This window comes from Ranitomeya imitator, chromosome 4 (genome assembly GCF_032444005.1).
Source record: "Ranitomeya imitator isolate aRanImi1 chromosome 4, aRanImi1.pri, whole genome shotgun sequence".
NCBI lineage: Eukaryota > Metazoa > Chordata > Amphibia > Anura > Dendrobatidae > Ranitomeya > Ranitomeya imitator.
The window spans coordinates 47,859,417-47,931,505 of record NC_091285.1 but is presented as its reverse complement, the minus strand read 5'-3'; positions in this window follow the sequence as shown (position 1 = coordinate 47,931,505).

Here is a 72,089-nt window from a genome sequence, read left to right as displayed (position 1 = left end):
TATTAATAAATTGAATGATATCATTCCCATGTTATTAAGGTCTGCTTCTCCTGAAGACAGTGTCAAAATTCTTAAAGCTAAAATATTTCCAAAAAGAAAAGTATTACACACCTTAGTGGCATACCACCAATGGAGGCACACTGCACAGCTTCTATGGGACCCATATGTATGACCTTGAATAAACTGTCAATTTATTATACTGTCCAATAGGAATAGTAGAGGAAATGCATAATGTGCAATGTTAGGCTGGTTTCACACTTGCGTTTGAAAACGCATGCGTTTTAAAAAAAAACGCATGGTGAAAAAACGCATGTAAACGCGTGCAAACGCTGCGTTTTTTTGACGCATGCGTTTTTGCATGTGGCGAAAAAAATGCAGCGTTTTGACGCGTTTACATGCGTTTTTCATGCATTTGCATTTTTTAAACGCATGCTGAGAAATGTTTGACAGCTGCCAATCATCAAAATAAAGTAAACAACCCACTATAAACAGAAATAGTTAGGGTTAGGGGTAGGGTTAGGGGTAGGGATCATAACCCTAACCCTAAAGGGATCCTAACCCTAACCCTACCCCTAAGCCTAAAGGGATCCTAACCCTAGCCCTAAAGGGATTAGGGTTAGGGGTAGGGTTAGGATCCCTTTAGGGTTAGGATCCCTTTAGGGTTAGGGGTAGGGTTAGGATTAGGGTTAGGATCCCTTTAGGGTTAGGGTTAGGGGTAGGGTTAGGGATAGGGTTAGGATCCCTTTAGGGTTAGGGTTAGGGTTAGGATCCCTTTAGGGTTAGGGTTAGGGTTAGGATCCCTTTAGGGTTAGGGTTAGGATCCCTTTATCACCTTTATGGTTTGGGGTGGCATATCAGTGTTTTCTGTTTTTTTTTTTTAATAAAAATGCATGCGTTTTTAAAGCAAACAAACGCATGTGCTTAACCCCTTCCCGACCCATGACGCCACGTAGGCGTCATGAAAGTCGGTGCCATTCCGACCCATGATGCCTATGTGGCGTCATGGAAAGATCGCGTCCCTGCAGGCCGGGTGAAAGGGTTAACTCCCATTTCACCCGATCTGCAGGGACAGGGGGAGTGGTAGTTTAGCCCAGGGGGGGTGGCTTCACCCCCTCGTGGCTACGATCGCTCTGATTGGCTGTTGAAAGTGAAACTGCCAATCAGAGCGATTTGTAATATTTCACCTATTATAACGGGTGAAATATTACAATCCAGCCATGGCCGATGCTGAAATATCATCGGCCATGGCTGGAAATACTAATGTGCCCCCACCCCACCCCACCGATCGCCCCTCCAGCCCCCCGATCTGGCCGGTACACTGCTCCGGCTCCCTTCCGTCCAGTGCTCCGCTCCCCCCCCCGTGCTCTTGTTCGCTCCCCCCGTGCTCCAATCACCCCCCCCGTGCTCCGATCACCCCCCTGCACTCCGATCCACCCCCCCCGGTGCTCCGTTCCACCCCCCCGTGCTCCGTTTCAGCCCCCCCGTGCTCCGTTCCACGCCCCCCGTTCTCCGTTCCACCCCTCCCGCGCTCCGATTCCCCCCCCCGTGCTCCGATCCCCCCCCCCGTGGTCCCCCCCACCCCATCATACTTACCGATCCAGCCGGGGTCCCGTCCGTCTTCTCCCTGGGCGCCGCCATCTTCAAAAATGGCGGGCGCATGCGCAGTGCGCCCGCCGAATCTGCCGGCCGGCAGATTCGTTCCAAAGTGCATTTTGATCACTGAGATAGATTATATCTCAGTGATCAAAATAAAAAAAATAATAAATGACCCCCCCCCTTTGTCACCCCCATAGGTAGGGACAATAAAAAAATAAAGAAATTTTTTTTTCCACTAATGTTAGAATAGGGTTAGGGTTAGGGGTAGGGTTAGGGCTAGGGTTAGGGTTAGGGCTAGGGGTAGGGTTAGGGGTAGGGTTAGGGTTAGGGCTAGGGTTAGGGTTAGGGGTAGGGTTAGGGGTAGGGTTAGGGGTAGTGTTAGGGCTAGGGTTAGGGCTAGGGTTAGGGTTTCGGTATGTGCACACGTATTCTGTTCCTCTGCGGATTTTTCCGCTGCGGATTTGATAAATCCGCAGTGCTAAACCGCTGCGGATTTATGGCGGATTTACCGCGTTTTTTTCTGCGCATTTCACTGCGGTTTTACAACTGCGATTTTCTATTGGAGCAGTTGTAAAACCGCTGCGGAATCCGCACAAAGAAGTGACATGCTGCGGAATGTAAACCGCTGCGTTTCCGTGCAGTTTTTCCGCAGCATGTGTACAGCGATTTTTGTTTCCCGTAGGTTTACATTGAACTGTAAACTCATGGGAAACTGCTGCGGATCCGCAGCGTTTTCCGCAGCGTGTGCACATACCTTTAGAATTAGGCCATGTGCACACGGTGCGGATTTGGCTGCGGATCCGCAGCAGTGTTCCATCAGGTTTACAGTACCATGTAAACATATGAAAAACCAAATCCGCTGTGCCCATGGTGCGGAAAATACCGCGCGGAAACGCTGCGTTGTATTTTCCGCAGCATGTCAATTCTTTGTGCGGATTCCGCAGCGTTTTACACCTGTTCCTCAATAGGAATCCGCAGGTGAAATCCGCACAAAACACACTGGAAATCCGTGGAAAATCCGCAGGTAAAACGCAGTGCCTTTTACCCGTGGATTTTTCAAAAATGGTGCGGAAATATCTCACACGAATCCGCAACGTGGGCACATAGCCTTAGGGTTAGGGTTGGAATTAGGGTTGTGGTTAGGGTTAGGGGTGTGTTGGGGTTAGGGTTGTGGTTAGGGGTGTGTTGCGGTTAGGGTTGTGATTAGGGTTATGGCTACAGTTGGGATTAGGGTTAGGGGTGTGTTGGGGTTAGTGTTGGAGGTAGAATTGAGGGGTTACCACTGTTTAGGCACATCAGGGGTCTCCAAACGCAACATGGCGCCACCATTGATTCCAGCCAATCTCGTATTCAAAAAGTCAAATGGTGCTCCCTCACTTCCGAGCCCTGACGTGTGCCCAAACAGTGGTTTACCCCCACATATGGGGTATCAGTGTACTCAGGACAAACTGCGCAACAATTACTGGGGTCCAATTTCTCCTGTTACCCTTGTGAATCTAAAAAAATGCTTGCTAAAACATAATTTTTGAGGAAAGAAAAATGATTTTTTATTTTCACGGCTCTGCGTTGTAAACGTCTGTGAAGCACTTGGGGGTTCAAAGTGCTCACCACATATCTAGATAAGTTCCTTGGGGGGTCTAGTTTCTAAAATGGGGTCACTTGTGGGGGTTTCTACTGTTCAGGCACACCAGGGGCTCTGCAAACGCAACGTGACACCCGCAGACCATTCCATCAAAGTCTGCATTTCAAAAGTCACTACTTCCCTTCTGAGCCCCGACGTGTGCCCAAACAGTGGTTTACCCCCACTCATGGGGTATCAGCGTACTCAGGAGAAACTGGACAACAACTTTTGGGGTCCAATTTCTTCTGTAACCCTTGGGAAAATAAAAAATTCTGGGCTAAATAATTATTTTTGAGGAAAGAAAACGTATTTATTATTTTCACGGCTCTGCATTATAAACTTCTATGAAGCACTTGGGGGTTCAAAGTGCTCACCACACATCTAGATAAGTTCCTTTGGGGGGTCTAGTTTCCAAAATGGGGTCACTTGTGGGGGGTTTCTACTGTTAAGCCACATCAGGGGCTCTGCAAACGCAACGTGACGCCCACAGAGCATTCCATCAAAGTCTGCATTTCAAAACGTCACTACTTCACTTCCGAGCCCCGGCATGTGCCCAAACAGTGATTTACCCCCACATATGGGGTATCAGCGTACTCAGGAGAAACTGGACAACAACTTTTGGGGTCAAATTTTTCCTGTTACCCTTGGGAAAATAAAAAATTGCAGGCTAAAAGATCATTTTTGAGAAAATAATTTTTTTTTTTAATTTTCATGGCTCTGCGTTATAAACTTCTGTGAAGCACTTGGGGGTTCAAAGTCTTCACCACACATCTAGATTAGTTCCTTTGGGGGTCTAGTTTCCAAAATGGTGTCATTTCTGGGGGATCTCCAATGTTTAAGCACACAGGGGCTCTCCAAACGTGACATGGTGTCCGCTAATGATTGGAGCTAATTTTCCATTTAAAAAGCCAAATGGCGTGCCATCCCTTCCGAGCCCTGCCGTGCGCCCAAACAGTGGTTTACCCCCACATATGGGGTATCAGCGTACTCAGGACAAACTGGACAACAATATTTGGGGTCCAATTTCTCCCATTATCCTTGGCAAAATAGGAAATTCCAGGCTAAAAAATCATTTTTGAGGAAAGAAAAATTATTTTTTATTTTCATGGCTCTGCGTTATAAACTTCTGTGAAGCACCTGGGGGTTTAAAGTGCTCAATATGCATCTAGATAAGTTCCTTGGGGGGTCTAGTTTCCAAAATGGGGTCACTTGTGGGGGAGCTCCAATGTTTAGGCACACAGGGGCTCTCCAAACTCGACATGGTGTCCGCTAACAATTGGAGCTAATTTTCCATTCAAAAAGTCAAATGGCGCGCCTTCCCTTCCGAGCCCTGCCGAGTGCCCAAACAGTGGTTTACCCCCACATATCAGATATCGGCGTACTTGGGAGAAATTGCCCAACAAATTTTATGATCCATTTTATCCTACTGCCCATGTGAAAATGAAAAAATTGAGGCGAAAAGAATTTTTTTGTGAAAAAAAAGTACTTTTTCATTTTTACAGATCAATTTGTGAAGCACCTGAGGGTTTAAAGTGCTCACTAGGCATCTAAATAAGTTCCTTGGGGGGTCTAGTTTCCAAAATGGGGTCACTTGTGGGGGAGCGCCAATGTTTAGGCACACAGGAGCTATCCAAACGCGACATGGTGTCCGTTAACGATGGAAATAATTTTTCATTCAAAAAGTCAAATGGCGCTCCTTCCCTTCCGAGCCTTACCATGTGCCCAAACAGTGGTATATCCCCACATGTGAGGTATTGGTGTACTCAGGAGAAATTGCCCAACACATTTTAGGATCCATTTTATCCTGTTGCACATGTGAAAATGAAAAAATTGAGGCTAAAAGAATTTTTTTGTGAAAAAAAAGTACTTTTTCATTTTTACGGATCAATTTGTGAAGCACCTGGAGGTTCAAAGTGCTCACTATGCATCTAGATAAGTTCCTTGGGGCGTCTAGTTTCCAAAATGGGGTCACTTGTGGGGGAGCTCCAATTTTTAGGCACACGGGGGCTCTCCAAACGTGACATGGTGTCCGCTAAAGAGTGGAGCCAATTTTTGATTCAAAAAGTCAAATGGCGCTCCTTCCCTTCCAAGCCCTGCCGTGCGCCCAAACAGTGGTTTACCCCCACATATGAGGTATCAGCGTACTCAGGACAAATTGGACAACTTACGTGGTTCAGTTTCTCCTTTTACCATTGGGAAAATAAAAAAATTGTAGCTAAAAGATAATTTTTGTGACTAAAAAGTTAAATGTTCATTTTTTCCTTCCATGTTGCTTCTGCTGCTGTGAAGCACCTGAAGGGTTAATAAACTTCTTGAATGTGGTTTTGAGTACCTTGAGGGGTGCAGTTTTTAGAATGGTGTCACTTTTGGGTATTTTCAGCCATATAGACCCCTCAAACTGACTTCAAATGTGAGGTGGTCCCTAAAAAAATGGTTTTGTAAATTTCGTTGTAAAAATGACAAATCGCTGGTCAAATTTTAACCCTTATAACTTCCTAACAAAAAAAAATTTTGTTTCCAAAATTGTGCTGATGTAAAGTAAACATGTGGGAAATGTTATTTATTAACTATTTTGTGTCACATAACTCTCTGGTTTAACAGAATAAAAATTCAAAATGTGAAAATTGCGAAATTTTCAAAATTTTCGCCAAATTTCCGTTTTTATCACAAATAAACGCAGAATTTATTGACCTAAATTTACCACTATCATGAAGCCCAATATGTCACGAAAAAACAATCTCAGAACCGCTAGGATCCGTTGAAGCGTTCCTGAGTTATTACCTCATAAAGGGACACTGGTCAGAATTGCAAAAAACGGCAAGGTCTTTAAGGTCAAAATAGGCTGGGTCATGAAGGGGTTAAAAACGCATGCATTTCCATTGACACCAATGTATTTTTTGACACAAAAAAACGCATGAAAACGCATGTGTTTTCAAAAATACTACAAGTTGCATTTCTGAAAAAGAACGCATGCAGCAAAAAAATGCATGCGTTTCAAAACGCGACCAAACGCGTACAACAAAAAACACATGCGTTTTCAATATTAAATATAGGAAAAAAAATGCATGCGTTTTTTGTGCAAAAAACACTGCAGACAAAAACGCAAGTTTGAAACCACCCTTACAAGTTTGTTTTTGTTTGTTTTTTATAAGAAATTTAGATATGTACTAAAATAAATCAGGAAAGCTGCCTTGGATCTATTAAACCAATTACGATATTGAAGATTGGAGAATAAAGCATTGGGAAGTGACGATTCTGGAAGCTTATTTAGGAGTGAGAATTCAATAATGCTGACCATTTTGCTATATTTTTAGAATATGGCAGTTTTCAGTAATCGTTGAGAAAGTTTCCTAAATAAGAAACGAATGAGACACCGGATTTACACTTCAAGGGATTTCTGCTCGCAGTCTCATATTCTTCTATTTAACTTGTCGGGATTATTAACACATTGGTGCTACAATTTAGAGAAATGACAGCTAACACTCCCATCACAAGCCTCCTGCCTGTCAATAATTCTTTTAGGGAAATATTAATGGCTGCTTTAAAGACGATTAAATTTTTATGTACGTCTGAAGCATATTCATTTTGAAGCTAATTAATTAGAACATTGTGCTTATCTCACAAATATTGTGGGATAAACAGTGTTAAATAAACATTTTGGAATTTTTATTTCCTAAGCACTTAATTAGGTGCGACTCTTCAGGGGTCCTAGCATAGAACAGATGGTTAGGTTTTTTTTTCCCTTTAAATAAAATGCAAATGGAAAAAAATATCTCTAAACTCAGGCTGAAATTTTTTTCGTAGTTTATTTTTAGTTTGGAATGTTGTTATTTTTTTGTTTGTTTGATCTCTCCAATGTTAACAGGGTAAATGAGTTTGCATTGTGCTTAAAGCAGAGTTAGGTGCGGAATAAAATTATAGCTTGTTACAATGCATTTCATTTTAATAAGTTTTTGCTTCAACTTTTTAAAAGAATCCTTTAGAATACCAAATAAAGTCAGGCAAATAAGTTTATTGCTATGTTTAAATTAGGCCAATTCTGCATTAATAATAATAGTAATATTATGTTACATGTGATTACATAGTTAACAAGTGTCTTGGATTTCCTGGGTAACCTAGGGAGGGGTATATGTAATTCTCACCAAAAGTAGGTGTTTCAGGGTGGGGTTAGGACTGCAACTTAAGGGGTATATTGGGGACGTTTTAAAAAAAAACAAAAAAGGCACATAGTTTTGTGATTATCCCATTTCAAATAACAAGCTGAGCGTTTACTCATCCTTCTTCGGTCTAGCACTGTCAAGCTGTGAGGGTCTTTAGTAAGGAAGAGGGGCCTCAAGCTGTCCCTGGAGCTGGGATCCTACCTATCCCTATCCTAGGGGTACTCTTAAAGGTAGAGAGGTCCAAGTCTCCAACCTTAGTATGCTCCTGTAAAAACCCTAATCTGTTAAATCCCCCAGCCCATGAGGCATGGGACAGAAATGAAAGGTAAACCAGATACAAAGACAAAACAAGGATAACAGAAAACCTCTATCATACTAAAGCACTAACCAACAATAGGGAGAAGAATAGGGACAGGGAGGAATAAACTAAATGGGAAAAGGGACCAACGACAGCAAACTTCAGAACACTACAACTCCAACTCCAAACTTCAACTACTTAGCTTTAGCACACAGCACAGGAAGACAAATCTTTCACTGGCAGGCACTATACACCCAGAGCCTGTATATATAGAGGGAGTGAAGAGTAAGCAGTTGCAGCTGAGAACAACCAGGCTGTATTGTCTCAGCCAGCATGAAAAGAGTACTTAACCCTCTCGGCATTGAAAGAAAAGGAAATATATTTAAATGAGGACATGAATCACACTATCTCTAAAGAGGACTGTGATTCATTACCCGTCATGACCATCTAACTCCAACTCTTCCAGGGGGACTTGACGTCATTGTGACAAGCACTGCTTTTCTGGTATATGTTGAAAAGCTGCAACGGTGATATCCTGTCAATAGTACAGCAGCCAATTAATGAGCTATCTACATCAACGAGGCTGCTGAGCTCAGAAATTGGCAGCAGAGCTTTAGCCATGACTTCACTGCTGTAGCACATCAAGATTGGTGCAATGACAAATGACAATGACATGAGGCAATGGACCTGTGAAAAGTAAATAGAATATAATTTAGGTTTTTTTTATATGTGTCACTAAGCTTATGTACAAATTATGTTTGAAACTGTACAACCCCTATAAGGTGTGTCCTAATTAATAGTCAGACTGAAATACAATGTAACCCGTGTGGACAGGCTCCTGCAACCTGGGATCAGGTCAAACAGATGATCAGATACAAATAATAAAATAATAGTAAAACAATACTCAGCCATATCCAGAAGCCCAAGCTTTGTTTTCAATCTGACAGTATGTGGCCACTGCAGCCAATCAGAAGATTCAGTAGTCGCATGAGCCGACAAGTCACATATGTGGAATCTGCCCACAGACTGGCTGCAGAGGTCAAGTGTTGACCTATCGCAGAAAAATACAGGTGGGGAGAAGGTCTAGAGCTTCTGTACTGGGTGTTGGGAAAGTTGAGTATCCTGTACTACTTTTTTAATCCATTTAGTACCAGCTGCTGTGTTAAAGGCTGGTCCCAACATTAAGTACCATATTGATTATTTGCCATTTATGTGAACATTAAAATGATCCAGTAAAGAGTTATGACTTTTGCTTAAATAGTATGGCTATAGTAATGTGCAGCAAAGAGCTGAACGTTGTTGGTCACACAAGCTCAGTCACTTTCACACAGCCAGTTTTCTGCATAGTGATTGCACAGGTGCTTCTCACTAAACTAGAATATCATCATAAAGTTAATTTATTGCAGTTCTTCAATACAAAAAGTGAAACCCATATATTATATAGAGTCATTACAAACAGAGTGATCGATTTCAAGTGTTTATTTCTGTTAATGTTGATGATTATGGCTTACAGCCAATGAAAAGCAATTATCTCAGTAAATTAGAATAGTTTACAACACCGCTTGAAAAAATTATTTCAAAATGGAAAATATTGGCCTACTGAAATGTATGTTCAGTAAATGCAGTCAATACTTGATCAGGGCTCCTTTTACATCAATTACTGCATCAATGCGTTGTGGAATGGAGGCGATCAGCCTGTGGCACTGCTGAGATGTTATGGAAGCCCAGGTTGCTTTGACAGCAGCCTTCAGCTCATCTGCATTATTGGGTCTGGTGTCTCTCATCTTCCTCTTGACAATACCCCATAGATTCTCTATGTGGTAAAGGTCAGGCGAGTTTGCTGGCCAATCAAGCACAGTGATACTGTTGTTTGTAAACCAGGTATTGGTTCTTTTTGCAGTGTGGACAGGTGCCAAGTCCTGCTGGAAAATTAAATTTTCATCTTCAAAAAGCTTGTCGTAGAAGGAAGCATGAAGTGCTCTAAAATTTCCTGGTAGATGGCTGTGCTGACTTTGGACTTGATAAAACAGAGTGGACCTACACAGCAGATGACATGGCTCCCCAAACCATCACTGATTGTGGAAACTTCACACTAGACCTCAAGCAGCTTGGATTGTGTGCCTCTCCACTCTTCCTCCAGACTCTGGGACATTGATTTCCGGAATCGTTTATGTGTGGTGGCTCTTGAAGCAATGACTCCAGCAGCACTCCACTCCTTGTGAATCTCCCCCAAATTTTTGAATGGCCTTTTCTTAACAATCCTTTCAAGGCTGCGGTTATCCCGGTGGCTTGTGCACCTTTTTCTACCACACTTTTTCCTTCCACTCAACTTTCCAATAATATGCTTGGACACAGCACTCTGTGAACAGCCAGATTTTTTTTAGCAATGACCTTTTGTGGCTTACCCTCCCTGTGGATTGTGTCAATGACTGGCTTCTGGACGTCTGTCAGCTCAGCCGTCTTCTCAATGATTGTGGAGCTTACTGAAATAGACATAAGGACCTTTTTAAATGCTTAGGAAGCCTTTCCAGGTGGTTTTATTAATTATTCTAATTTAATGAGAAATCGAATTTTGGGTTTTCATTTGCTGGAAGCCATAATCATCTTCATTAACAGAAATAAACACTTGAAATAGATCACTCTGTGTGCAATGACTGTGTATTATATATGAGTTTCACTTTTTGTATTGAAGAATGTAAACAAATTACGGTAACTGTTTGTTGATATTCTAATTTAGTAAGAAACAATAGTATTCCGTTCACTGCAGGCCTTTGTGGTGAAAATAGCTTTCTGCTCTACTTGTCGGGAAGGTAGCTGATCCAATGCAGGAGCAGAACTGAAGAGATGTATACTCTCCTATAGGAGAAGGGGATATATATCGTTAGCTCCCAGTGGACGAAGAAGCTCAACCAAGCAGCACTTTAAGTGCTTAAAACAAGTATCTGAATTTATAGACTGATAAATGCTGAAGTAATGGAGTTTACTGTACTATACTGTACATAGCAAGAATGGTTTTTTTAACTTTTAAGAAGTGTAGTTATTGGATATGAGTGAATTTAACAATTTTCATATTTGACAAATTGTACGGATTTTACCTAGAATTCAATTCGCAGCAGAGTTAATCTAAAAAGGAAAAACAAATACTCATACTTACTTCACTCCTCCTCTGCTTCATGCCCGCTCTCTGGTTCTCTGTCCTTCCTTTGCGCCACATCTCTGTCTCATTATACCTACTCCAAGTAAGTGAATAGACACAAATATATTCAATAAAAATATATATTATGTTATTGAGTTTGTATGAATAAAATCCAAAAGACAATAAAGAACATGAGGCGATGAATAAGTCCTATATAGGGAAATCACAGGAAAACGTATAGATGATGGGTCTAATCAATAAACAGCATTTAAACTTCCACAATATGGATATGTGGTCAGAATGAAAATAATCATAAAGTTCATAAAGGCATATACAATTTTACATAATATTTCACAGTAGGTATAGACTTCAAAAGTCATGTACAAACATCATAAGGATAAGGTAATATGGATCAGTTTAGTTGCCAATTGCAAGTACCCAAGAACTCCAAGGTGCATTACGCCTGGTGGCGATATCAAGGAGTGTTCTCTGTTCCTTCACCGCGCCGTATCTCTGGCCCACTGAACAAATGCCAGGGGCCTGCTCGCATCCTGGGGTCTGGGCCAAGATGGAACACCTGGCCAGAAATGGGGAATAACAACGTTGGGGAGAACCGAACAGCAATAAGAGAGAAGGAAGTATTAGGGGCCGCGAGAGAGGTCAGTGGTGAGGGAAGTATGCTTACTTTTGTTTCTAACTTTTACTAGCCCTCTTACTCTTAATAATGGCATCGGGCTGAAATTTTGGCGAATTTACATGGAACGAATTACACAAAAATCTGTACACTACACGCAGATTTTTCTTGAATAAATTTGCACTTGTCGACTAATTAAGATAAAGTTGTAAAATACATGCTTTTCTTCCTCTTTTTGAACGAAAATATATTTTCTGATGGAACAAACACAGCCCATTCTTCATGGCTTAAACAGTGGAAAATATTCTTTCGAGCATTGCGTAAGATATATTTTGGCTAATTTGTAGCTTACAGACGTCAAATAGAACAGCAAAGAAACATTTCAGTGCCTGTAATATAGCGGAATACTTTTCAAATGAGTTTTATGATGTTTCATTTCCTCCCTTTAAGGTAAATAGTTGCTCTGTATGAAATTGTCAGTTTTAATTCTAAGATGATCCTGCATAACTGTACAATATAAGAATCTCCCTGGGAAAAGCATTAGCGCCTATTCACAGGAAAGTGATGTAAAGTAATAGTTAGCTGAGAACTCGTTAACATACTCCGAGCAAGAGAAAATGAAGCATCTTCATCAGAGGGTTTTCATGCCTTGTTAATATAGTTTATCTGAGTTTTCCTTTTATATTACTACTAAGCAAATACAAACCAAAAAACTTCAGTTTTCTGGAAAAACAACCTTATAAAAAATCCCAGCTTAAAGGGCTTGTTCAGGATTAGAAAAACATGGAGCTGAGCTGCAAAGTGCCGTTGAACCCAAGGACAGATGTGATGATATTTCTGGAGGAAAGCAAATATCTATAAATGTTATCTATTTGAAGTAGCCATCCGAATAAATCAATTTCAACTCTTTAACCCTTATTTGCAAATAGACATAACTATAAGTCTGTATTCAGGTCCACATGTGTGGCGGGGGCTTGGAAGCCGAGCCGGTTCTACACGTGATAGATGTTGAGCTTTATTATTCAACTGGAATCTGCCTGTAACAGAAGCGGCCTGAACTAGCTCCTATCACTTCTGTTTAAAATTTTCAATGCCAGTAGTCAATCACTCAAGGTGCGTTTAAATGGAGCAATTGCAAGTATGTGCAGCAAGGTGGTTGTAGGACACCTAGTCAATGGGAGGTAAACCTGGAATAATGTTTTAGTACGTATAGGACTAAAAGGGTTAATTGGCCATGACAAGTTGATTGCGAGCAGCTGAAGAGTTGGAAGAGATGGCTGCTCACCATATCTCCACCCCTGGGTGTTGTTCACTCTGTAAAATGAGATCTGTTTGTCTCACACATGTCTGTGTGTATGGATGTGTGTACAGATCTCCTGGATTGAGCGTCTTTGCTAAAGGACTAAGAAGTTGGACTCTAAGTCAGTTAGGCTAATCGGCAATACTGTATGAATTTGTTATTTTGTTTCACTTTGTGCAGGACAAAGGCTGTGTTTATTTTTTACTGTGATGTGGTTTATGATGACTGATATAAACCTGCTGGAATTTAAATAGAAACAGTTCCTGAGATTCCTCATATCTCTCCCAAGTGAGTAGAATTGTTACATTTGGTGTTAGAAGTGCGACCAGCATTCCCAAGGAACATGAGTGACTGCAACAGAAGTATTGCTTGTCATGGATGAAGACATCTATAAGCCAGAGAGCAATGTCAGACAGCAGAGATGACTTGCTTAAACACCAGAAACAGGTACAGCAGCAACAGTTGGCACAATAGGAGGCAAGTAAACTGCTCATACAATAGTTACAGCAGAAACAACAACAGCTGACACAACAGGATTGGAATAACCTATTCCTTTAACACCTCCAGCAACAGAACCGACAACAGCAGCAGCAGATTGAATTACTCACATAGGTGGTTCATGGCAGAGCGGTAGCTCTGACTCAAAGGTCAACTGATGATTTTTCTTTCCGAAAGGCGGTGAGTGTTGTGAATTCTGTTATCGAACTTCCTCCTGTGGTCATGAATGGTACTTCTGTGAGTTCTGTCCATGGACTCTCTCTGGTGGCTGTGAGTGGAGCTGCTGCTTCTGAGGTTCCTTCCACAGGTGACGTAGTTTATCCTTTGGCTGGCTGCTCTATTTAACTCCACTCAGATCGTTACTCCATGCTAGCTGTCAATGTTCCTGTATTGATTCAGTTCGCTCTTGGATCTTTCTGGTGACCTGTCTACTCCAGCAGAAGCTAAGTCCCTGCTAGTTTATTATTTGTTCATTGTTTTCTTGTCTAGCTGGATATCATGATTTTGCCTTGCAAGCTGGAAGCTCTGGGATGCAGAGTGGCATCTCTGCACCGTTAGTCGGTGCGGAGGTCTTTTTGCACACTCTGCATGGTCTTTTTGTAGTTTTTTGTGCTGACCGCAAAGATACCTTTCCTATCCTCTGTCTGTTTAGTAAGTCTGGCCTCCCTTTGCTGAAATCTGTTTCATTTCTGCGTTTGTGACTTTCATCTTTACTCACAGACAATATATGTGGGGGGCTGCCTTTTTCTTTGGGGAATTTCTCTGAGGCAAGGTAGGCTTTATTTTCTATCTCTAGGGCTAGTTAGCTCTTAGGCTGTGAAGAGGCGTCTAGGGAGTGTCAGGAACACTCCACGGCTATTTCTAGTTGTTGTGATAGGATTAGGGGTTGCGGTCAGCAGAGCTCCCACTTCCCAGAGCTTGTCCTGTGTGAGTTTAACTATCAGGTCTTTCCGGGTGCTCCTAACCACCAGGTCCATAACAGTACAGCTGGCCCAAAGTATTAACCCCTTAGCGACCGCCGATACGCCTTTTAACGGCGGCCGCTAAGGGTACTTAAACCACAGCGCCGTTAATCAACGGCGCTGTGGAAAAAGTGAATAGCGCCCCCCTGAGGCCGATTTTCTCCGGGGTCTCAGCTGCCGGGGGTAGCCGAGACCCCAGAGAACATGATTCGGGGGTTTTTTAACCCACCCCGCATTTGCGATCGCCGGTAATTAACCGTTTACCGGCGATCGCAAAAAAAAAAAAAAACGCGATCTCTTTTTAATTTCTCTGTCCTCCGATGTGATCGCACATCGGAGGACAGAGAAAAGGGGTCCCAGGTGGCCCCCCAATACTCACCTAGCTCCCCCGATGCTCCTCGTGGCTCCCGGTGGGCGCCGCCATCTTAAAAATGGCGGGCGCATGTGCAGTGCGCCCGCCGGCCGGCCCCGTGAGAATCTTTGGGGTCTCGGCTGCCGGGGGTAGCCGAGACCCCAAAGAGCATGATCGGGGTCGGTTTTACCGACCCCTGTTTTGCGATCGCCGGTAATTAACTGTTTACCGGCGATCGCAAAAAAAAAAAAAAAGTAAAGTGTAATTCTCTGTCCTCTGATGTGATCGCACATCAGAGGACAGAGAAATAGGGGGATTCGGGGACCCTACAATACTCACCTGTGTCCCTGGATCCTCTTGCTGCTCCTCCTGGCCGCCGGCAGAAGAAAATGGCGGGCGCATGCATGCATTATTTTCACGGCTCTGCATTATAAACTTCTGTGAAGCACTTGGGCATTCAAGGTTCTCACCACACATCTAGATAAGTTCCATGGGGGGTCTAGTTTCCAAAATGGGGTCACTTGTGGGGGATTTCTACTGTTTAGGCACATCAGGGGCTCTCCAAACGCGACATGGCGTCCGATCTCAATTCCAGCCAATTCTACATTGAAAAAGTAAAACGGCACTCTTTCTCTTCCAAGCTCTGCTGTGCGCCCAAACAGTGGTTTACCCCCACATATTGGGTATCGACGTACTCAGGAGAAATTGCACAACAACTTTAGTGGTTTAATTTCTCCTGTTACCCTTGTGAAAATAAAAATTTGTTGGCAAAAAGATCATTTTTGTAGAAAAAATGCAATTTTTGTTTTTCACGGCTCTACGTTATAAACTTCTGTGAAGCACATGGGGGTTCAAAGTGCTCGCCACACATCTAGATAAGTTCGGGTCTAGTTTCCAAAATGGTGTCACTTGTGGGGGGTTTCCACTGTTTAGGCACATCAGGGGCTCTCCAAACGCGACATGGCGTCCAATCTTAATTCCAGCCAATTCTACATTGAAAAAGTAAAACGGCACTCCTTCTCTTCCAAGCTCTGCGGTGCACCCTAACAGTGGTTTACCCCCACATATTGGGTATCAGCGTACTCAGGAGAAATTGCACAACAACTTCTGTGGTCTAATTTCTCCTGTTACCCTTGTGAAAATAAGAATTTGTGGGCGAAAAAATCATTTTTGTGTAAACAAAAGCGATTTTTTATTTTCACGGCTCTACGTTATAAACTTATGTGAAGCACTTGGGGGTTCAAAGTGCTCACCACACATCTAGATAAGTTCCTTAAGGGGTCTAGTTTCCAAAATGGTGTCACTTGTGGGGAGTTTCCACTGTTTAGGCACATCAGGGGCTCTCTAAACGTGACATGGCGTCCGATCTCAATTCCAGCCAATTCTGCATTGAAAAAGTCAAACGGCTCTCCTTCACTTCTAAGTTCTGCGGTGCGCCCAAAAAGTGGTTTACCCCCACATATGGGGTATTGGCGTATTCAGGAGTAATTGCATAACAAAATTTATGGTTACATTTCTGTTTTTACACTTGTGAAAATAAAAAAAATGGTTCTGAATTAAGATGTTTGCAAAAAAAAGGTAAATGTTCATTTTTTCCTTCCACATTGTTTCAGTTCCTGTGAAGCATGTAAAGGGTTAATAAACTTCTTGAATGTGGTTTTGAGAACCTTGAGGGGTGTAGTTATTAGAATGGTGTCACACTTCATTATTTTCTATCATATAGACCCCTCAAAATGACTTCAAATGTGATGACTTCAAATGTGATTTTGTTTCCAAAATTGTGCTGATGTAAAGTAGACATGTGGGAAATGTTATTTATTAACTATTTTTCATGACATATCTCTCTGATTTAAGGGCATAAAAATACAAAGTTTGAAAATTGCAAAATTTTAAAAATTTTCGCCATATTTCCGTTTTTTTCATAAATAATCGCAAGTAATATCAAAGAAATGTTAACACAAACATGAAGTACAATATGTCACGAAAAAACAATCTCAGAATCAGCGGGATCCGTTGAAGCGTTCCAGAGTTATAACCTCATAAAGTGACAGTGGTCAGAATTGCAAAAATTGGCCTGGTCATTAAGTACCAAATTGGCTCTGTCACTAAGGGGTTAATGCATCTCAATAGAGGGATAAGAGAAGTTCTGAGACCATTTTTTTTTTCTTTGCACTGTGTTTTGTCTTTCTTTTCCCCTTAACCTCTGGGTGGTTCAGGACACAGGTGTAGATACGGACATTCAGGGTCTGTCCTCTTGTGTGGATCATCTCACTGCAAGGGTACAAAACATTCAAGATTTTGTGGTTCAGAATCTGATGTTAGAGCCTAGAATTCCTATTCCTGATTTGTTTTCTGGGGATAGATCTAAGTTCCTGAATTTCAAAAAAAAATTGTAAATTGTTTCTAGCTTTGAAACCCCGCTCCTCTGGTGACCCCGTTCAACAAGTGAAAATCATTATTTCTTTGTTGCGTGGTGACCCTCAAGACTGGGCATTTTCCCTTGCGCCAGGAGATCCTGCATTGCGTGATGTTGATGCGTTTTTTCTGGCGCTTGGATTGCTTTATGATGAACCAAATTCAGTGGATCAGGCAGAGAAGGTCTTGCTGGCTTTGTGTCAGGGTCAGGATGAAGCGGAGGTGTACTGTCAGACGTATAGAAAGTGGTCTGTGCTTACTCAGTGGAATGAATGTGCCCTGGCGGCAATTTTCAGAAAGGGTCTTTCTGAAGCCCTTAAGGATGTCATGGTGGGATTTCCCACGCTTGCTGGTCTGAATGAGTCTATGTCTTTGGCCATTCAGATCGATCGGCGCTTGCGTGAGCGCAAAGCTGTGCACCATTTGGAGGTATTCTCTGAGCATAGGCCTGAGCCTATGCAATGTGATAGGACTTTGACCAGAGCTGAACGGCAAGAACACAGACGTCGGAATGGGCTGTGTTTTTACTGTGGTGATTCCACTCATGCTATCTCCGATTGTCCTAAGCGCACTAAGCGGTTCGCTAGGTCTGCCACCATTGGTACGGTACAGTCTAAATTTCTTTTGTCCATTACTCTGATTTGCTCTCTGTCGTCCTATTCTGTTATGGCATTTGTGGATTCAGGCGCTGCCCTGAATTTGATGGACTTGGAGTTTGCCAGGCGCTGTGGTTTTTTCTTGGAGCCCTTGCAGTATCCTATTCCATTGAGAGGAATTGATGCTACACCTTTGGCCAAGAATAAGCCTCAGTACTGGACTCAATTGACCATGTGCATGGCTCCTGCACATCAGGAGGATATTCGCTTTTTGGTGTTGCATAATCTGCATGATGTGGTCGTTTTGGGGTTGCCATGGCTACAGGCCCATAATCCAGTATTGGATTGGAAATCTATGTCTGTGTCCGGCTGGGGTTGTCAGGGGGTACATGGTGATGTTCCATTGCTGTCAATTTCGCCTTCCACTCCTTCTGAAGTCCCTGAGTTTTTATCAGATTACCGGGATGTATTTGAAAAGCCTAAATCCGGTGCCCTACCTCCTCATAGGGATTGCGATTGTGCTATTAATTTGATTCCTGGTAGTAAGTTTCCTAAGGGCCGACTGTTTAATTTATCTGTGCCAGAGCACGCCGCTATGCGGAGTTATATAAAGGAATCCTTGGAGAAAGGTCTTATTCGCCCGTCGTCATCGCCATTGGGAGTAGGGTTCTTTTTTGTGGCCAAGAAGGATGGCTCTTTGAGACCTTGTATTGATTACCGCCTTCTTAATAAGATCACAGTCAAATTTCAGTACCCTTTACCGCTGCTGTCTGATTTGTTTGCTCGGATTAAGGGGGCTAGTTGGTTCACCAAGATAGATCTTCGAGGGGCGTATAATCTTGTGCAAATTAAACAGGGCGATGAATGGAAAACAGCATTTAATACGCCCGACGGCCATTTTGAGTACCTGGTTATGCCATTCGGGCTTTCTAATGCTCCATCTGTGTTTCAGTCCTTTATGCATGACATCTTCTGAGAGTACCTGGATAGATTCATGATTGTATATTTGGATGGCATTTTGGTCTTTTCGGATGATTGGGAGTCTCATGTGAAGCAGGTCAGAATGGTGTTCCAGGTCCTTCGTGCGAATTCCTTGTTTGTGAAGGGGTCAAAGTGTCTCTTTGGAGTTCAGAAGGTTTCATTTTTGGGTTTCATTTTTTCCCCTTCTACTATCGAGATGGACCCTGTTAAAGTTCAGGCCATTTATGATTGGACTCAGCCGACATCTGTGAAGAGCCTGCAGAAGTTCCTGGGCTTTGCTAATTTTTACCGTCGCTTCATCGCTAATTTTTCTAGTATTGCTAAACCGTTGACTGATTTGACCAAGAAAGGTGCTGATGTGGTCAATTGGTCCTCTGCGGCTGTAGAGGCTTTTCAGGAGTTGAAGCGTCGTTTTTCTTCTGCCCCTGTGTTGTGCCAGCCAGATGTTTCGCTCCCTTTTCAGGTTGAGGTTGATGCTTCTGAGATTGGAGCAGGGGCTGTTTTGTCACAAAGAAGTTCTGATGGCTCGGTGATGAAACCCTGTGCCTTCTTTTCTAGAAAATTCTCGCCTGCTGAGCGCAATTATGATGTGGGCAATCGGGAGTTGTTGGCCATGAAGTGGGCATTTGAGGAGTGGCGACATTGGCTTGAAGGAGCTAAACATCGCGTGGTGGTCTTGACGGATCACAAGAATTTGACTTATCTCGAGTCTGCCAAACGGTTGAATCCTAGACAGGCTCGATGGTCGCTCTTTTTCTCCCGTTTTGATTTTGTGGTTTCGTACCTTCCGGGATCTAAGAATGTGAAGGCTGATGCCCTGTCAAGGAGTTTTGTGCCTGACTCTCCGGGTGTTCCGGAGCCGGCGGGTATTCTCAAAGAGGGGGTAATTTTGTCTGCCATCTCCCCTGATTTGCGGCGCATGCTGCAGAAGTTTCAGGCTGATAGACCTGACCGTTGTCCAGCGGAGAAACTGTTTGTCCCTGATAGATGGACTAGTAGAGTTATCTCTGAGGTTCATTGTTCGGTGTTGGCGGGTCATCCTGGAATCTTTGGTACCAGAGATTTGGTGGCTAGATCCTTTTGGGTGTCCTTCTTGCCTTTGGCTGAGTTCGCCCTTAATAATCGCGCCAGCTCGGCTACTTTGGTTTCTCCTTTTTCCTGTAATTCTGGTTTCCATCCTCATTTCTCTTCAGGGCAGGTTGAGCCTTCGGACTGTCCTGGTGTGGATACTGTGGTGGACAGGTTGCAGCAGATTTGGACTCATGTGGTGGACAATTTGACATTGTCCCAGGAGAAGGCTCAACGTTTCGCTAACCGCCGGCGTTGTGTTGGTCCCCGACTTCGTGTTGGGGATTTGGTTTGGTTGTCGTCTCGTTATGTTCCTATGAAGGTTTCCTCTCCTAAGTTTAAGCCTCATTTCATTGGTCCGTATAAGATTTCTGAGGTTCTCAATCCTGTGTCATTTTGTTTGGCCCTTCCAGCTTCTTTTGCCATCCATAATGTGTTCCATAGGTCGTTATTGCGGAGATACGTGGCGACTATGGTTCCCTCCGTTGATCCTCCTGCCCCGGTGTTGGTCGAGGGCAGCGCCTGTTCATTTTATCTGTGCCAGAACATGCCGCTATGCGGAGTTATATAAAGGAATCCTTGGAGAAGGGTTATATTCGCCCGTCGTCGTCACCATTGGGAGCAGGGTTCTTCTTTGTGGCCAAGAAGGATGGTTCTTTGAGACCTTGTATTGATTACCGCCTTCTAAATAAGATCACAGTCAAATTTCAGTACCCTTTGCCGCTGCTGTCTGATTTATTTGCTCGGATTAAGGGGGCTAGTTGGTTCACCAAGATAGATCTTCGAGGGGCGTATAATCTTGTGCAAATTAAACAGGGCGATGAATGGAAAACAGCATTTAATATGCCCGAGGGCCATTTTGAGTACCTGGTTATGCCATTCGGGCTTTCTAATGCTCCATCTGTGTTTCAGTCCTTTATGCATGACATCTTCTGAGAGTACCTGGATAGATTCATGATTGTATATTTGGATGACATTTTGGTCTTTTCGGATGATTGGGAGTCTTATGTGAAGCAGGTCAGAATGGTGTTCCAGGTCCTTCGTGCGAATTCCTTGTTTGTGAAGGGGTCAAAGTGTCTCTTTGGAGTTCAGAAGGTTTCATTTTTGGGTTTCATTTTTTCCCCTTCTACTATCGAGATGGACCCTGTTAAAGTCCAGGCCATTTATGATTGGACTCAGCCGACATCTGTGAAGATTCTGCAAAAGTTCCTGGGCTTTGCTAATTTTTATCGTCGCTTCATCAGTAATTTTTCTAGTGTTGCTAAACCGTTCACTGATTTGACCAAGAAGGGTGCTGATGTGGTCAATTGGTCTTCTGCGGCTGTGGAAGCTTTTCAGGAGTTGAAGCGTCGTTTTTCTTCTGCCCCTGTGTTGTGCCAGCCAGATGTTTCGCTCCCGTTCCAGGTCGAGGTTGATGCTTCTGAGATTGGAGCAGGGGCTGTTTTGTCGCAAAGAAGTTCTGATGGCTCAGTGATGAAACCCTGTGCCTTCTTTTCTAGAAAGTTTTCGCCTGCTGAGCGCAATTATGATGTTGGCAATCGAGAGTTGTTGGCCATGAAATGGGCATTCGAGGAGTGGCATCATTGGCTTGAAAGAGCCAAGCATCGCGTGGTGGTCTTGACGGATCACAAGAATTTGACTTATATCGAGTCTGCCAAACGGTTGAATCCTAGACAGGCTTGATGGTCGCTATTTTTCTCCCGTTTTAATTTTGTGGTTTCATACCTTCCGGGCTCTAAGAATGTGAAGGCTGATGCCCTGTCAAGGAGTTTTGTGCCCAACTCTCCGGGTGTTCCTGAGCCGGCGGGTATTCTCAAAGAGGGGGTAATTTTGTCTGCAATTTCCCCTGATTTGCGGCGTGTGCTGCAAAAGTTTCAGGCTGATAGACCTGACCGTTGTCCTACGGAGAAACTGTTTGTCCCTGATAGATGGACTAGTAGAGTTATCTCGGAGATTCATTGTTCTGTAATGGCTGGTCATCCTGGAATCTTTGGTACCAGAGATTTGGTGGCTAGATCCTCTTGGTGGCCTTCTTTGTCACGGGATGTGCATTCTTTTGTGCAGTCCTGTGGGATTTGTGCTCGGGCTAAGCCCTGCTGTTCTCGTGCCAGTGGGTTGCTTTTGCCCTTGCCGATCCCGAAGAGGCCCTTGACGCATATTTCCATGGATTTTATTTCTGATCTCCCTGTTTCTCAAAAGATGTCGGTCATTTGGGTGGTTTGTGATCACTTCTCTAAGATGGTCCATTTGGTACCCTTATCTAAACTGCCTTCCTCCTCTGATTTGGTGCCATTGTTTTTCCAGCATGTGGTTCGTTTGCATGGCATTCCAGAGAACATCGTGTCGGACAGAGGTTCCCAGTTTGTTTCGAGGTTTTGGCGGTCCTTTTGTGCTAAGATGGGCATTGATTTGTCTTTTTCTTCGGCTTTCCATCCTCAGACTAATGGCCAAACCGAACGAACTAATCAGACTTTGGAGACATATCTGAGATGCTTTGTTTCTGCTGATCAGGATGATTGGGTGTCTTTCTTGCCTTTGGCTGAGTTCGCCCTTAATAATCGGGCCAGCTCGGCTACTTTAGTTTCTCCGTTTTTCTGTAATTCTGGTTTCCATCCTCGTTTCTCTTCAGGGCAGGTTGAGTCTTCGGACTGTCCTGGTGTGGATGCGGTGGTGGACAGGTTGCAGCAGATTTGGACTGATGTGGTGGACAATTTGACAATGTCCCAGGAGAAGGCTCAACGTTTCGCTAACCGCCGGCGCTGTGTGGGTCCCCGACTTCGTGTTGGGGATTTGGTTTGGTTGTCGTCTCGTTATGTTCCTATGAAGGTTTCCTCTCCTAAGTTTAAGCCTCGTTTCATTGGTCCAAATAAGATTTCTGAGGTTCTCAATCCTGTGTCATTTCGTTTGACCCTTCCAGCTTCTTTTGCCATCCATATTGTATTCCACAGGTCGTTGTTGCGGAGATACGTGGCGCCTGTGGTTCCATCCGTTGATCCTCCTGCCCCGGTGTTGGTTGAGGGGGAGTTGGAGTATGTGGTGGAGAAGATTTTGGATTCTCGTATTTCGAGATGGAAACTCCAGTACCTGGTCAAGTGGAAGGGTTATTGTTGTGGATTCTGTTTTTGGGCTCCCTCTGGTGGTTACAGATGGTACTGGGTGACTTGTGTTCTCTGCGGTCTCTGGTGTCCACCTGTTCTATCAGGATATGGGAGTTTCCTATTTAACCTGGCTTTCTTGTCATTTCCTCGCCGGCTATCAATGTAATCAGTGTGTCTTGTTACCTCTGCTTCCCGCTTCTGTAATCTTCAGGACAAGCTAAGTTTTTGATTTTCCTGTTCCACGTTTTGCTTAATTTTTGTCTTAGTCCAGCTTGCAGATATGTGATTCCTTTTTGCTGGTTGCTCTAGTGGGCTGATATTACTCCTCATGTTCCATGAGTTGGCACATGAGTTCAAGTAATTTCAGGATGGTTTTTTGTAGGGTTTTTCGCTGACCGCGCAGTTCACTTTTGTATCCTCTGCTATCTAGCTTTAGCGGGCCTCATTTTGCTGAATCTGTTTTCATAACTACGTATGTGCTTTCCTCTCATTTCACCGTCATTACATGTGGGGGGCTGCTATTTCTGTGGGGTGTTTCTCTGGAGGCAAGAGAGGTCTGTGTTTCTTCTAATAGGGGAAGTTAGTCCTTTGGCTGGCGCGAGACGTCTAGGAATCATCGTAGGCACGTTCCCCGGCTACAGCTAGTTGTGTGTTTAGGTTCAGGATCGCGGTCAGCTCAGTTTCCATCACCCTAGAGCTTGTTTTGTTTTTTGTGCTTGTCCTTTTGTGATCCCCTGCCATTGGGATCATGACAGGTTATGGTCAGGAAGATAATTCCTGGGTCTTTGCCTCTGATGTTCTTGCTGCCGATCTGGTTTGTGCCTTTCATTTGGCTCGACCTGGTCGGCCTGGGGGCTCTGGTGAGGGTTCGGTGACCCCTGCTCAAGGGGGTGGTACTGTTGTGAATTCTGTTGTCAAGCTCCCTCCTGTGGTCATGAATGGTTCTTCGGCTGGTTCTGTCCATGGGCTTCCTCTGGTGGTTGTGAGTGGGGCTGCAGCTTCTGAGTTTCCTTCCACAGGTGACGAGGTTAATTCGTTAGCTGGCTGCTCTATTTAACTCCACTTAGATCATTGCTCCATGCCACCTGTCAATGTTCCAGTATTGGTCTTGTTCGCTCCTGGATCGTTCTTGTGACCTGTCTTCCCAGCAGAAGCTAAGTTCCTGCTTGTTTTTCTCTTGTTTGCTATTTTTCTGTCCAGCTTGCTATTTTGATTTTTGTCTTGCTTGCTGGAAGCTCTGGGACGCAGAGGGAGCGCCTCCGCACCGTGAGTCGGTGCAGAGGGTCTTTTTGCGCCCTCTGTGTGGTCTTTTTGTAGTTTTTGTGCTGACCGCGAAGTTACCTTTCCTATCCTCTGTCTGTTCGGTAAGTCGGGCCTCACTTTGCTAAATCTATTTCATCTCTGTGTTTGTAATTTTCATCTTAACTCACAGTCATTATATGTGGGGGGCTGCCTTTTCCTTTGGGGAATTTCTCTGAGGCAAGGTAGGCTTTATTTTTCTATCTTTAGGGCTAGCTAGTTCCTTAGGCTGTGACGAGTTGCATAGGGAGCGTTAGGAGCAATCCACGGCTATTTCTAGTGTGTGTGATAGGATTAGGGATTGCGGTCAGCAGAGTTCCCACGTCTCAGAGCTTGTCCTGTATTATTAGTAACTATCAGGTCATTCTGTGTGCTCTTAACCACCAGGTCCATTATTGTCCTAACCACCAGTTCAAAACAGTTCATGCTGCCGATCTAGTTCGTGCCTTTCATTTGGCTCATCCTGATCGGCCTGGGGGCTCTGGTGAGGGTTCGGTGACCCCTCCTCAAGGGGGGGTGGTACTGTTGTGAATTCTGTTATCGAACTCCCTCCTGTGGTCATGAATGGTACTTCTGCAAGTTCTGTCCATGGACTCCCTCTGGTGGCTGTGAGTGGAGCTGCTGCTTCTGAGGTTCCTTCCACAGGTGTCGTAGTTTATCCTTTGGCTGGCTGCTCTATTTTACTCCACTCAGATCGTTACTCCATGCTAGCTGTCAATGTTCCTGTATTGATTCAGTTCGCTCTTGGATCTTTCTGGTGACCTGTCTACTCCAGCAGAAGCTAAGTCCCTGCTAGTTTATTATTTGTTCATTGTTTTCTTGTCCAGCTGGATATCATGATTTTGCCTAGCTAGCTGGAAGCTCTGGGATGCAGAGTGGCATCTCCGCACCGTTAGTCGGTGCGGAGGTCTTTTTGCACACTCTGCGTGGTCTTTTTGTAGTTTTTTGTGCTGACCGCAAAGATACCTTTCCTATCCTCTGTCTGTTTAGTAAGTCTGGCCTCCCTTTGCTGAAATCTGTTTCATTTCTGTGTTTGTGACTTTCATCTTTACTCACAGTCAATATATGTGGGGGGCTGCCTTTTCCTTCGGGGAATTTCTCTGAGGCAAGGTAGGCTTTATTTTCTATCTCTAGGGCTAGTTAGCTCTTAGGCTGTGAAGAGGCGTCTAGGGAGTGTCAGGAATGCTCCACGGCTATTTCTAGTTGTTGTGATAGGATTAGGGGTTGCGGTCAGCAGAGCTCCCACTTCCCAGAGCTTGTCCTGTGTGAGTTTAACTATCAGGTCTTTCCGGGTGCTCCTAACCACCAGGTCCATAACAGGTGAGCAAAGCCTTTCAGAAAATCATCCCAGAAGATGACATAGAGGCCGTTTGTAGCTGTTTTTAAAAGATGTGCCAAAAGGGAGAATCTTCCATCAGAGCAGTGGGTTGAAGTCATGGTGCCATACCTAACAGGGGAGCCACAAAGCTGTTTGATCAGCTGCACCTCATCCAAAAGTGGTTGCAGTCAGAGTCCTCTACTCCAGCGCAAAAGGTAGAGTAAGTTGTAGAGGACCTGTTTGTGCATTCCCTTCTGAGCCTGATGTAGACTTGGATTGCCCAGGAGGTCCATGGAAAGCCTATGACTTGGTCAGACAGGTTGAAATGTATCAAGAGGTCGACAGTTCTTTAGGGAGGCAACCTACTTCATAACGTGGGTCCCATCAGAGAGGCTAAAAAGGGGTCCAAACTCCAAGGACATGGCATGCCAAGGGTCTCATTGGGGATGTAATTTGGGGGAGATGGTGGCTCGGGTCATATAACTGCTCGTTGTCACCTTACCATCGAGCAAATGAAATGTAGCATGGGATGCCAGGGTTCATTTTATGCACATCGGGCTTGAAGTATGGACTGTCCACCTGGTGAGGGACCCCAAGCTTGTTCTGTAAACGTGAATGGTCTGCAAGTTACTAGACTACTAATCTCAGGGAGTTTGGTGAGCCTCATGAGAGCCATACTTCCTCTCCAGTTGATCTTTGGGAATAAGGGGGCATCCACTGCATTTATGTGATGGCCAGAGAGGTCATTGAGGTAGCCCAAGATACTATACTATGAGGTATAAAGAACAAGAGTTAAAATGTATGCATGGTTCAAATACATAATGAGGACTAAAAATTAGTGAAGTGAAGAATAAAAAAAAAAATACCATACACAGATCTTGCACAAGGATGCTCCTATTTTTGGAAGACAATAGCCGTGTTTTCAATTATCATGTAACCTCTTTCAAAGTAATTTTCATCATGTATTTGCCACCTCATGTGAGATCAGCATAAAGTAGAGAAAGAGACCCTGATTCCAGAGAAGTATCACTTAGCATACTGGGTGCAGAAGTTGTGACACAATCAGACTTTTTAGATATTGCATGTAGAAAAGTTCAGAAAGCTAACCCCACCCACACCACTGAGTCACAGCTTTTTGTGCACATATTATATTGACAGTGAGCTGCTAATCTGAAGAGGGGGTGTGATTGGACCACTTGACAAGAGGCACTTAGTCTGGGCAGTTGTTACACTAATGCCAGCGCACATGAATGGGTCCACTTCTGCCTCCATGCAGGGACACTGACATACTATCTTCCCTGGCCGCGCAACCTGGTCCCAGTTGTGTCTCCTTGCTCCCTTCCTTTGTCTGTGCACTTTCCGGCAGCACATCTAGCACCTATTCTTGAGAAACACCTGCTAAGATGCCCCCAGCCAATATCTGGAAGGCATCTTGTAGAAAAGGCACCCTCCCCAATAGGGAGGTGTCTAAGCAACATTGAGTCATTCGTGAGTGAAGTGTTCTACTAGTATTTTGTAAAGTCCCCTCGTCTTGTGTGGCTCGGTCCTGAATCCAAATCCCTTGAGTGGCTAGGTCCTGAACCTGCTCCCCTGGTTCATGTGTTCTCCGTATTTACTCTTCTGTATTCTACTTGGTCCGGTCTTCTCTTCTGTTTTATAGTCTTTCTTTTAATTGGTCTTCAATTTTGTCTTCTGTTTGGTCTTTTCTCCTGTCATCTCTTCTGTCTTTTCTTCTGTCTTCTGTTCAGTCTTTTCTTCTGTCTTTTCTTCCGTCTTCTCTTCAGTCTTCTCTCTTTTCTTCAGTATTTTATTCTGGCTTTCATTCCGTCTTTTCATTTTGTTTTCTCTTTGGTCTTCTGTCTTTTCTTCTGTATTTTCTTCAGTCTGTTATTCTATCTTTCATTCTGTCTTTTCATTTTGTCTTTTATTCTGTCTTTTATTTTGTCTTCTCTTTGGCCTTCTGTCTTTTCTTCTGTCTTCGCTTCAGTCTTCTCTTCAGTCTTCTCTTCAGACTTCTCTTCAGACTTATCTTATCTTAATTCTCCTCTTCTGCTCTGTCCCCTCATTTGTCCTCTGTTCAGTCTTCTCTTCTGTCTCATCTCCATTCTTCCATCATTGGATAGGCTTCACATGGTCACATGTGGGGCAACACATGTCAAAAAGGAGATGAAAGGCTCAGGTGGCAAGGCAGATGATAGATGAATCTAGGACAGGTGAGTACAATTTCTTAATTTTTAACCTCTTTTTGGTCTTATTGAGAATACAGCAAAATGACTGTCTGCTAACTATTATATTGCTGTAATCATGAAAATCGAATAACGGAAATTTGGATTGTAGCACTGACCAAGCCTTATGTGGTAAGGTAGGGACAATGCATTTCAATGATGTACGTCACCTGACTTGGTAATGAGAGGTGTGACCAGGTGCAGTCTAGTCATTGAAGAAAGGCTAAAGAAAAGACCTAAGAGAACCAGGACAGGTGAAGGGGAATAACTCAATTGAGGGGATTAACCTATTATTATTATTATTTTTTTAGCCACCTGCCTCTCTACCCCCTCTTTCCTGTGCTTCACACCCCAAATAATGTTTATTATGCTTTAGGGTCTGGAGAGACCCAAGAGCATAATATACTTGTTTTAGGTGTATATTAAATTTGAGACAAATTTTACCTAATTGAATCTGCATGTCACTTTGAAGAAATACACCTGAAAGCAATTCCAGGAGATTCTCTCATGTCAAGTAACCGTTCACTTTAAGGCTTTCAATGTAATGCACCATAATAAGTAATATAATGACAGCTTCAGCACGGAATCCCACTCTATTAGCGACATAAGAAATATGGCATGAAATAGTAAATTGTTGGAATGTGGAATGTGGAAGTATTATGAGGAGTTGTTGAATGTCCCCCCTTGGAATTCCCCACAATCAACTATTTGCAACATGACCTGCCAAGTTAGAAGATGCTTTCTTAAGTTGGCAACCCATTTGGCCAGGTTCACATTTCATCCTTGGTATACATCATTGGCTTCATCAGAGCTTCCACCTAAAGACTTGAAAAAAAAACAGAATTTGGACAGAACAACTGACAAGGTCAATAAGTTTAATGAAGTAGATGTAGTCACTCTGTGCTTTATCTGCTCTCCTTTTCTGCAATGTTCATTATCTTGAGGCAGACACAAAAGAGCAGCCAACCCCACTTTTGTGCCTGCCTCAAAGAGGTGGACACTGCCAAAAAAATATGTGAAACAGAGCAAGGGTGGACATATAATTTTTGCAACGTGTATGGCCTCATAAGGGTCTAAAAGATAAAGAACTCCTTTCCACCTTGGAAACAGGTGGAATTGAAGAGCTATTGAACTGAAAAGGTCCCATATATTGTTCTTCTATCTGTGTCCACCAGTGAAACATAGCACAAAGTTTCTCTTTTTTTAAACTCAATGGCCTCATCTGTGGTTCTGCCCAAATTCCATTTTTCAGGGCTTCGGATGGAAGCATGCACAAAGCCACTGACTTGTGCCAAAATGCAGTATGAAATAGCCATAGTGGAATGAATTTCCATGGTATACTCTCTTATCCTAATCCTTTTTCTTTCTAAACTGAGGAAACCAACATACCAAATGAGAAAGCGATGTAGAAAGCAATTTAGGCTTCCAGGAATGAAAACAAGCAGATTTCTAGATAATTCTGTATGTTCACATTCAACATGCATTAATAATTGAACTTCTAACATCAACACATCATGTCATTTTTCTCAAGAGCTAAATGAGGACCCAGTGACCTCTGGCCCTAGGTCTCCAGTCATTCAATCAGCAGCTCCACCATCAAATTAGTTTTTTGCTGGACGCATACCCCGTCCTTACGAACAGATTCATCAGAAATGATGATAAAAATGCCCTCCCTCCCACAAACGTGCACATCCTTTCTAAATCAACAGAAATTTTGACGATCCAACAATTAGCAATTAATTTTTAATTTCATGTGAATTCACCTACACAATTATCAGAGTCAATTAATCAAAATATACCATAACTGATGGTTGAGGTGCACGATGTTATTATTTCAGTCAACTGGCAGATATTGTTGGAATTTTCTCAGCAAATTTGCATTCCTGTCAGAAATGAACACTATTAGCGGACAGCGTATTTCATAAGAATAACTATTTTCCAAACACATCAACAGCTTTCAGCTTTTTGCCTCTGCCGTCGTTGATATGGATCATTTTGACTAATAATTTAATCCATGGCATTATGCAAAAACACTGGGAATATATATATATTAGCTTTGTCATCCATAATTATACTACTTCACGAAATTACTAGTCCCATGGAAGAAATTTTTAAAGTATTATGTTTTAATTATTCATCTCAGGAATGTAAAAAGTTAGGCCATCCTATCACAGTGGAGATGTAGTAGCTTACAAAATTGATGAAACAGACTCTATGCGGATAAAAGTATTGGGGACACCCAGGAGCTTTTATGACTGCCCATTCTAAATCAATGGACATTAATATGGTGTTTTTTCCTTTGTAGCTATACCATTTTCTACTGTTCTGGGAAGGCTTACAACAAGATTTCTTAGGCTTCTGAGGGAATGTTTGTTCATTCATCTAGAAGAACGTCAGGGAGGTCTGGCACTGATGTTGGACTAGAAGGTCAGGTTTGCAATCTCCATTCTAAGGCTACTTTCACACATCAGGTATTTTGTTTCAGGCTAAATCCGTCGAATGTTGGAAAACCTGGATACGGCGCAGATTGTGAAAAACTGATGCAACGGGTCAGTTTTTTTGATGGATCTGGCTAGCCTATCTAGATTATTGGATAAAAAAAAACAATTGGAGCATGCTCAGTTTAAAAAAACGAATCAGGCTGCCGGATCCGGCTTTTTCTGCATCCGGCACCTTCCGGCTCCCATAGGCTTCCATTCTAGCAAACAGCCGGAAGCGACGGATCTGGAAACAAAAAACGTTACAGTAGACGTTTTTTCCAGACGCCAGAATCAAATGTTCGCCGGATCCAGAAAAAAATCTGAAGAAACGCTGGGCCATCCGATGCAATCCGGCGCTAATGCAAGTCAATGGGGGAAAAACCGGTTCCGTTTTTTATTTTTTCCGTTTCCGGATTTTCTCCAAAGAGCTGGATTTAGCCTGAAACAAAAAACCTGATGTGTGAAAGCAGCCTAATTCATCCCAAAAACCTTGTTTTGTGTTGGGTCACAGTTGTAAGGGACAGTCCTGCTCCTGAAGACAATTGTGTCATGTGTAAAGTGTCACGTGGTTTTACATTCATTGTCAGATGGTAACATATAGCGTATAAGTAGTGTAAAGGGTTAAGGTATAATTTGAGTAGTGTATAGTGCAGAATATGTACAGTATATGGTAAGCACAGCATAGTTTAGTGCTTAGGATAAAGATAGTGTTTGTAGTGTACAACTGATTACCGCACAGGGTAAGATAAAGATTAAAGGTGTTGTCCGGTCCAAATTGATAAGTCTGCAGTCACTCTGATGACACATGGAAGACATTCATTTGTCGTCAGCGTGACAGGTACCGGCACCTTAGAACAATCGGTACAGTTCGTGCTGTTCCCAGGTGCCTGCTGCTGAAGGCATTTGTCGTCATTGTCTCCTGGTTGCTCTGATCTCTGGAGACAATGTAAAATAATCAATTAAATTAAAAAAATGGCATGGTCTCCCCTGCATTTTTCATAACCAGCAGAGGAAAAGCCCACAGCTCGGAGCTGATGCTAATAATCAGGGAAAAGGGGATATAGTCTAGTGTTTCACTTTTTGGGCTCAGTCCTTTCATCTGCCCTTATTCACACTGAGGTCAACATTGACTCATGGTAAGGTTTTAATATTAGATAGTTTAGGACTGTCCCGATCAGAGTTACCGTGACGAGGTGGGATGGCTTTTGTGCTATTTTTTGATCAAAAAACAGTATTACTAAAAACTCTGTGTTATTTAAATGCATTTTTGCTTTTTTACTTAGTTATATCAGGGTTTTCATTTACTTTTTTCTCTTGTAGGTTTTAATGTTTTGTGGCCATTTTGAACATGCGTTTTACCTCTGCATGTATACCATCTTAAGTTAAGCTCAATTTTGTGTTTTTTTTTTTTTTTTTTTTTTCTGTGTATTGTTGCATTCTGTGCAATCCGGGGTGTGGCCTCCCTGTTTCTGAGCTAGAAACTATATAAGGCTTCCCTAGTCTAGTGTTTCACTTTTTGGGCTCAGTCCTTTCATCTGCCCTTATTCACACTGAGGTCAACATTGACTCATGGTAAGGTTTTAATATTAGATAGTTTAGGACTGTCCCGATCAGAGTTACCGTGACGAGGTGGGATGGCTTTTGTGCTATTTTTTGATCAAAAAACAGTATTACTAAAAACTCTGTGTTATTTAAATGCATTTTTGCTTTTTTACTTAGTTATATCAGGGTTTTCATTTACTTTTTTCTCTTGTAGGTTTTAATGTTTTGTGGCCATTTTGAACATGCGTTTTACCTCTGCATGTATACCATCTTAAGTTAAGCTCAATTTTGTGTTTTTTTTTTTCTGTGTATTGTTGCATTCTGTGCAATCCGGGGTGTGGCCTCCCTGTTTCTGAGCTAGAAACTATATAAGGCTTCCCTAGTCTAGTGTTTCACTTTTTGGGCTCAGTCCTTTCATCTGCCCTTATTCACACTGAGGTCAACATTGACTCATGGTAAGGATTTAATATTAGATAGTTTAGGACTGTCCCGATCAGAGTTACCGTGACGAGGTGGGATGGCTTTTGTGCTATTTTTTGATCAAAAAACAGTATTACTAAAAACTCTGTGTTATTTAAATGCATTTTTGCTTTTTTACTTAGTTATATCAGGGTTTTCATTTACTTTTTTCTCTTGTAGGTTTTAAAAGGGGATATATGCCATAAGGTTCCCAGGCTATTAATAACAGCTCGCAGCTGTCTGCTTAGCCTTTCCTGGTGAATTTACGGGGACCCCAGAAAAAATGACATAGGGTCCTCTACATATTCCATATAGCTGTGGGTTGATATTAATAGCCTGGAAAGAGACCAGAGATATTGTCTTCCCCCAGGCTTCTAACAACAGCCTTAAGGTACCTTCACACTGAACAACTTAACAACGATAACGATAGCGATCTGTGACGTTGCAGCGTCCTGGATAGCGATATTGTTGTGTTTGACACGCAGCAGCGATTAGGATCCTGCTATGACATCGTTGGTTCGAGCTAGAAGGTCAGCACTTTGTTTCGTCGCTGGATCTCCCACTGACATCGCTGAATCTGCGTGTGTGATGCCGATTCAGCGATGTCTTCACTGGTAACCAGGGTAAACATCGGGTTACTAAGCGCAGGGCCGTGCTTAGTAACCCGATGTTTACCCTGGTTACCAGCGTAAAAGTAAAAAAAAACAAACACTACATACTTACATTCCGGTGTCTGTCGCGTCCCCCGGCGTCCGCTTCCCTGCACTGTGTAAGCGCCGGCCGTAAAGCAGAGCGGTGACGTCACCGCTGTGCTCTGCTTTACGGCCAGCCGGCGCTGACACAGTGCAGGGAAGCAGAACGCCAGGGGACGCGACAGACACTGGAATGTAAGTATGTAGTGGTTTTTTTTTTACCTTTTTACACTGGTAACCAGGGTAAACATCGGGTTACTAAGCGCGGCCCTGCGCTTAGTAACCTGATGTTTACCCTGGTTACCCGGGGACTTGGGCATCATTGGTCGCTGGAGAGCTGTCTGTGTGAAAGGTCTCCAGCGACCACACAGCGACACTGCAGCAATCGGCATCGTTGTCTATATCACTGCAGCGTCGCTTAATGTGACGGTACTTTTAGTCACACTGATGCCCGGGAGACCAAACGAAAATGATGAGAGCTGATTTCAGCAGCCGGTGCCTTGGATCTGCATGAACTGCATTGCTTTTCCCAGGCACTGGAATGTTACATAGTTACATAGTTATTAAGGTTGAAGGAAGACTATAAGTCCATCTAGTCTAGTTCAACCCATAGCCTAACCTAACATGCCCTAACATGTTGATACAGAGGAAGGCAAAAAAAAACCATGTGGCAAAGAGTAAGCTCCACATTGGGGAAAAAAATTCCTTCCCGACTCCACATACGGCAAACAGACTAGTTCCCTGGATCAACACCCTATCAAGGAATCTAGTGTATATACCCTGTAACATTATACTTTTCCAGAAAGGTATCCAGTCCCCTCTTAAATTTAAGTAATGAATCACTCATTACAACATCATACGGCAGAGAGTTCCATAGTCTCACTGCTCTCACAGTAAAGAACCCGTGTCTGTTATTATGCCAAAACCTTCTTTCCTCCAGACGTAGAGGATGCCCCCTTGTCCCGGTTTCAGGTCTATGATTAACCTCTTAAGCCCCGAGGGTGGTTTGCACGTTAATGACCGGGCCAATTTTTACAATTCTGACCACTGTCCCTTTATGAGGTTATAACTCTGGAAAGCTTTAACGGATCTTGGCGATTCTGACATTGTTTTCTCGTGACATACTGTACTTCATGGCAGTGGTAACATTTACTCGATATAACTTGCGTTTATTTGTGAAAAAAAAAGGAAATTTGGCTAAAATTTTGAAAATTTCGCAATTTTCCAACTTTAAATTTTTATGCCCTTAAATCACAGAGATATGTCACGCAAAATTCTTAATAAGTAACATTTCCCACATGTCTACTTTACATCAGTACAATTTTGGAACCAAAATTTTTTTTTGTTAGGGAGTTATAAGAGTTAAAATTTGACCAGCAATTTCTCATTTTTACAACACCATTTTTTTTTTAGGGACCACATCTCATTTGAAGTCATTTTGAGGGGTCTATATGATAGAAAATACCCAAGTGTGACACCATTCTAAAAACTGCACCCCTCAAGGTGCTCAAAACCACATTCAAGAAGTTTATTAACCCTTCAGGGGTTTCACAGGAATTTTTGGAATGTTTAAATAAAAATGAATATTTAACTTTTTTTCACACAAAATTTATTTCAGCTCCAATTTGTTTTATTTTAGCAAGAGTAACAGGAAAAAATGGATGCCAAAAGTTGTTGTACAATCTGTCCTGAGTACGCTGATACCCCATATGTGGGGGTAAACCACTGTTTGGGAGCAAGGCAGAGCTCGGAAGGAAAGGAGCGCCATTTGACTTTTCAATGCAAAATTGACAGGAATTGAGATGGGACGCCATGTTGCGTTTGGAGAGCCCCTCATGTGCCTAAACATTGAAACCCCCCACAAGTGACACCATTTTGGAAAGTAGACACCCTAAGGAACTTATCTAGATGTGTGGTGACCACTTTGACCCACCAAGTGCTTCACAGAAGTTTATAATGCAGAGCCGTAAAAATAAAAAATCATATTTTTTCACAAAAATGATTTTTTGCCCCCAATTTTTTATTTTCCCAAGAGTAAGAGAAGAAATTGGACCTCAAAAATTGTTGTCCAATTTGTCCTGAGTACGCTGATACCCCATATATGGGTGTAAACCATTGTTTGGGCGTATGGCAGAGCTCGGAAGGGAAGGAGCGCCATTTTACTTTTCAATGCAAAATTGACTGGAATTGAGATGGGATGCCATGTTGCGTTTGGAGAGCCCCTGATGTGCCTAAACATTGGAACCCCTCACAAGTGACACCATTTTGGAAAGTAGACCTCTTAAGGAACTTATCTAGATGTGTGGTGAGCACTTTGACCCAACAAGTGCTTCACAGAAGTTTAGAATGCAGAGCCGTAAAAATAAAAAATCATATTTTTTCACAAAAATGATCTTTTTGCCCCCAATTTTTTATTTTCCCAAGGAGAAGAGAAGAAATTAGACCACAAAAGTTGTTGTGCAATTTGTCCTGAGTGCGACGATACCCCATATGTGGGGGTAAACCACTTTTTGGGCGCATAGCAGAGCTCGGAAGGGAAGGAGCGCCATTTGACTTTTCAATGCAAAATTGACTGGAATTAAGATGGGACACCATGTTGGTTTGGAGAGCCCCTGATGTGCCTAAACATTAAACCCCCCACAAGTGACACCATTTTGGAAACTAGACTCCCTAAGGAACTTATCTAGATGTGTTTTGAGAGCTTTGAACCCCCAAGTGTTTCACTACAGTTTATAACGCAGAGCCGTGAAAATAATTTTTTTTTTTCGCAAAAATTATTTTTTAGCCCCCCAGTTTTGTATTTTCACAAAGGTAACAGAATAAATTGGACCCCAAAAGTTGTTGTCCAATTTGTCCTGAGTATGCTGATACCCAATATGTAAGGGGGAACCACTGTTTGGGTGCATGGCAGAGCTTGGAAGGGAAGGAGCGCCATTTGGAATGCAGACTTAAATGGATTGGTCTGCAGGCGTCACGTTGCATTTGCAGAGCCCCTGATGTACCCAAACAGTACAAACCCCCCACAAGTGACCCCATATTAGAAACTAGACCTCCCAAGGAACTTATCTAGATGTGTTGTGAGAACTTTGAACCCCTAAGTGTTTCACTACAGTTTACAACGCAGAGCCGTGAAAATAAAAAATCCTTTTTTTTCCCACAAAAATGATTTTTAGCCCCCCAAATTTTTATTTTCCCAAGGATAACAAGAGAACTTGGACCCAAAAAGTTGTTGTCCAAATTGTCTCGAGTATGCTGATACCCCATATGTTGGGTAAACCCCTGTTTGGGCGCACGGGAGAGCTCGGAAGTGAAGGAGCACTGTTTTACTTTTTCAATGCAGAATTGGCTGGAATTGAGATCGGACGCCATGTCGCGTTTGGAGAGCCCCTGATGTGCCTGAACAGTGGAAACTCCCCAATTCTACCTGAAACCCTAATCCAAACGCACCCCTAACCCTAATCCCAACAGTAACCCTAACCACACACCTAACCCTGACACACCCCTAATTCTAATCCCAACCCTAATCCCAACCATAAATGTAATCCAAACCCTAGCCCTAGCCCTAGCCCTAACCCTAACCCTAGCCCTAACCCTAATGGGAAAATGGAAATAAATAAATTTTTTTAAATTTTATTATTTTTCCCTAAGGCTAGGTTCACATTGCGTTAGGGCAATCCGTTTAGCGCTAGCGGATTGCGCTAACGCAATGTCTTTTTAGGTGTCGCGTTTAGTGGTCGCGTTAACGTCCCCGCCCTGGAAGATCGGGGATCGTACCTCGGGCGCGCCGAGGACGCTGCAAGTAGCGTCCGAGGTGCGCCACAAAAGAACGGCACCTTGCTAGCGCGAGCCGAAAATGGCACGCTCTAGCGATGCGCTACACCTGAAAATCACATTGCTGTCGATGGGTGCGCTAACAGACCCGTTGCACGGCGTTAATTGCGACATTTTCGCCGTGCAACGCTGTCCGTTAGCGTTAACCCATTAACGCAATGTGAACCTAGCCTAACTAAGGGGGTGATGAAGGGGGGTTTGATTTACTTTTATAGCATTTTTTATATTGGATTTTTATGATTGGCAGCCGTCACACACTAAAAGACGCTTTTTATAGCAAAAAAGTTTTTGCGTCTTCACATTTTGAGACCTATAATTTTTCCATATTTTGGTCCACAGAGTCATGTGAGGTCTTGTTTTTTGCGGGACGAGTTGACGTTTTTATTGGTTACATTTTCGGACACGTGACAGTTTTTGATCGCTTTTTATTCCGATTTTTTGTGAAGCAGAATGACCAAAAACCAGCTATTCATGAATTTCTTTTGGGGGAGGCGTTTATACCGTTCTACATTTGGTAAAATTGATAAAGCAGTTTTATTCGTCGGGTCAGTACAATTACAGCGATATCTCATTTATATCATTTTTTTATGTTTTGGCGCTTTTATACAATAAAAGCTATTTTATAGAAAAAATAATTATTTTGGCATCGCTTAATTCTGAGGACTATAACTTTTTAATTTTTTTGGTTATGATGCTATATGGAGGCTCGTTTTTTGCGGGACAAGATGACGTTTTCGGAGGTACCATGGTTATTTATATCCGTCTTTTTGATCGCGTGTTATTCCACTTTTTGTTCGGCGGTATGATAATAAAGCGTTGTTTTTTGGCTCGTTTTTTTTTTCTTACGGTGTTCACTGAAGGGGTTAACTAGTGGGCCAGTTTTATAGGTTGGGTCGTTACGGACGCGGCAATACTAAATATGTGTACTTTTATTGTTTTGTTTTGTTTTTTTTTTGATAAAGAAATGTATTTATGGGAATAATATTTTTTTTTTTTTTTTTTTATTTAGGAATTTTTTTTTTTTTTTACACGTGTGGAAATTTTTTTTTTTACTTTTTCACTTTGTCCCAGGGGGGGGACATCACAGATCACTGATCTGACAGTGTGCACAGCAATCTGTCAGATCGGTGATCTGACAAACAGCCGGGCAGGATTAGAGCTGCAGCTGCAGCCTGATCCTGACCCGGAAGTGCTCCCTGCAGGACGCGGATGCAGCCCCGCGGCCATTTTGGATCCGGGGCCTGCAGGGAGAAGACGCTCGGTACACAGTGAGTACATCACCATGTACCGATCGTCTCAGGGAAGCCCGCAGGGAGCCCCCTCCCTGCGCGACGCTTCCCTGCACCGCCGGCACATCGCGATCATCTTTGATCGCGGGGTGCCGGGGGTTAATGTGCCGGGAGCAGTCCGTGACCGCTCCTGGCACATAGTGCCGGATGTCAGCTGCGATAGGCAGCTGACACCTGGCCGCGATCGGCCGCGCTCCCCCCGTGAGCGCGGCCGATCGCTATGACGTACTATCCCGTCGGTGGGAATTAAAGCCCACCCCACCTTGACGGGATAGTACGTCATATGGGATTAAGGGGTTAAAAAGATCATCAGAAAGGTCTTTGTACTGTCCCCTCATATATTTATACATTAACATAAGATCACCCCTTAGTCTTCGTTTTTTCAAACTAAATAGCCTTAAGTGTAATAACCTATCACACACACAGAAGCCCCAGGGATGTGAAACCTGAACACCGACAGAAAATGGACACACGGATGTCACATACGTACATACAGATGGCACACAGACATGGACCACAGATCTCACAGTACTGGATTTTCCTCTACAGGAATTACCAGGACATGTGAAGGAGGCCTTATACATACTCCCAACCAGTGGGTGCAGCTTCTTTCCATACACTTGAATAGAGCGAGGCAGCACTCTGTCTAGTGGTGTGGCCATCCAGTGACTGTGGCCGACTAGAGGGAGCGACCTCGCTCAAACAAGTGTATAGAAGCAAGGCTGCACCCACTGGCCGGGATTATGTATAACTCATGCATATCCTCTGGTCCAGGGTCAGAAACAGTTGAATTCTCGCAGCACTCAGTGCGTGCACTGGGAGGATTCATAAGTCTGCAGTCACACAGTGTGATACACATGCAATATGCTTACTGCATACCGTTATAAGATGCATAGCATTTATAAGGGAGATCTACCCAGCAACAGGCTGCAAGTACAGACATAGTTAAGTGTTTGGCCTAGCCCACAGCGGAAGGGGCTTTGGCCAGTAAATAAGGAGACTGCTTCTTGTTTCTAGAGAAGAGTTCCTTTGCTAACTGACAAGGTGAAGTTTAAAGTGTAGTGGGCTGAAAGCAGAAGCGAGTACAAAGTGTTCTGGGTGATATGATGGCTTTCAAGACTCCCTACACACATTCTTGCAACGTATGGAACCTTTGGCTCAATACAAGTGCTATAGAGAGCACCTGAACCCCTTCCATACAGAGGAAGATGGACATGGAACCACGTAAGGAAAAGGTAATGGATCTCCAAAATGCTGCGGGACTGAATGTAAATCCCTGGGGTTGACAGGGTTAGTGAATGTAAGGATATTTCAGGAACAACGAAAAGTAGAGCAGGAAATGTACTGTATTACTGAAGCAAGAAACGGAGGGTGCTGTGTTCAATACTGCTTGATATAATCTGATGTACTTGAAATATTCACTAAACGTTCATGTTTTGAAATGAATCAGATGTCCCCTGAGTTGTGTGTAACTGTTCCTGAATATGGAGAATTGAAGAGCACGGAGGCATGCGTCTTACAAGTGAGTGTAATGCAGCCTACATGACACCGCAAACTGGGGCTGGGACACAGTTTTCTTGCAAAGTGACAGGGCGCTATAGAGCAGTAGCTCGACCACGGCTACTTCCATCTGGCACATCACACAGTAACACTGGAATAGAAAAGATCCTTCAACAAACTGTACAAACTTACAAGCATACATACAATTGTCCAAAATGTGTTACTGTTGGGGGTGTTCTCTTAGGGCGAGATCTTAATGATTGCCTGCCTGTGACCTAATAAAGATGAGCCAAGTGCATGCATAGAAGAAAGACATCGGAGGCAAGGTCAGATGTGTGCTCCTCTCTCGGCAAGAGCTGAAACAGAACTGAACTTTATTAGTACAAACAAAAGATCATGTAGCGGGCAGGAAGAGGGTGTTGCACAGCTTCTCAGCAGCCATTGTGTCAGTCTGTGATAGGTCCATGCTAGGTCTGTTCCATATATGGTCTTTAGTGTATCCTCCTCACATTCCAAGGATTCCAGGGCATTGTTGAAGTATGTAGATGCCATCTTGTCGCACCACATTTGGACTAGCTTATGCAAGGTTAATAATTGATTTCATTCACTATTTTCTACTTCACATTAGTATGCTAAAGAATTAAAATTTCTGTTCACTAGAACTTAGAAAGTTAGGCCAATCCTTGAAAAATCACTTACCAATATATCTCAATAAACCTGGTGAAACACGTGTCGGTCCTGTGGTAGGTGAGCTGATCACAGTCATGAAATACTATTTTTTTTCCCTTGGGTATGTGTTAATATTTCTTTACTACTACTTACCAGAAGAGTTTGACATCGGCTATCTCATAGAGGTGTGTGGAGGAATCAGAAGAGATAAATGTTGCCTGAACAATTCTTGTGCATGGCAAGCTTTAGATCGTTCTCTTTTCTGGGCAACCAGATTGATAATGCTGCTTATTTACTGGTCAGATTTTGAAAATATAATTTTTTTTTTACATAAAATGTTTTGCAGCTTTAGCACAAGTTCTTTTAAAATAAAGGGACCCATTAAAGGAACATTCCCCTTTCCAAGATCCTATCCCAATATGTAGTAGGTGTATGTACTATATAATTGTATAAGGGTCACTTCCGTCTGTCTGTCTGTCTTTCTGTCTGTCTGTCACGGATATTCATTGGTCGCGGCCTCTGTCTGTCATGGAAATCCAAGTCGCTGATTGTTCTTGGCAAAACAGCCACGACCAATCAGCGACGGGCACAGACCGGTGAAAAAATGGCCGCTCCTTCCTTCCCACAGTCAGTGCCCGCTCCGTACTCCCCTCCGATCAGCGCTCACACAGGGTTAATGGTAGCGTTGACCGTGGTGTTACGCACTCGGTTAATGCTGCTATTAACCCTGTGTGACCAACTTTTTACTATTGATGCTGCCTTTGCCGCATCAATAGTAAAAAGATCTAATGTTAAAAATAATAATAAAAAAATATATATAGTTATATACTCACCGTCCATCGGATCAGAAACAGACCTTTCCCGCTCCTCGCGACGCCCCGGTGGTGACCACTCCATGCATTGCGGTCTCGCGAGATGATGACGTGCGGTCTCGCGAGACCGCTATGTCATCATCTTGCGAGACTGCAATGCACTCTTCAGACCGGAGCGCGCGAGAAGCGTCGGTAACCGCTTCGATCCGGGGGCCAACGGAGGGTGAGTATATAACTATTTTTTTAATTTAATTTTTTTTTTAACAGGGATATGGTGCCCACATTGCTATATACTGCGTGGGCTGTGCAATATATTACGTGGGCTGTATTATATACTACTACGTGGCTGGGCAATATACTACGTGGCTGGGCAATATACTTCATGGCTGGGCAATATACTATGGTTGCTGGGCAATATACTATGTGACTGGGCAATATACTGCGTGACAATATACTGGGCAATATACTACGTGGCTGGGCAATATACTACATGTCTGGGCAATATACTACGTGACTGGGCAATATACTGCGCGGGCTGTGCAATGTACTACACGGGCTGTGCAATTTACTGCGTGGGCTGTGCAATGTACTGCGCAGGCTGTGCAATATAGTATGCGGGCTGTGCAATATAGTATGTGGGCAGTGCAATGTACTACGCGGGCTGTGCAATATACTGCGTAGGCTGTGCAATATACTATGTTGCTGTGCTATACACTATGTGGCCTGTGTTATACACTATGTGGCCTGTGTTATACACTATGTGGCCTGTGTTATACACTATGCGTGGTACTGCGCAGGTTGTGCAATATACTATGTGGGCTGTGCAATATACTATGTGGCTGGGCAATATACTACGTGGCTGGGCAATATACTACGTGACTGGCCAATATACTATGTGACTGGGCAGTATACTATGTGACTGGGCAGTAAACTACGTGTCTGTGCTGTATACTACGAGGCTCTGTGCTGTATACTACGTGGCTGGGCAATATACTACGTGACTGGCCAATATACTACATGACTGGGCAGTATACTGCGCGGGCTGTGCAATGTACTACACAGGCTGTGCAATTTACTGCGTGGGCTGTGCAATGTACTGCGCAGGCTGTGCAATATAGTACGCGGGCTGTGCAATATAGTATGTGGGCAGTGCAATGTACTACGCGGGCTGTGCAATATACTGCGTAGGCTGTGCAATATACTATGTGGCTGTGCTATACACTACGTGGCCTGTGTTATACACTACGTGGCCTGTGTTATACACTACGTGGCCTGTGTCATACACTATGTGGCCTGTGTTATACACTATGCGTGGTACTGCGCAGGTTGTGCAATATACTATGTGGGCTGTGCAATATACTATGTGGCTGGGCAATATACTACGTGGCTGGGCAATATACTACGTGACTGGCCAATATACTATGTGACTGGGCAGTATACTATGTGACTGGGCAGTAAACTACGTGTCTGTGCTGTATACTACGTGGCTCTGTGCTGTATACTACGTGGCTGGGCAATATACTACGTGACTGGCCAATATACTACATGGCTGGGCAATATACTACGTGTCTGGGCAATATACTTGCCGGGCTGTTCAATGTACTGTGCGGGCTGTGCAATGTACTATGTGACTGGGCAGTATACTACGTGTCTGTGCTGTATACTACATGGCTCTGTGCTGTATACTACGTCGCTGTGCAATATACTACGTGGCTCTGTGCTGAATACTACGTAATTGGGCAATATACTATGTGGCTGGGCAATATACTACGTGGCTGGGCAATATACTACGTGGCTGGGCAATACACTACATGGCTCTGTACTGTATACTACGTTGCTGGACAATATACTACGTGACTGGCCAATATACTATGTGACTGGGCAGTATACTACGTGACTTGGCAATATACTATGTGTCTGTGCTGTATACTACGTGGCTCTGTGCTGTATACTATGTGGCTGGGCAATATACTACGTGACTGGCCAATATACTACGTGACTGGGCAGTATACTACGTGACTGGGCAATATACTATGTGGCTGGGCAATATACTGCACAGGCCGTTCAATGTACTGCACGGGCTGTGCAATGTACTACGTGACTGGGCAGTATACTATGTGTCTGTGTTGTATACTACGTGGCCCGCTGCTGTATACTATGTGGCTGGGCAGTATACTACGTGTCTGTGCTGTATACTACGTGGTTCTGTGCTGTATACTACGTGACTGGGCAATATACTACGTGGCTGGGCAATATACTATGTGGCTGGGCAATATACTACATCACTGGGCAATATACTACGTGGCTGGGCAATATACTATGTGGCTGGGCAATATACTACGTGGCTGGGCAATATACTACGTGGCTCTGTGCTGTATACTACGTTACTGGGCAATATACTACGTGGCTGGGCAATATACTATGTGGCTGGGCAATATACTACATCACTGGGCAATGTACTACGTAGCTGGGCAATATACTATGTGGCTGGGCAATATACTACGTGGTTGGGCAATATACTATGTGGCTGGGCAATATACTACGTGGTTGGGCAATATACTACGTGGCTGGGCAATATACTACGTGGGCTGGGAAATATACTACGTGGCTGGGCAATATACTACATGGGCTGTGCAATATACTACGTGGACTGTGCAATATACTACGTGGACATGCATATTCTAGAATACCCGGTGCGTTAGAATCGGGACACCATCTAGTTAATAATAATAATAATAATAATATTAGCAAATGCCTTTAATTAGAAATGTGATATGGTTCTTCTTATTCTCTGTGTTGCTTACCCCATGTGCAGGACTTTGCAGTAAACTAGGTATCCATGGTCACGACCACTAAAAGCTAACTAACTGTTACTATATAAGTGGTCATAACTATGGATACCTCAGCTACTGCAATACCCTGCACATGGGGTAAGCGACATAGCTAATCAGAAGCACTGTCCTACATTTCTAATTGGAGGTATTTGATTTTATTATTATTATTATTGTTATTATTACACTTACTACATATTGGGATGGGATGCTGGAAAAGACAATACACCTTAAAATACTTTTTGCCTCATCAAGATCTCTGCATCACCAAAGGTGATTACCCTGATTGTTAGCTTTTGAACTCCCTCTATCAGCAGTAGACATTTAAAAATTACCGTTTATGTGTCCGCCTTTTGCTCTCACTGCTCCCGTCACTGTTCCATATATATTTTTATACTTTTCCATATCATCATGTCAGAGATATTGGAAATTTAGTGCAAATGTTTTATGGTCTTTCCAAGGGGGCAGTGCTCACAGGAAACAATGCAGAGCATTCTAAACGCACGCCCCCAAAGAGTCATGTGAGCCACAGCCCCTTGGAAAAGATCATAAAAATTTTCACTATTTAAAAAGGCTCATATCTCTGGAACAGTATGGCGGATTTTAAAAGAACAAAAATCTGAATACTTAATGGAGCAGCAAGAATAAAAATCAAAGCAAAAAATTGTTCATTTTTGAAATGGCCCATTGTAATGCCTTTGATCTAGAAACTTTTTATTTAACTTTCTTTTTTGATCTCTACACCTCAATACGATTTATACAACTGTTCCGGAGGTTGCTTCAATTTACTTACGGTTTGTGAAGCAAAATTACATCTATCTCGTACAAACATCGTTCTGCTTTTGCATTTGTTCATGAGCTGAAACCTGGTGATCAAGGTCGAACATTATGATTCTGTGATTCTTAGGCAGCAAAGAGCCTTTTCAATACGGAAGCCTCTTACAACAGATAAAGGACGTGAGGGATGGAGAACAAAAGTGTAAATGTATATAAAAGAACCTTTGTTTAGCGCTGTACGCTGAAGTTAATTAGGGAAGTACTGAATGGTTATTTCACGGGAACATGCCTTCCAAAGAATTCATGTTTTTAATATTATTTTTCTGTTCCCTTACATTCTCTATTTTAATATTGATAAATGTTGTTAGATAATTTCAAAATCTTTGCAAAAGGTTTATCCACGTACAATATCCAAAAAGGTAAATTAATTCTATGAAAACATAATACATCAAAACACTAAATGCGAGCCGCCATTATTTTACGCTGAGCCCAAGGTAGTCCAATCTAGCTTTGTTCTTTTCCCCTTAAACCCTGATTTGTAAAATTAAGTTGGCCCACTCGATACTAAAGATACATACGCGGTGCAAATTTTTGCTTCTGCAACTTGTCAATTTCTGTCGGAATAGTCACGATTTTACTGCACATTTTCTAATGGATTTTAATTGTTGCTGCAAGTCAAGAAAAAAATGCAGTACTTCATTGCTCGAGGCTATGGCGCTGATTCATTAACCCCTTCATGACCTTGGGATTTTTTTCGTTTTTCCGTGTTGGTTTTTCACTCCCCTCCTTCCCAGAGCCATAACTTTTTTATTTTTCCGTCAATTTGGCCATGTGAGGGCTTATTTTTTTGCGGGACGAGTTGTACTTTTGAACGACATCATTGGTTTTAGCATGTCGTGTGCTAGAAAACAGGAAAAAAATTCGAAGTGCGGTGAAATTGCAAAAAAAAATCCAGTCCCACACTTGTTTTTTGTTTGGCTTTTTTGCTAGGTTCACTAAATGCTAAAACTAACCTGCCGTTATGATTCTCCAGGTCAGTACAAGTTCATAGACACCTAACATGACTAGGTTATTTTTTATCTAAGTGGTGAAAAAAAATTCCAAACTTTGCTAAAAAAAAAAAAATTGTGCCATTTTCCGATACTCATGGCATCTCCATTTTTCGTGATCTGGGGTCGGGTGAGGGGTTATTTTTTGCATGCCGAGATGACGTTTTTAATGATAGCATTTTGGTGCAGATACGTTTTTTTGATCACCCGTTATTGCATTTTAATGCAATGTCACGGCGACCAATAAAACGTAATTCTGTCGTTTCAAATTTTTTTCTTGCTACGCTGTTTAGCGATCAGGTTAATGCTTTTTTTTATTGATAGATCGGACGATTCTGAACGCGGCGATACCAAATATGTGTAGATTTGATTTTTTTTTTGTTGATTTATTTTGATTGGGGCGAAAGGGGGGTGATTTAAACTTTTATTTTTTTTATTTTTTTTCACTTTTTTTTACTTTTTTTTCACTTTTGCCATGCTTCAATAGCCTCCATGGGAGGCTAGAAGCAGGCACAACCCGATCGCCTCTGCTACATAGCAGCGATCTGCTGTTTGCTGCTATGTAGCAGAAAATCAGGTGTGCTGTGAGCGCCGACCACTAGGTGGCGCTCACAGCTACTGACGATCAGTAACCATAGAGGTCTCAAGGACCTCTATGGTTACAAGGAACAAGCATCGCTTCTGATCATGTGACGGGGGTCGGCGATGCCGTCATTTCCGGCCGCCCGGCCGGATGCGGTAGTTAAATGCCGCTGTCTGCGTTTGACAGTGGCATTTAACTAGTTAATAGGTGCGGCCTGATCGCGATTCTGCCCGTGCCTATTACGGGCACATGTCAGCTCTTCAAAACAGGTGACATGTCCCGGTTTTGATGCGAGCTCACCGCCGGAGCTCGTATCAAAGCGGGGCTTCTGACCTCGGACGTACTATCCCATCCGAGGTCAGAAAGGGGTTAAAACTGTTATTTTGTGCAACAAATTTAATGAGTGTTATGCAGGAAAAAGATCCTCGAAATTCATTGAGACATGCATGCCACTTAATTTGGTGCATGTGATCGGTGGCAGAGGTGTGTTTTGCCAGAAATGTTACTCCATTCGAGGACTAGAGTAACATTTTTGGCATAAGAACTACTGATTAATTTGACATAGCCACACCCCATTCCGCCCCTGCTCTTCCTAAGTTCTGCCCATTTTAGCTGAGCTGCTCAAACCTGGTGTAAAAACGCCAAAAGTGGCAACATTTTTGCAAAACTATGCATTGCCCAGTACGAATCCAACATAGTATTAAAGCACTCGAACATGCTCGGATAACACCTTATCTGAGCACGCTCTCTCAACACTAGTAGGCATAGAAAAATAACCTCTTATAGAGACTTTCCACCCTTCATTAAAAAAAAAAAAATTATGCACCTCATCACTGCTTTGTCTCTAGAAGACATAAAGATGACTTTTACTGCATCTCAACTTGGTCCATCTGAAAATTTAGAAGAACTTTGGAAGACTTTCTTATACTATTACTTTTTGCTTTGGTTCAAAAAATCCAACAAAATGGCCATCTAGATGCTTTTTCCTGGAAAAAGAAACAAATTCAGATTCTGAAGAAAATACATTTTTGGAAAAGTTCATAAAGAATTTTAAATTTTCTTTTTATTTAATCGATTTATTTATCCGTAAATATGAGTAATTCGTATGACATGTTCATGGTATAATTAGCATCATACAGAATAAATAAGAATGTTATGCAAAGGGTTGAGCAAACGGACTTGTTCATAGTTAGATCATGTAGCAATTCCAACAACAAGAATTGGTGATATCACACGGATTGTCTCTTTTTAATTAAGGAATGGATTTTTTTGTTATACTCTGCAATTTCCCAGTAGCTGCCAACTTGGGTTCTCATAAGTATTATTTTTCTCTTCTGGCCAGGCATCCAAGAGTGCACATGGTGGAATATTAGCTTTCTGCCTGGGCGCCACAACTGTATAAAAAGTTTACTATTCATGTGCAGTAGACCCAATTTTTACAGCTCCATGTGGCACAAACTTTGAGAGGGTTTACTCTCCTTATTAAAAAAAATAATGCAGTGGGCTTTTATTTCCCAAAACACTATTAACCTACACATATGGGGCTAAAATGCTGTCAATGCTGTATGGCTGCCTTACTGAAGGCATAGCTATTGTGAGGAAATTAACTTTACTAATCCGGAGAGCTGCCAACTTTCAGTTATAGGAGAGGCTGTGCTGAATCTGATTACAGTCAACGCGCACTATACTGTCATTAGTGGTTGTAAGGTTATAGTGCTGGGGTGTGCTTAGATCCGCCGCTTACTGTATAGTCTACAGTTCAATGAGCGGTAACTATAAGATGGCTGCCAGACAGGTCCTCGAGGGGAGATATGTATCACTGAGGTTGGTAGCCTCAGTGATTTATACCTGAAAAACAGGCTTCAGCTCATATTGCGCTGAGAGGGTCAATTGGGCACTGTTTATGAGCAGTCGAAGAGATAGGTGTGAAGTGGGTGGGAATATGTGAACAGCCAGTCCAACCCCGGAACCTGATATGGGATATGTAAGGAAGTCCAAATGCATGAGTGGCGTGTGCAAAGTGGAAGACCTTGTTTGTGTCATTCAGTCTGCTAGAGGCTGAGTGAATGTCTGTTGTTTAAACGGATGAACCCATGATATATATGGACTGTTCATTTTCAATTTTGGTACTGTTAAACCTTTTGTACTAGAGGAGGCTGTTTTTGTTTGTTTAGCTGGATGGTTTATGTACTTTTAGGAAACTGCATGTTTGTTTTTAACCAACAAATCGGACATCTATGTTCACCAGCATCTACCTGAGAGCAGATCCCTTACAATTGGTGCTTCAAATGAGGGCAGAAATCGCAGAGGACAGGTGATTTCCATCAGGAAACTGTAATTCCTGGATCAAGGCAGCAGTAGCAGTGCAAACACGATCTGAAGCAATAGTTGGGCTAATCAAGCAGCTGGTTCAGACTAGCATACAGCAGCACAAGCAGATGGTGCTCCTAGAGGAGGTGATCCTTGGCAAGGCAAGCACCCCAAGCTCAAGTCAAGGTAATGATAAACACGTGTGGAAGACTGTAAGAAGAACCCTGCAAAAGATGCCCCAGGGTGATGATGTTGAGGCACTTCTGGTGGCAGAATGCACAAAAAGTGAGCCAAGTTGAAAGCAGAGGTCCTGGAGCGCTTAGAAGTAATTCTGACTGTCAGGGCCCAACGGGTGCACGACTGGACTTATCATGGTGACAAACCTCCCCGGTCCCAAATGTTCAATTTATTACACCTGGTCTAAAAGTGGCTGCAACAGGAATCCTCCTTCCAAGCACTAATGGTAGAGCAAGTCGTCATGGACAGGTTCATAAATCTACTTCTGAGGCCTGTGCAATATTGGGTTGCAAAGGGAGATCCTCAGAATGCCACTGACCTGGTAGGCCTATTGGAAAGGTACCTGGTGGTGGAGGGAAGCAAGTGGTCTTAACACCTCCATACTGTGGTCTCCAAAGGGGGACTGACATCAAAAAAATGAGCTAGGCCTCATCTGGGGGTGTCCAAGAGCCGAGGATGTGGTGGAGTTGTTGCAAAGGCTCTATCTAGTAACATGATTTGTTGGAGCTGTCACACCCCAAAGCACATAGCCTCCTGATGCGCCACTATCATGGAGTCGATCGAATGCATCATAGGACAGCGATGCTCATATTTTGCATACCCTGCATGCAGTACTGTCACTCAACCCGTCCAGGGGCCACAGGCATGTCCTGCATCCGTAAACAGAGTGTCAAAGACTGGTCTGTTGGACTCTGGAAGTTTGGTAACCCTAGTGAGGGCCACACTTCCTCATCGACTGATTCCTATGAAGATGGTGAGCATCTTCTCTATCTATGTGGAAGCTAAAGACTATCCTGCGACCCAAGTGGTCAATGATTCAAACTGTGGCACCGAGTCTCATGAGATTGGAATTGTCAAGGACCTACTACACCTTGTGATAATAGGGTAAGACTTTGCACTATTTTGGGACTTGTGGGGGAAAGGGGGATTGCCTGGTTACTGAGACAACAACCAGGTCACCCTTATAGAAAACCCAACTCAGACAAAGTCTGACGGTTTCACTTTTGTATGTGTTGGTAAGTGATGAGGATAAGGCAGCATTCCCTGAGGCCAACATCCCTGAGCTAGGGGTGTCTGGGGGAAACTTTGTGACTGCCAACTAAAGGACCCAACCCTTAGAGGAGTGTTTGATAATGTAACTGTACTTAATGGTGTTTCTCAAGAACCAGGTGCCAATAGCCAATATCCTTATTTTGCTGTGAATGGGGAATTATTATATTGTGTCACCACCAGAGTGGTGAGGTGATCGAGCAGTTGTTGGTACCAGGACCCTACAGATGCAGGGTGTTAGACATAGCCAATACTCATGTCTTAAGGGACCATTTGAGGTAGACAAAACCCAGGAATGAATCCTTCAGAGGTTCTACAGGCCAAGCTGTCATCAGAAGATCGTGAATTATTGTAGGTTCTGACCTACCTGCCAACTTACCTCCTCAGGCACTGACTTCCGTAGACCCTTGGTGCCGCTACCCATCAATGAGGTCCTGTTTGATCGCATAGGCATGAATTTAGTAGGTTTCTTGATCAAATTTGCCAGAGGACACCATTATATCCTTGTAGTACTCGCTTATGCTACACGGTACCCAGAGGCGGTACCATTAAGGAACTCCTCTTTTAAGTGTATAGCACGGTGCTTGTCCATATTTTTTCCAGAACATTAATGCCAAAGGAAATCCTAATGGATCAAGGGACTCTGTTTATGTCGAAAGTAATGAGAGAGTTATAAAAAGACCTGCAAATCACACAACTCGGTACCACCCATAGACGGACGGTCTCATTGAAAGATTTACTAAAACCTTGAAGGCCATGCTAAAGAAGGTTGTAGAGAAAGATGGCCGAGACTGGGACTGTCTACTGCCCAGTCTTTTATTTTCCACCGGAGAAGTTCCCCAGGCTTCTACGGGGTTTTCCCATTTTGATCTTTTGTCTGACTTGTATTTCTCTGGCCTGCTGGATATAGTGAAAGAGACCTGGGAAACAGAGGCTACTCCCTACTTAGCGTGATCAAGCATGTTACCAAAATGCATGAAATGATTGCTGAAGTGATGCCCATTGTGAGAGAACACCTCCTCAAGGCGCAAAAGGCTCAGTCAAAGGTGTACAACTGGTTGGCAAGGATAAAACAGCTCAGCTCTGGAGATCGGGAACTAGTAGCAGTATGCATGGTGGAGAGTAAATTTCCTACCAAATGGCTGAGCCCCTACAAAACAGTCAAAAAGATTAGCGAGGTCAGCTATAAAGTATACTGACTAGGGAGAAAGAAGACTTACCAGGTGTACCACGTCAATCTGATCGCTATTTTGAAATAGGTAACCTGTGGAAGCTCCATGTTTGCTGGGTAGGTCTGAGGATGATATCAATGTTGGCAGAGACACTGTCACGGACCCAGAAGCAGCAGTGCAGAGAATTACTTCATCAGAGCAGAGACCTGTATTTGGAGTTGCTGGGTTATATTCAGGTCGTTGAACATGATGTCTTCATGCAGCCTCATATCCATGTAAATTTGAAGCCATATAGAATTCCCATAGCTCACCAAGAGGTAACCTCAAAGATGGTGAAGCGGTTGTTAAAGTTTGGAGTCTTTGAAAAGTCCAAGTGAAACTGGTCCAGTCCCATAGTCTTGGTTCCTAAACCAAATGTAGAATGGAGCTTCTGCAATGAAGCTGAATGAAGTATTGGAATTTGACACATATCCAATGCCTTATGTCAATGAGCACATTGAGAGGCTAGGGCCATTCAGGTATATTACCACTCTGGACCTCACAAAATAGCATTGGCAGATTCCTGTATTCAAAGATACCAAGAAGAATATGGTCTTTTCAACGCCAAATGGTTGTTGTTCCCTGTATTTCAGTATGCCATTTGGTTTGCAAGGAGTCCAGCTAGCTTTCTGAAACCCATGAACTGAACCCTAGCTCCCCACAACGGCCTATCTGGATGACATCATGATCTTCAGCCAGGATTGGGGAACCCATCTAGGCAAAGTCCAGGCAAGGGGGGAGATCAAACTCCAAGTGAATGAGGTTGACACAATCCAGAATTGGCCACAATCGCTCTCAAAGAAGCTGGTTGGAGGGTTTTTGGGCATTGTGGGCTACAACTATCGCTTCATTCCTAGCTTTGCCAGTGATAGCAACATCTCTGAGGGACCTCCTTAAAGATATTAAGTCGGATATGACCAAGTGATCGCCAAGAAATGAGACAGCGTTCCAGGAACTGAAGCTTGCAGTGTGTAAACATCCAGTGTTGCTGGCTCTGGACTACCCCAAGGAGTTTGTGGTCCAGATGGATGCATTATATGTTGAATTAGGTCCTGTTTTGTTTCAGGTAGGGAACTGCAAAGAGCACTCGATAATGTAGCTGAGTCAGAAACTGTCTCCCTGTGGAGACTACATCATGGAGAAGAAGTGTTTAGCTCTTAAATGGGCGTTGGACACTTTAAGATGCTATCTATTAGGTAGTAAGTGCAGGTTAGTCTCAGAACATGCCTCACTGAGGTGGATACGGAAGGTGAATGTGGGAGAAGAAGTGGAACAATGCCCAAGTGACCAAGTGGTTTCTAGCACTTCAACTTCTATGTAGAGCACAGGCCTGGGAGATTACACAGCAAAGCTGACACTCTGTAGAGAGTTCACTGTTTGATGCAGAAGGTGCTAAGACCCCTGGCTTTGGGCAGAGGGTGGGATGAAAGATAGCCGCTGGACAGGTGCTCAATAAGAGATATGCATCATTGAGGTTGGTAGCCTCAGTGATGTAAACCTGAAAAAAACAGGCTCCAGCATATATAGTGCTGGGAGAGTTAATAGGGTGTATCCAAGGCTGTGTTTACGAGCAGTCAAAGAGATGGGTGGGACTGGCTGTTCACATATTTCCAGGGCCTGATATGTGATATATAAGGAACTCCAGCTGTATCATTAGGGTATTGTGTGCAAAGTGGAAGACCTTGTTTGTGTGGCTCAGATTGCTAGAGGCTGAGTGAAAGACTGACAATTAAACGGGTGAGCCTGTTATATATATATATATATATATATATATATATATATATATATATATATATATATATATATATACTGTTTGTTTTATTTTTTTTGTGCTGCTATACCTTTTATACCAGAAGAGTCTCTTTTTGTTTTTTAATTTGGATCATTTATGGACTTTTAATAAACCGCATGTTTGTTTTGCAGCAACAAATCACACACCTGTGTTTGCACCAGCATCTACCTGAAAGTTGATCCGACACCGCTCTTTTTGCACATCCAGTGGTTCCCGGGAGGATAGCATTGTAATACTATTGACCTGCACATTGATCTGATATAATAGCGTTTGGAGATGGCTCTCTTAAAGAAAGATAAAAAAGACAAATTCACTGGTTGCAATGTTTCAGAATTTTAAGTCTCATGACGGCTATGTTTTTTGTTCTTTGTCTCACATCTGATAAGCCCTTTCTTTTGAATGATCTAACCTAACAAATAATTAAACAAAACAATAACATAAAAACCATGAAACATATCTAAACAAACACTACATATTTATTCTAGGTAACCAACCTTAGGATAAGAATCAGATGATGAGGACAATTGTAGCCTTTATTCTACATAATCACACATCTCTGCAAACACAATAAAAGATCACATTTAGGCAGGCTTTATTTTGCTTCTGTTATCCTGCCATGCACATTACAGTTTTCCCATAGTAGTAGTTTATCTGGTAGTTTAGGTTTGGCATTGCATTGTGTTTATAGGATTTGATGCTTATTGTTCTCAATGCAAAAAGCTATGCAAAGTGCTCAAGCTGATGAGTATTGGGGTTTGTAAAACAAGGGGCATGGATGGGATGGCACAATGGTTTGTTTGATGGTGGGGAGATAATTTTCCGAGAAGGAGCTTTTTTTGACTGCAAGCTATTGTAGATACATTACATGCAGTTTCCAAGTGATTTTCTCAAGCACTAAAATGCAAGCCAAATGAGTTGGCTACAACCCATGAAGTCAGTGTTATAGAGCTCAGCTGTGGTTGACTAAAGTTATTGGAATATGTGCAAAGCAATAAGATAAGTGCTCCCTTTGCAATTTCACCATGGCATGTAGAATACAATATCTGCACACAACATCATGGAGGTCTCAATTGAAATCAAGACCAATGAAACTACTCAAATGTGAGGTGTTTAGAAGCCTCTTGAATAGGTTGAATAGTCTAGCATAGTACATGAATAACATATCAACTACATGTTGTACTCATTGTTAATGACTCTGAGTTGACCTCTGTCAGACATTGGGATGGTTTTGTTGACCAAGCCTATTGGTATAATGTGTTCTTAAGACACTAGTCATTTTTTCTTTTTAATATTTTCAAGGAGTTGTGAATTTTAAAATAAAGAAAACCTTAATTGGGATTGTCTACTTTATAAAAAAAAAAATGTTCAGATGTATCCGGGTTATATTTGCATCCTAAATGCAAATATATATTACTTACGAATGTACTTGTGTTAACTGATTACCTTCTTTCACTATTGGCCCACTTTTGTCATTGTCCTCGAAAAAGTAGAGCTCCTATACTGATTAAATAGATACGCTATGCCCCTCTACACTCTTCCTTTCCATAACACCCTCCCTTTTTTTTGAGCATCCTTCAGAATAACTGTGGAATTGTTATGGGCTCACCATGTGAGGAGGATCCTCGAAGCCCAGGTCTGAGTGGGCACGTGGATCCCGTTTTTTGATGCAGCAGTCAGATAAGGCACATGAGAAAAAAGGACTAGAAATAAAGGAGGCTGCCGGCACACAGGAAAACTAAAGGTACCGTCACATTTAGCAACGCTGCAAAGATATAGACAATGATTCCGATCACTGCAGCGTCGCTGTTTAGGTCGTTGTGTGGTCGCTGGAGAGCTGTCACACAGACAGCTCTCCAGCGACCAACGATGCAATCTTGCCTTGCGCAGGCGTGTACTATGGAGGACAGAGAATGAACTTCAATCCAATATTGCAGCCAGCATGCAGCCAGCGGGTAAGGAAAGGGTGAATCAAACACCCGAAAACCCCGCCCCTATGGCTGAAAATTGTTCCCTCCAAATTCAGGTGACAGAGTCTCTTTAAGCGAAGATTGAGATGTTCGCCCATCTGAACAGAATTGAACCTTGAAAGGTTCGCTCATTTCTATTCAAAAGGAAGTACCCCTTTGAAGAAAAGGCAAACAACATCCTGGAACGAGGCCCCTAAGTTAGATGTCGCTATTTCAAAAGCCTGAAGAAAATTATCTTTTCCCTTTGAGGACACAGGGTTATTGAAGGACCGCTTACAAAGAAAGATCAATACCTTCCCTAAAAAAACATGGGAGTTGTCAGTGGGGACTCTGAAACCAGCCAAAGCATCTACTTGTACAGCCTGGCCACTTTTGATCTGGATAAATAGATTAAAGACCATCTGAAGGATAACACACCCAAGAATCCATCTTAGCTGCACTCCCAGTAATGAAATGGGTGGCGGCCTTCTTATCAGATGGCTTGGTAGATTCAGCAAGATTAGCAGCCAGATCAGAAGCATTATCTAACTCAGGACACAGAGCCGTCTGATTAAAATGCTAGCCGGTAGTGATGAGCAAATATACTCGTTACTCGAGATTTCCCGAGCGCGCTCGGGTGTCCTCCGAGTATTTTTTAGTGCTCGGAGATTTAGTTTTCCTCACCGCAGCTGAATGATTTACATCTGTTAGCCAGCTTGATTACATGTGGGGATTCCCTAGCAACCAGGCAATCCCCACATGTACTTATGCTGGCTAGTAGCTGTAAATCATTCAGCTGCGGCGAAGAAAACAAAATCTCCGAGCACTAAAAAATACTGGGAGGTCACCCGAGCGCGCTCGGGAAATCTCGAGTAACGAGTATATTCACTCATCACTACAAGCCGGGAGACATACAGGTAAAGGGGAAATTGTGCTTCCTCACATGTGAGGGTAAATACCTACCGTATATGGCACACCCCTGGATGATATAATTGAGAAGGCAAGAGATAAGAAGGGGCTCCAAAAATCCCCCTTTTTATTCTTCAACAAGCCCTTTCAGAGAAATTTAACAGAACGAGGACACACAGAGAGCAAGATAGGTGGGAGGCCCAACTCCCCAAAAATGACTTTATTCCCCAGGTTGTGGGGGGGCTCTCATTCTTCCTTTCAGCCTAGGAAAACATTTTGAGACTGGAGTTTCTAACACACAAACAAAAGAGATTTGGGATGACATCTCAGCCAGAATAACTAGCGTTAGAAACAGAAATCTTAAATCTGCTAAGAAACAATGTATTACTAGAAGATCCTCCAGAGCAGATGGGGAGAGGATTCTACTCCTCCCTGTTTCTAATAAAGACTCTAGATGACTCTAACAGGACGATAATCAACCTAAAAGACTTGAACAAGTTCTTGAGAATTCCCACATTCAAGATGGAATCAATAAAGTCAGCAATAAAGCTGCTCTTCCCTGGGTGTTATATGGCGATACTAGATCTGAGAGTTGCGCGCGACCACGTGACAATACATGCAGAATTCCCAAAATTTCTCAGGGTGGCAGTGACAATAGGTGGAGTTAAGAGGCACGTTCAATACAAAGTCCTTCCCTTTGGCATAACGGTAGCACCTCAGGTGTTCACAAAGTTGATAGCAGAAGTTACGGCTCACCTCTAAGTAGAAAAAAGACTTATTTTTCCCTATCTAGATGATTTCCTCATAGACGGAAACTCGTACGATCATTGTCAAAATCAAGTAGAGGAAATATGCAACATCTTAAAAAACTTAGGATGTTATTTAAACCTATGGAAATCAAAATTAGAACCACATAGGTCGCAAATCTTTTTGGGTCTCACACTGGACTCCGACCGTCTAGCAGATCAAAAAAAGAGAAAAAATAGTCAGTCTGATCTCCAAGACAATACAAAAGCCTGAAATAACCCTCAGAAAGACAATGTTCCTACTAGGCTACCTTACCTCTGTATCCCGTGGTGAATTGTGCCCAGATTCACACAAGAGAGTTGCAGTGAAACATTCTAATGAACAAGATAGCCCTACAAGGAGATGTAAAGGGCAATATAACAATTCCTCAAGTGGTAATAGACTCTCTTCTTTGGTGGTAGAAGTTAGGCTCAGCCCTGGAAGGTGTTATTTGCGGGTCCAACATTACCAGAGTAGTCACCACAAATACCAGTCCCAGGGGGCTGGGAGCCCATCTGGACAAACACATAGTCCAGGAAATATGGTCAGTGGAAGAAAGTAAGGGTTCCTCAAATATGTGGGAGCTTACTGCAGTAGTGAATGCATTGAATAGATTACAGCTCCTGCTGGAGGGCCACCACGTGAAAATACTCTCTGACAACCAGGTCATGATCACGTACAGTTAGGGCCAGAAATATTTGGACAGTGACACAAGTTTTGTTATTTTAGCTGTTTACAAAAACATGTTCAGAAATAAAATTATATATGTAATATGGGCTGAAAGTGCACACTCCCAGCTGCAATATGATAGTTTCCACATCCAAATCGGAGAAAGGGTTTAGGAATCATAGCTCTGTAATGCATAGCGTCCTCTTTTTCAAGGGACCAAAAGTAATTGGAAAATGGACTCTAAGGGCTGCAATTAACTCTGAAGGCGTCTCCCTCGTTAACCTGTAATCAATGAAGTAGTTAAAAGGTCAGGGGTGGATTCCAGGTGTGTGGTTTTGCATTTGGAAGCTGTTGCTGTGAGCAGACAACATGCGGTCAAAGGAACTCTCAATTGAGGTGAAGCAGAACATCCTGAGGCTGAAAAAAAAAAAAAAACATCAGAGAGATAGCAGACATGCTTGGAGTAGCAAAATCAACAGTTGGGTACATTCTGAGAAAAAAGGAATTGACTGGTGAGCTTGGGAACTCAAAAAGGCCTGGGCGTCCACGGATGACAACAGTGGTGGATGATCGCCGCATACTTAATTTGGTGAAGAAGAACCTGTTCACAACATCAACTGAAGTCCAGAACACTCTCAGTGAAGTAGGTGTATCTGTCTCTAAGTCAACAGTAAAGAGAAGACTCCATGACAGTAAATACAAAGGGTTCACATCTAGATGCAAACCATTCATCAATACCAAAAATAGACAGGCCAGAGTAAAATTTGCAGAAAAACACTTCAAGAAGCCAGCTCAGTTCTGGAAAAGTATTCTATGGACAGATGAGACAAAGATCAACCTGTACCAGAATGATGGGAAGAAAAAAGTTTGGAGAAGAAAGGGAACGGCACATGATCCAAGGCACACCACATCCTCTGTAAAACATGGTGGAGGCAACATGATGGCATGGGCATGCATGGCTTTCAATGGCACTGGGTCACTTGTGTTTATTGATGACATAAGAGCAGACAAGAGTAGCCGGATGAATTCTGAAGTGTACCGGGATATACTTTCAGCCCAGATTCAGCCAAATGCTGCAAAGTTGATTGGACGGCGCTTCATAGTACAGATGGACAATGACCCCAAGCATACAGCCAAAGCTACCCAGGAGTTCATGAGTGCCAAAAAGTGGAACATTCTGCAATGGCCAAGTCAATCTCCAGATCTAAACCCAATTGAGCATGCATTTCACTTGCTCAAATCCAGACTTAAGACGGAAAGACCCACAAACAAGCAAGACCTGAAGGCTGCGGCTGTAAAGGCCTGGCAAAGCATTAAGAAGGAGGAAACCCAGCGTTTGGTGATGTCCATGGGTTCCAGACTTAAGGCAGTGATTGCCTCCAAAGGATTTGCAACAAAATATTGAAAATAAAAATATTTTGTTTGGGTTATGTTTATTTGTCCAATTACTTTTGACCTCCTAAAATGAGGAGTGTTTGTAAAGAAATGTGTACAATTCCTACATTTTCTATCAGATATTTTTGTTCAACCCTTCAAATTAAACGTTACAATCTGCACTTGAATTCTGTTGTAGAGGTTTCATTTCAAATCCAATGTGGTGGCATGCAGAGCCCAACTCGCGAAAATTGTGTCACTATCCAAATATTTCTGGCCCTAACTGTATATAAACCATAAGGGAGATACTGGTTCCAGAGACTTTGTGCAAATTTCAAAGTGGATATCTATGCTGGCAGAAACGAACCTTCAGTCTTTGTCCTACCCATATGAAAGAAAAAAACAACAACCTCTAAGCAGACTACCTGAGTCACAGACAGCTACAACAGGAAGAATGGTCCCTATATTCAACCAGATTGTGGCCATGTGGGATTGTCTAAAGATTGATCTTTTCACAACCAGGGTAAATAGGAAGCTAGAAGTGTTTTTCTCTGAACCCAAGGGAAAATTCCTAGCTAGTGGATGCTTTTCTAATAAACTGGGACTTCAGTCTTGTGTACGCCTTCCCTCCGACATGTCTGATTTCAGTGGGGCTAAGAAAGATCAGATAATATGGAGCAAGAGTAGTCCTCATTGCCCCCTTCTGGCCCAAGAGACCTTGGTACTCCTGGGTAAAATAGATGTTGATTACAGAACCCTGGATCCTTAAAGATATCCCTGCTCTTCTTTCCCAGGGGCCCACATACCATCCTCAAGTGACGGGTTTGCATTTAACAGCCTGAAACTTGAGAGATTATTATTAGAGAGTAAAGTGTTCTCTTCAAATCTGGTCCCCACCCTATTAGAAAGAAGGAAGCCAATTGCCACAATAATATATGGTAAAACATCCACACGGTCTGATCCGGGGAGGAATGTGCAGCTCAATGAGATACTGAGTTCCTTCAGAAAGGAAGGGAATGAGGTATTTCAGTTAGTACCCAAAAGGTTCAAGTTTCATCCCTAGGTGCACTATACAACTGCAACCTGGCAGGGAACCGGTCCAGATTCATCAAAACATGTGTTAGATCCAGATCTGTCCCGGTGACAAGAGCGCCTCCTTGGGATATAAATTTGGTATTAAATGCATTGATGGAGTCACCCTTTGAATCCTTAAATTCACTGTCCATAAAAATAGTCACCCTTAAAACCATACTACTGGTAGCCTTTACATAGACCAGTTGAGTGAGTCAGCGGGACCTGTTGAAGCGTGCAAGACGCAAAATGGCCCTAGTCCTCTTTTGTTTTCTCTGCGTGTTCTGCTAACGTTTCTCCCCTATAACCTTGTCCATATTGTGCAAATGAAATAAAGGACAAAGGTTTTTTATTTCACGGAAGATTTGAGTTGTGCGGCTGTTTTCTTCTTATTTCTGGAGGCAGGAGATACTGCAGGCTCCAGGCTGGTAGGATGGGGTGTTCAGCAGCGGCAGGACCATGGCTATGGGCACCAAGGCTGGTACAATGAGGTGTTAAGTCATGCGGGAGATCTGCCGACATTTTCTGAAAACCCGAAGCACCTCAACTTCCATAATTTCTAATGCGGTGGACTCTGGGACAATGGCGGCACATGCTCAATTGAGATCTCGGGAGACAAGATCTTCTCGGTGCAGAGATTTCAATTTGTACATGAGCCACCTCCGGCGGCCATTTTCTCTGAGTCCATGGCATAGAAGAGTATGGAAAGTGTGGGGCTCTGGGCTTTACAAAATGTCAGCAGCGCCACCGCACCGCCAAGCACCTTGTCGTACCTACCTGGGGTCAGCAGCCATCACCAGACTTCTTGGCATCGCCAGAATCTCCGGCAGTGGCAACCCTGGGACCCCACTCCACCGCAGCCAGTGTCCTTCACCGCAGCTGCAATTCGGATTATACAGTAAGACGCTCCCCCATTTTCCACCCAAAACCAAACAATACTGTAACTCCCAAGCATCAAGGCCGTACGGAACCACAAGACCAAGATGCAAATAGGGCTACTGTATTGCCACCCTGCATATCCCGCTAACTGAAGTGGACAAAGAGGAGACATACACAAGCATGGATGTCACAACACTGCCATTATGATGTTGTGCCAGCCCTGCTAATCAAAAGAAGAACCCAGAATACCGAGAAGTAAGGAGATTAAGGTTGTCCAACCAGTTGTCACAAATTACTTACCTGGACGATGGATTGGAGTCCTGAGAATTGATTCTCCCATCTTTATTGTCAATGTGACAAGGCATCCGCTGCCTCCTAGACAGAACCTCTAGTTTCCAATAGTCTTGAAAACTCTTTTCGTCAATTATAGTCCTTTTTAGGTACATTAAAATAAAAATAAATTCTTTGCATCATCTGCTAGGTTATGCTTTATACAATATCCATTTTGAAGGTTTATAAATAGGTTTGGTAAAAAAATGTGTACTGATTCTACTGAATAATGAGGATATAGTCACAGAAGTATATTAGGATGTGTCATTCTCCGGGATGGCCTCTCTTGTTCACAAGAGGTTAAGGGAAATTTATGATGTATTGACGGAAGCAAGCTGTGATAAGACTCCAGTGATGAGAGCTTCACATTAGCATATTCCACAGTTCATCTGACGGATGCTCAAAAAATAAGGGAGGCTGTTATGGAGAGGAGGAGTGTAAAGGGGAATAGAGTAACTAATTCTCAGCTTTCTGGTTGAGTTCCCACCTAAAGCTTCTCCTCCTTATCTCCTCCTTCTGTTTCACAGTTTACAACTTTTAATTATTTTATGTGTTTCCAAGGCTCCATTTCCTTCTGAATAGTGTGAACTGCTGTCTTCTCTAGATTAAAAAGACTAAGATTATATCCAAGGCAGTCAATAAAAGCTGTGAGTGAGTGTGGATTCTTCTGGGAAAATGCAGGTCTCTGCGATAGAGGTGGGAAGACATTAAAACAAAGATGTACGAGAGGTTGGCATTACACTCTGTTAGCAGTGCAATATTTAAATAATCTAAAACTACAGGCAAAGCTAAAAAAAAAATCAATTTCAAGTTGCAAGATTGTACTGCAGAGGCAGTTTCATCAGCATTGCTGCCTTAATTTGGTCCATCGCCTGCAAATGAACCTTTTAATAGAGAAAAGCATTTTTAAATGGGTATTAATGTACTCCACGCGAATATATATGCTGTGATAATGAAGTTCTTCTTCTTCAACGCCGACAAAGTTACATGCCATCAGAGCAAAGATTATACTCATAGCACAGTTTTTTTCAAATAGAGTTTTCAATATTTTCAAACGATTAGGAAAATGGAGTTGGTTCTTTCTAAAAATTGTATTTATTTTTTTGTTTGTTTCTTAATTACATTTTTTTTATGATTTTTAGTTGTACAGGATTAGAAAAGTGTGGCTTTTAGTTTCAGCTGCTTCCAAAAAAGAGTGCCACACCTGACTGCAGGTTGTGTGTGGTAATGCAGCTTAGCTGTATTTACTTCAATGAATCTGCACTACAACAGCAGACACAAACAATCGACAGTTGAGGTGCTGTTTCTGGATGAAAGAAGCACGCATATTACTTACCAGTAATGTCTTTTTGGAACCCACGACGGGAGCCCGAAAACAGAATTCACAACAGTACCCCCCCCTTGAGGAGGGGTCACCGAACCCTCATGAGAGCCCCCAGGTCGACCAGGATGAGCCAAATGAAAGGCACGAACCAGATCAGCCGCATGAACATCAGAGGCAAAAACCCAGGAATTATCCTCCTGACCATAACCCTTCCACTTGACCAAGTACTGGAGTTAACATCTCGAAATACGAGAATCCAAAATCTTCTCCATCATATACTCCAACTCCCCCTCAACCAACACCGGAGCAGGAGGGTCAACGGATGGAACCACAGGCGCCACGTATCTCCGCAATAACGACCTATGGAACACATTATGGATGGCAAAAGAATCTGGAAGGGCCAAACGAAATGACACAGGATTGATAACCTCAGAAATCTTATACGGACCAATTAAACGAAGCTTAAACTTAGGAGAGGAAACCTTCATAGGAACATAACGAGACGACAACCAAACTAAATCCCCAACACGAAGTCGGGGACCCACACAGCGCCGGTGGTTAGCGAAACGTTGAGCCTTCTCCTGGGACAATGTCAAATTGTCCACCACATGAGTCCAAATCTGCTGCAACCTATTCACCACAGTATCTACACCAGGACAGTCCGAAGACTCAACCTGCCCTGAAGAGAAACGAGGATGGAAACCAGAGTTGCAGAAAAACGGCGAAACCAAAGTAGCCGAGCTGGCCCGATTATTAAGGGCAAACTCAGCCAACGGCAAAAAGGACACCCAATCATCCTGATCAGCAGAAACAAAGCATCTCAGATATGTTTCCAACGTCTGATTAGTTAGTTCGGTTTAGCCATTTGTCTGAGGATGGAAAGCCGAGGAAAAAGTCAAATCAATGCCCATCCTAGCACAAAAGGATCGCCAAAACCTCGAAACAAACTGAGAACCTCTGTCCGAAACGATGTTCTCCGGGATGCCATGTAAACGAACCACATGCTGGAAAAACAATGGCACCAAATCAGAGGGGGAAGGCAATTTAGACAAGGGTACCAAATGGACAATCTTAGAAAAGCGATCACAAACCACCCAAATGACCGACATCTTTTGAGAGACGGGGAGATCCGAAATAAAATCCATAGAAATATGCGTCCAGGGCCTCTTCGGGAACGGCAAGGGCAAAAGCAACCCACTAGCACGAGAACAGCAGGGCTTAGCCCGAGCACAAGTCCCACAGGACTGCACAAAAGAACGCACATCCCGTGACAAAGAAGGCCACCAAAAGGATCTAGCCACCAAATCTTTGGTACCAAAGATTCCAGGATGCCCAGCCAACACCGAACAATGAAGCTCAGAGATAACTCTGCTAGTCCATTTATCAGGGACAAACAGTTTCTCTGCTGGGCAACGGTCAGGTCTATCAGCCTGAAATTTTAGCAGCACCCGCCGCAAATCAGGGGAGATGGCAGACAAAATTATACCCTCTTTGAGAATACCTGCCGGCTCAGAAACACCCGGAGAGTCAGGCACAAAACTCCTTGACAGGGCATCAGCCTTCACATTCTTAGAGCCCGGAAGTTACGAAACCACAAAATCAAAATGGGAGAAAAATAACGCCCATCGAGCCTGTCTCGGATTCAACCGTTTGGCAGACTCAAGATAAGTCAAATTTTTGTGATCTGTCAAGACCACCACGCGATGCTTGGCTCCTTCAAGCCAATGACGCCACTCCTCGAATGCCCACTTCATGGCCAACAATTCTCGATTACCAACATCATAATTGCGCTCAGCAGGCGAAAACTTTCTAGAAGAGAAGGCACATGGCTTCATTCCTGAGCCATCAGAACTTCTTTGCGACAAAACAGCCCCTGCTCCAATCTCAGAGGCATCAACCTCAACCTGAAACGGGAGCAAAACATCTGGCTGGCACAACACAGGGGCAGAAGAAAAACGACGCTTCAATTCCTGAAAAGCATCCACGGCCGCAGAAGACCAATTGACCACATCAGCACCCTTCTTGGTCAAATCAGTCAACGGTTTAGCAACACTAGAAAAATTAGCGATGAAGCGACGATAAAAATTAGCAAAGCCCAGGAACTTTTGCAGACTCTTCACAGATGTCGGCTGAGTCCAATCATGAATGGCCTGGACTTTAACAGGGTCCATCTTGACAGTAGAAGGGGAAAAAATGAACCCCAAAAATGAAACCTTCTGAACTCCAAAGAGACACTTTGACCCCTTCACAAACAAGGAATTAGCACGAAGGACCTGAAACACCATTCTGACCTGCTTCACATGAGACTCCCAATCATCCGAAAAGACCAAAATATCATCCAAATACACAATCAGGAATTTATCCAGGTACTCTCGGAAGATGTCATGCATAAAGGACTGAAATACTGATGGAAAGCCCGAATGGCATAACCAGGTACTCAAAATGGCCCTCGGGCGTATTAAATGCTGTTTTCCATTCATCGCCCCGTTTAATACGCACAAGATTATACGCCCCTCGAAGGTCTATCTTGGTAAACCAACTAGCCCCTTTAATACGAGCAAACAAGTCGGACAGCAACGGCAAAGGATACTGAAATTTGACAGTAATTTTATTAAGATGGCGGTAATCAATACAAGGTCTCAAAGAACCATCCTTCTTGGCCACAAAAAAGAACCCTGCTCCCAACGGTGATGACGATTGGCGAATATGGCCTTTCTCCAAGGATTCCTTTATATAACTCCGCATAGCGGCGTGTTCTGGCACAGATAAATTGAACAATCGGCCCTTAGGAAACTTACTACCAGGAATCAAATTAATTGCACAATTGCAATCCCTATGAGGAGGTAGGGCACTGGCTTTGGGCTCATCAAATACATCCCGATAATCCGACAAAAACTCCGGAACTTCAGAAGGAGTAGAAGACGAAATTGACAAAAATGGAACATCACCATGTACCCCCTGGCAACCCCAGCTGGACACAGACATAGATTTCCAGTCCAATACTGGATTATGGACCTGTATCCATGGTAACCCTAAAACGACCACATCATGCAGATTATGTAACACCAAAAAACGGATATCCTCCTGATGTGCAGGAGCCATGCACATGGTCAATTGGGTCCAGTACTGAGGCTTATTCTTGGCCAAAGGCGTAGCATCAATTCCTCTCAATGGAATAGGATGCTGCAAGGGCTCCAAGAAAAAAACACAGCTCCTAGCATGCTCCAAGTCCATCAAATTCAGGGCAGCGCCTGAATCCACAAATGCATTAACAGAGTAGGAAGACAAAGAACAAATCAGAGTAACGGACAATAGAAATTTTGACTGTACCGTACCAATGGTGGCAGACCTAGTGAACCGCTTAGTGCGCTTAGGACAATCGGAGATAGCATGAGTGGAATCACCACAGTAAAAACACAGCCCATTCCGACGTCTGTGTTCCTGCCGTTCAGCTCTGGTCAAAGTCCTATCACACTGCATAGGCTCAGGTCCATGCTCAGATAGTACCGCCAAATGGTGCACAGTTTTGCGCTCACGCAAGCGCCGATCGATCTGAATAGCCAAAGACATAGACTCATTCAGACCAGCAGGCATAGGAAATCCCACCATGACATCTTTAAGGGCTTCAGAGAGACCCTTTCTGAAGATTGCTGCCAGGGCACATTCATTCCACTGAGTGAGCACAGACCACTTTCTAAACTTCTGACAATATATCTCTGCTTCATCCTGACCCTGACACAGAGCCAGCAAGATTTTCTCTGCCTGATCCACTGAATTAGGTTCGTCATAAAGCAATCCGAGCGCCAGGAAAAACGCATCCACATCACGCAATGCCGGATCTCCTGGCGCAAGGGAAAATGCCCAGTCTTGAGGGTCACCACGTAACAAAGAAATAATGATCCTTACTTATTGAGCAGGATCACCTGAGGAGCGAGGTTTCAAAGCTAGAAACAATTTACAATTATTTTTGAAATTCAAGAACTTAGATCTATCACCAAAAAATAAATCAGGAATTGGAATCTTAGGCTCTGACATCGGATTCTGAACCACAAAATCTTGGATGTTTTGTACCCTTGTAGTGAGATTATCCATCCAAGAGGACAGACCTTGAATGTCCATGTCTACACCTGTGTTCTGAACCACCCAGATGTAAAGGGGAAAAGTGAGACAGAACACGCTGCAAAGAAAAAAAATGGTCTCAGAGCTTCACTTATCCCTCTATTGAGATGCATCAATACTTTCGGCCAGCTGTACTGTTATGATCTGGTGGTTAGGACAAATAGTGGACCTGGTAGTTAGAGCACCAGAAAAGACCTGATAGCACATTAATACAGGACAAGCTCTGGGAAGTGGGACCTCTTCTGACCGCAATCCCTAATCCTATCACGCACACTAGAAATAGCCGTGGAGCGCTCCTATAATGACCTAGGCGCCTCGTCACAGCCTCAGAACTAGCTAGCCCAAGAGATAGGAAAAATAAGCCTATCTTGCCTCAGAGAAAATTCCCCAAAGGAAAAGGCAGCCCCCCACACATATTGACTGCGAGTAAGACGAAATCACAAACACAGAGATGAAATAGATTCAGCAAAGAGAGGCCCGACCCACCAAACAGACAGAAGACAGGAAAGGTCACCTTGCAGTCAGCAAAAAACCCTACAAAAGCTACACAGAGAGTGCAGGGAAAAATACCTTCCGCACCGACTAACGGAGCGGAGGCGCCCCTCTGCGTCCCAGAGCTTCCAGCAAGCAAGGCAAAATTCACAAAAGCATGCTGGACAGAAAAAACAGCAAACAAGAAAAAAGCAAAGCGAAACTTAGCTTCTGCTGGAGGAAACAGGCAACCAGGAAGATCCAGGAGTGAACTAGACCAATGCTACAACATTGAGAGCTGGCATGGGGCAAAGATCTAAGTGGAGTTAAATAGAGCAGCCCACTAACGAATTAGCCTCCTCACCTGTGGAAGGAAACTCAGAAACACCCACAGGCATCAGAGAAAGTCCATGGACAGGACCAGCCAAAGTACCATTCATGACCACAGGAGGGAGCCCGAAAACAGAATTCACAACATTCAGGTGCTGCTTCACCTCCAGGTATGGTGTGGGTAAATAACATAAAGTCCTACACCCTCCGGTTCTGCTATGTGTCCTAGAGTACAACACAGCCTTGGGCTCCCGATGCCCGGTTCCTGCACTTTGGCTCTGAGGGTGCCCTGTCACAGTTCCCCTCTACGCCCATTTCCTTCTCCACTGTGCTCCTTTCCTCAGTAGCTCCACCACTTTCAACCCCTCGGGTTCAGTTCCATTCCCCGGAGCTGCAGCTCAGTCCTGGCTGCATAGCTCCACTGTCTGCTCACAGTTCCAGACTTCCTTCTCACTCTTTTCCCTCCAAACGACTGCTCTCTTTGGTCTCCCTGGACCAACTACCTAGCTCCTCCTCCAGACCAGGATATCACTCTCTGAGGTAAGCTCCCCTGAATCCGGGTTCAGATCTCCCCCTTCAGATCTGGATTTAGAATGTGTTGAGTGTGCGTGCGTTACCTGGTGAAGAGGATCCTTCTTGCCTCCAAGCATGATGTTGTCCTCCCCAAAAGGAAGGCAACATCACTGTCACATCCGGTTACCTGCGGTGCTACATCTTACACCCACTGTGAAATTTGGTGGAGGATCGGTGATGATCTGGGGAAGCTTCAGCAAGGCTGGAATTGGGCGGGTTAATCTTTGCGAAGGATGTATGAATCAAGCCACATACAAGGTTATCATTGAACAACACTTGTTTCCTTCTGCTCCGTCAATGTTCCACAACTCTGAGGACTACTTTTCCAGTAGAACAGTGATCCATGCCACACAGCTAGGTCAATCAATTTATGGATGAAAGAGCCCCACAACAAGACCTGGGGGCATGAAGAAAGAATGCGCGTTTCACCCCCGGAAGAAGCAAGGGTGAAACGCGCGTTGGGGGGAGGAGGGTCCCTTGGTCATTGATTCTGGCTCTGGCTCCAGGCATAAGGCATCGGCAGTGAATCTAATCTGTTATCAGGTAACATATCCACCCTTTTGTGGTTATGGCTTATGTGTTGCCTGGACAGAACTTAATTTAGTGATTAGATATTTATTTATCTTGCGCATATATATATAGTACCTCAGTCTGAGTTTTCTTAGCTCTTGATTCTCATATTACTACCAAAATATGAGTGCATCAAAGCACTCACAGACCACTATGGCACACAAGGATATAATAAAATCAATAAAGTTTATTGAAATACCATTTTAAAACAATACACAAATACCATATGAGGATATCAAAAAGACTCAGACAAAATTCCAAATTTAAGCAGCAAATGTAATAAAGTGTTTTATGGAGAGCATATTAATACCATATCCATTATACATTTAATCAAGCAAAAGAAGACTCATATACATATCCTTTAAAGGGAACCTGTCACCTGAATTTGGCGGGACCAGTTTTGGGTCATATGGGCGGAATTTTCAGGTGTTTGATTCACCCTTTCCTTACCCGCTGGCTGCATGCTGGCCGCAATATTGGATTGAAGTTCATTCTCTGTCCTCCGTAGTACACGCCTGCGCAAGGTAATCTTGCTTTGTGCAGGAGTGTACTACGGAGGACAGAGAATGAACTTCAATCCAATATTTCGGCCAGCATGCAGCCAGCGGGTAAGGAAAGGGTGAATCAAACACCTGAAAACTCCGCCCATATGACCCAAAACTGGTCCCGCCAAATTCAGGTGACAGGTTCCCTTTAAGGTCCTAATCTCATGTATGCAACCCGGATAGTAAGAGCTCAATTGCACTGAGCACCTATGAAGTAGTAGTGAATAAATTTAATGCTTACCCATGATGAATACCGCTGCAGGAATACCCTGACGCGCGTTTCGCCAATGACGTGCTTTCTCAAGGGGAGTGTGGGGAGTATGTTACATCATAGTAAATTACATTTTTCTGTTGTTTTTTATATCCATTGACCTGTCAGTAACCAGTTTGGTGTTGTACTACATGTTACAGAGTCATTATATGCCGCACAGAGGGTCCCTCCTTCTTGACTCTTCTGTTTATATTCCTTAGTTCTTCGCTGTATTATCTTCAATACTTAATAAAGATGTTGGTTTTATATTTATGGTTTGATTCTTCTTGGATTACTATGGTGTAAGTCCTTTTGTGTTTGCAGATGCTAAATATTGTACAAGGCATCTCCTAACATCTAAGATTTGAAATCTTTCTTCCTTGCGATTTTTAGGGTCAGGACAGAAGCAAGGTAATGATATCTCTTGAGACCTATGAAATTTGGAAACAACCTTGGGTAAAAAAGTCAGGTCCAGTTTTAAGATTACTCTATCCTCCAAAGCCCGGATGATGGGAGGATCAGCTGACAGAGCCTCTATGTCACTCACTCTACTGGTCTGTGTACGTAATTGTGTCAGATAAATAATTGTACTGAGAGTACCTAGGAATTATTTTTGCCCCGTTTTTTGATTGGCATTATGCACTTTTAAAATAGATCTTAGATGAATAGAATTGCTGGGTGAGACTGCATATATAGGGTACTGGTTTATCCCATCCTGCTACTTCAATGGTGGTTGTCCTTCACATATGAGCTCTGGATGTACCTTGTCTCTTTTAGTCTGTATATTATTGTATATTTATATGTAGAGAATAAAATTTTGTATATTTTATTCACATGAGTTTTAGACTGTTTACTCCGTAAGTTAGTTGTAGAATTCATGTTTCTGGAGTGTCCTTAATGTGTGTCCATGTTGACCCTTTATGGGCATATGACTTGCTATTTTGATTAATATGTATCAGTGGAACCTGTTTATATGTATTTGTATGCAGCCACACACTCCGATCTCGAGTGCTGGTGGCAAAGCCGTGTATTGAAGCGAGAGACTCGTGCGAGTTTCCCACATCACGCTCGCAAGTGTGACCCCGACCTTATAAGTAAACTGTTAAGTAGTACTAAATAATCCAAGAAGGAAAGTCACCAACACAACAATGTTTAAAAATTGTAGAAAGAGGTATTAAATAAGTCCTGCATGAAGCATGGTTACCTGAGAGTTTATGGTGCCACCACCCCAATGCGCGCTTCAGCTATAGTGACTTTTTTCGGGGGAGTCACGTATAGGGAGCTGTATTCCCATCATACTGTGTATAGAGGATCTGTGGACCCATTATATTGTGTATACTGGAGCTATGGGTTCATTATACTGTTGTATAGGGGAACTGTTGGCCCATTATACTGTGCGTAGGAGAGCTGTGGGGACATCATAATGTGTATAAGGAAGCTGTGAGCCTGCCATACATGTGAGCTGTTGGTCCATTATGCTGTGTATATGGCAGTTATGGGACCATTTTAATGTGTATAGTGCAGCTTTTGACCGATCATACTGTGTATAAGTGCCACGGTACGTATTGCAACCCAAGAGGGGTCGGTAAGCGGACAGCACAACAAGCTCACAACGGAAAGGAAAAGGGGGGATGAAGGCCTTATCAATAGGGAAATTACAGTTATATGAAAAAGTTTGGGCACCCCTATTAATCTTAAGCTTAATGTTTTATAAAAATTGTTTTTTTTTTTTGCAACAGCTATTTCAGTTTCATATATAATAACTGTTGGGCACAGTAATGTTTCTGCCTTGAAATGAGGTTTTTTGTACTAACAGAAAATGTGCTCAAACTTTTTCATAGAACTGTAAGTAATGGTCAACTCCTGCTCAAACCTGAGCCTGTCATGACAATAAGGGAGCTGTACATTGGGTGTCTCAGGTGACAAATCATATTTTTGGCTAACATTTGTCAAAGTCTGTGAATTTTAATTTCAAAAAGATCTGCTCATCTCTACTTGGAATCTTCGTAAAATTAATTACAAAGTGGTAAGTGGCCAGCATTAGACATCAATGAAGTAGTTTCCCAGTGAGAAGCTATAAATTGTGTTGCTTACTTAACACTTTTGAAATTCTGCCGCAGATATCACTGAGAAAATACAATTTTTGGGGAAAGAACTTAAACACAGATGCTTTTAATGGTGAGGGCATTTCATACCAATTGAGGTGAATTATTATTTTATTATTATTATTATTATTATTATTTATTTATATAGCACCATTAATTCCATGGTGCTGTACATGAGAAAGGGGTTACGTACAGAGTTATAGATATCGTTTACAGTGAACAAATTTACAATGACAGACTGGTAAAGAGGGGAGAGGACCCTGTCCTTGCGGACTTACATTCTACGGGATAATGGGGAGGAGACAGAAGGTCGGAAGTGTGGAAGCTCTGGTGGTAATGAGGCGGCAGTTCGGGTGGTGGTGAGGTGGCAGCTCTGGTGGTGGTGACGCGGCAGCTCTGGTGGTGATGCGGCAGCTCTGGTGGTGGTGACACGGCAGCTCGGGTGGTGGTGACATGGCAGCTCAGGTGGTGGTGACACGGCAGCTTGGTTGGTGTTGATGCGGCAGCTCCGGTGGTGGGGAGGCGGCAGAATAGTTACTGCAGGCTGTAGACTTTCCTGAAGAGATGGGTTTTCAGGTTCCGTCTGAAGGATCCGAGGGTTGTGGATAATCGGACGTGCTGAGGTGTGGAATTCCAGAGGATGGGGGCTATTCGGGAGAAATCTTGGAGGTGGTTGTGTGAGGAACAAATAAGTGTAGAGGAGATTAAGAGGTCTTGGGAGGATCGAAGATTATGTGAGGGAAGATATTGGGAGATTAGTTTAGAGATATAGGGAGGGGACAGGTTGTGGATGGATCTGTAGATCAGCGTTAGTATTTTGAACTGGATTCGTTGGGGAATTGGGAGCCAGTGGAGGGATTTGCAGAGGAGAGAAACAGGGGAGTAGCGAAGAGAGAGGTGGATTAGCTGGGTAGCAGAGTTGAGGACAGACTGGAGTGGTGCAAGAGAGTTAGCGGGGAGGCCACAGAGAAGGGTGTTGCAGTAATCGAGACGGGAGATGATGAGGGCATGCACAAGAGTTTTAGTAGATTGTAGGCTGAGGAGGGGATGGATTCTGGCAACATTATTTAGTTGGAGGCGACAGGAGGTGGCAAGAGTTTGGATGTGCGGTTTGAAGGAGAGGACAGAGTCCAGAGTTACCCGGAGGCAGCGGATTTCAGGAGCGGG